This window comes from Pithys albifrons, chromosome 2 (assembly GCF_047495875.1).
Source record: "Pithys albifrons albifrons isolate INPA30051 chromosome 2, PitAlb_v1, whole genome shotgun sequence".
Classification (NCBI taxonomy): domain Eukaryota; kingdom Metazoa; phylum Chordata; class Aves; order Passeriformes; family Thamnophilidae; genus Pithys; species Pithys albifrons.
Genome location: NC_092459.1, coordinates 75,992,804 through 76,064,892, shown reverse-complemented (window position 1 = coordinate 76,064,892; position 72,089 = coordinate 75,992,804). Strand labels below are relative to the sequence as shown.

The 72,089-nt window shown below is 40.3% G+C and overlaps 1 protein-coding gene across 1 annotated transcript; it reads right to left on the bottom strand.

Annotated features, from left to right (window-relative positions):
- Window positions 1-27,320: 27,320 nt before the first annotated feature.
- Window positions 27,321-63,306, bottom strand: KCNK1 (potassium two pore domain channel subfamily K member 1). The gene is made up of 3 exons (XM_071549561.1): window positions 62,759-63,306; window positions 34,700-35,095; window positions 27,321-31,518 (listed from the first exon to the last, which is right to left on the bottom strand). The coding sequence occupies exons 1-3, from the start codon at window positions 63,111-63,113 to the stop codon at window positions 31,259-31,261; spliced, it is 1,011 nt and encodes a 336-aa protein (XP_071405662.1). The 5' UTR covers window positions 63,114-63,306; the 3' UTR covers window positions 27,321-31,258.
- Window positions 63,307-72,089: the final 8,783 nt, after the last annotated feature.

Here is a 72,089-nt window from a genome sequence, read left to right as displayed (position 1 = left end):
TTTGGAAGGGTATCTCAGCTGCTCTCTGATTAGTGAACACCCCAGCCCACTTTCTCCTGAGATCTGTTGGGATCGAGCTTTGAGTCTGGCTCTAAGTGAATACTCATCAGCCTTAGAGGGAGCAGTAAGCTAAGATATTCCATCTCTTTTAAGGTATTAGAAAGCAAAATGTTGGAATTTTTAAGCTGTGAAGAAAAGCAGTTTGAAGTACATGACCAGCTCAAGGGTTTCAAACTGCCAACATCACATGCAAAATAAAGGACTATGTTGCCTTTCTGCTAATGGTGTCATTTTAATATAACTCTTCCTTGTCACAAGATTTTTCATGAAAACAGCTTTTTATTCAAATAGCATTATCTGAGGGAGGATGAAGTTAAAGAGCTGTGACAGGGTGAAGTAAAAAAAAAATTAAAGACTTACATTATCAAAAGGAGTCTTGTGTGACTCCTTCAGTTATTTTGTGCCTGTTTAAGCCCATACTTCTACCATATTTTCATTGATTTTCATCATATAAAATAATGCTTAATTTTGAGTGCAATGTGTTCTGTAAAAAGACAGAAAGATATTTTAAAGTATAATGGTAATCATCGGCCTGTAGCACAGCATATTATACCTGAATGCATTTTACTGCCTTTCTTCCTGATACTCTCTGAAGCAGCAGCAGAAATTTGGAGACACAGTAACCATCCAAGCAAGCAATAGAACAGATGAAGCACTTGACTGGCATACCTTGGACAGTGAGGTTGGGGATTTTTTTGATTAAGCACAATTTAATTAATTTTTGAACTACTTGTGTGGCAGTGACTGTTCAGTATGGTGAAAGTAGATGTTGCACTTAAAACTATTACATGCCACAGAGTAGAATAGGGGATTGGAAAGTGAAGTGTTTGGAAATCAAGAAGTGATAGAGTTACTATTGCCCTTGCAGCTTTACCAGAGTGTGCTTATATACACACTTTGTTGTGGGCAGTGGAATGTGTACATAGGCAGTGCTCCACACAGAACCTTCCTCCTGTTCATGGGATGAAGCTGCTTGCAGAGTGAATCAAGGCTGTGCAAGAAAAAGGGCTAATATCAATTCCTGTGCCCACTGTAGGAACTGGAAAGTACTCAGCAGATGAGTCAGAGAGGATGAGCTCATGGCTAAGGCAGATTAATTCTGCCTAGGATACAGTTTTCCTGTCACTGCCTCAGTCACAGACGACTCCATTAAGTGCCAGAAGTCACCCACCATAACTCTTTGCATTTACTAATGAGCTGCATTTGATAGGATTCAGGGCTGGATTTGTCCCAGAGCTGAGTTACAAAAGGTGTTAGCACCCATGACAACAGCTGCTCTCAAAACCCCAGGCTGGTTGTACTGACCTAGGTGCTCCTTCAAACTGGAAAAACCCATGCATGCAGAGGTCCCTCTGTATTCAGGATTGCTCTTCCACATGTTTCATCAGTCTAATATTATAACATGAAAAACACAGCTTATGGAGCTCTCTAGTGCCACAAATATATGAATTTCCACTTTGAAGGCACTGATGTGTGTGATGTGGATGAGCTGCTATAGTTGCTTTGCCCAAACAACACTCTGACCTAGCCTGGGACCTGCAGCACAATGAAAACCATCCTTAAGGTAGACCAAAGTTCATCTTCTTCAGCTATTTTCCAGCATCAGTAGCCTCTGTGCTGCTAGAAAATGCCTTCAGATAGTATTACTCTTGCAAACCCAACACCAACATATAGGAAGCCTTGGCATTGTGAAAGACCATGAAATTGCAATACTGTTGAGTTGCCTATGGATGCCTTAATTTAGACATCATTTAAATGATACTTTGGATAGAAATATGGGGACTGTAAAACAAGAATTTGCACCCAGATTTCCAGGCTACAAGATCTATAATGCTCACCTGGCAAACTCATGTCAGATACTGTTTTTTCTTCCATGATTCACTGATGCATACAAAGCTCTGCACAATCTCCACCATCTTCAGTGGCTAAGGCAGGTTTACATAAACTGTGAGTCAAACTGGCATTTGAAGCTTTTTGGTCAGCCTTAACCTGAATCAGAAAGAAAGGTTATGCCTTCATAGGTAGGTTTTCTAGTACTACTCTCTCATTAGTCTTTTTGAGACTACACCTTCTCCGGCTATCCTGAATTCAACCCTTCACATTTACAAGACCACCAAGTCTTTTAAGACAATGGAAGGTAATGATCTTATTTTAAGGACAAGCAAACAGAGGAAGATACGAAAGCTGTCTAAAAATTTGGTTAAACCGATGAAGTTCACTGTTCCTTACTTATTTCTTTAGACCAAAGCACCTAATATGAACATTGTAATTTTTGCTTTAATTCAGAAAACACTAAATACAAGCAACAAAAACATTGAGTCCAAGATAACAATACTGACATTCTTTTTTGTAATAATCACAATATATTTATAAAATGAAGTATTTTTGTTGTAGCAGAACAGTCCTCTGTTTCAAATCACTAAACAGTTATAGGCAAGACTAGCTTTACTAGTTTACTATGTTGAAACAAAGTTAATTGTCCAAAGAATGCAGTAACCAAGAGACAGAGCTTTAAAACCCACATACATTGCAGCCTACCACTTGTGGAAGATGTATCAGTAATATTCATTCATGCTAAGAGAAGAAATCTGAGCTACATCATTGGTTTCACTTCAGTATGTTCACAAAAGCTAGAAAATCTTTTATGGTTTTAAAGTTATTTTCAAATGCAAACACTTTCATTTGATAAACATTTCAAAAAATATTTTAAAAATATTATCTTTCCTATAGCTACATTCTTGCAGAACATTGTATGTATAATATTAATAGAAATCTTTACATTTGGCTAACTTTAAATATCCCTTATTTTGGAAGGTGCAGATTCACCAGGCAATCAGGTTCTTGTGTTACAAACAATTAATGCTCCTAGTAATTAATGAATATTATATAAGTTGTTCTTTTCTTCAAGTTCATGCAGTACCTTGGTTGTCCATTCAGTGTATATTTCATAAACTTAACAGAAAAGATGAGCAGTATAACCAAAGTTCTCACTGCAGCAGTAATTTTGCTTCTCTAAATGTCCAGGTTTTACTGGCCTGCCTGGACCACTCCACATTTCTATAGGGTGACCTCCCATGTTACCTGCACTGCAGGAAAGGAGGTACCTGTTGTCATATGTTCCCATCAATATAATGTTTGGACCCTGTGCAGCAAATTTATGCACAAGACTGAACAGTGCAACTGTAATTATGAATAAAGGGCACAGATTTTTCCAGATACACCCATCCCATTACAAGCACAACTAGGACTTTGTTGTACCAAACACAAAATGCCCATGTCTATTTTCTTGCTATCTGACCAAGACTGGCAAGCAAAGGATCGTAGTCGCTGCAAAGAGAGCATGTATGCTATGCCATGGCAAGCTCTGAAGGGACAATGAGAAAAGCTATTTTTACCTTTGTGAAGGTGCTATCAAAAAACAAAAAAACACCACCACCACCACCAAAAAACCACTATCCCAGAAGACATACAACAAGCAAAAAGACAGCAACCAGCATAACACTGCACATTTGCACTCTGTATCAAAGTATCAAGGCAACTCACTGGAATAGAATTACCTTAACTGTAGCAGAACAGCACTCGCTGTATTTTCAGCTCAGGCAACAACTGCAGCATAACATTTACCAGAGATACAATAAGCCTGAAGTGAAGCTAAAGCAAGGATATCACTCTGTGATGCATTGATGGAGGGAAAACACAGCAAAACTTGGCTTGCCAGGAGGTTTTGACCAAGTATCAGTGGCTGTGCTGCATAAGAGTCTAGTAGCTAGGTTTTTAATTGCTCCCCTGCCCCCAGTTTGGGGTCCTGAAGTGTAAGATGCAACATGATGAGAAGACTTCACAGGGCTTCCTGGCAGGCAGATTTCATCCAGCTGATAAGCTTTTCCTATAAGACATCACAGAGCTACGTTGAATTAGTTTGTATATGACCTGAACTCTTCTGCAAAAGTCTTCAAGACTGATGTATCCAGGTGGGCTTAGATGAATACATTTTACTTTCTCACAGCTGCAAATAGCTGCTGAAGCTGGTGGCAACAATAGGACAATGGAGGCTGAAGATCTGAAATAAGGCAGGCAATGACTGCCTCTGGTGGGGATTAGAGCCAATTTGTACAGAAACACTCTATGTGAACAGTATTTGTGCACTGTGGGTGTTAGTAAAACTCAGAGCCACCCTCACAAGCTGCATGAAATTCTTCACACACAGGTACTCTTAGAAAGCTTCTTACTCTCTTAAAGCAACTCCCATTAGTTTCTGTAGGAGATCCAAAGTGATATCATGGGAAGTCACAGACCCTTTAAAATTTGCAAATGAAAACCATAGCTTCCCATTAATGAAATGCTTCTACAAAGATGCCCAGAAAATTGAGACAAAGTTCAGTGTATTCAAGCCTGCTCAGAGACCATAGAAAGTGAGAATAGTCACCACTTTTAAATCAATTGTAGCTTTCATAAGCTAAGTGTAATTTGCAGAGCGATCATGTCAATTCTGCAGAAAATCTGTGTGCAAGATAAGAATATAAATTGTATGGTATCAAAAGAGAGAGAAAGCCAATTCCTTTTGAGTTCACATGATTGCAAGCACAAGACAGCAAGAAACATCAGGGAGTCCCTTTTAACAGAAACACATCGCAGGTGTTTAATTAGACCCAGATCATATGTATCTGACTGAAAATGTGTAATGGATAGGTAGCACTTTCACATAAGACAAGGCTGATATTGTGCTCTGCTCTTTCAGTAAACATTTATGTTTGTAGAGAAATGGTCCTGGCCACAAATAATCACACACTGGTTGCTGCAGACCTGCCTAAAGGCTAACTTTCAGCCTAAAATATCTTAAAATGTACATTCAATGAGGCTGTAGTTTGCCTATGACAGAAAAAACCTTTCTGCCAGACCTAGCCACATCAGAGACATGCAATTTATATTTCATGAAAACAACTTACAGTAATCTTTCGAATTACTTGGATTTATTTCCTTCCATTTGACTGAGAAAAAGATCATGTCAAGTTCAGGATCTATACTCGTACATTGTGTAGACAATTTTGTAGAGCTGTATTACCTGCTATAGGTTTTAAAGTTACTTGACTTTTAGTGCCAAAATTACAGAAAAGAGGGTTGGTGGGTTGAACACAGGAAAGCTGTTGGTGCCAGTGAGAGTTAAGTGTATATAACTAATCCCATTTCCAGAAAACGAGACACCAGTTAGGGAACACACTTGCATTGCTTCTTCATCCAGTTTTTACAGAAACTACTATCAGGTCTCTGGGGATTTCTCATCAGCCTCCAGCCTTCAGGAGAATAAAAAAAATCCAGATTTTCATCTGAATGTTGTTCATTTACCTATACAACTTCAAAAGAGACTATAAACAAGAGCTCCTTATGACCCAAAGAGGTTTCTGAAAATGCTACTTCCTCATGGAGCTTACAAATTTACTTGCACATTTTCTACACCAACATTTCCCTCTGCATAGGATATTTCTCATAAATCCCTGAAATCGAGCTTTCGAAGGTGTAGGGAAACGCTTCAGCCAGAAGGATGACAGCTTAGCTTTGTCCAGAAATGAACCTGATTTATGATGTTTGAACAAGACCAAGAATTAAACTATGGTCTTTGGAGAATCTTTAAACTTCAAACTGGAGAGATAAATGATTTTTATACTTGGAAGTTTCTGTTTACCTTATTCATGATGTCTTTAGTTTAATAGCTTAATATTTCTTTGAACAATCATGAGATAAGAAGAGGATTTCAGAATTACTTCACAGCTGTATTGGTAGATTACAGGCTAAGTTGAAGACGTTCTCTGAACTCAGACTGATCAGGGAATACAGAGCTGTGATAGTTTATCTCTAAAGCACTGAAGATTTCTTTTTTTTGAGTGAGCTTTTCATCCTAAATATTCAAATCCCTTTCTCATTCACATACATGTGGATCATGATCAAGTCACCTCTTAACCTTCAACTGCAGTAAGCAAAGAGATTAAATTTTATATCCTTTTCCTCCCATTTAAAAATCTTTCTTGAACCCTTTTGCACAAAACATAATACAAAAGAATATTAGCTCTAGGCCAGATTGTTTTATTCCTGCAGTGGTGGTACTGTTAACTTGTACAGAAAAAGCATATTCTTTCTGCTTATGTGATATTCCCCTGCTTATATGTCTTTTGGCACAGTGCCAGGTAGATTCCTTATTGTCACAAATAGGTATTTGAATAGTGCTACAAAGCACATCAGAGCAATTTACAATGTGATTCTTTTTCTCTTAGGAGGCAAAATACAAATCCATAAATTAATCAGATTTCAGTCTATCTTTTTGTCTTTAATAATGATTGATCATAGACTGTTGTTGGGTTTTAAAAACTAAATACTGTTTACAGAATATGAAAGAGGTCCATACCTGTACCTTTCAGTTTAGTATCTTAACTAAATACTCTGTTCATGTTTCCATTACATGTCTTCAAAATGGAAGTAAAAAATAATAGTGACATATATATTTATATATATGCAAAATATGTAAATTAATAGGTATGTCAATAGATGTTAAATAAGTACTTGTAGGCATAACCATTATGAAAAAATTACAATTTTTAAATATAAAAAAGTAATCAGAAATCTCTATCAACATAGATTTTTTTTATGACATAATCCTTCCCCACTCAGTTTTCCTGAATCACGTTTGCATTTTGAGTGTTACCCCTGAGGTTTTCTTGTTTTTCCAGAACCATATTATTTTCCATGAAGCTGTACTGTGATCATGGCTTGCTCATAGGTAGCTGTAGGAATTAATTTTTAAACTAGAAACACTTCTTTAGGGATAATTCTGTCTAGCAGACACAGAATAATCCTGAGCCAGTGGCAATATCTTCTTTGGAAAAGTAATATTTTGAGACTTGACAGGTGTTTTGCCACTGGCAGGGGAAGCCCTGTGGTATGTGACTTGAAATTCTCGATGATAATGCAGATGCCTTCTGCATACAAAGGAGTGGCTTATCTGGGTCCTTCCCTTGCTTTGGGCATGGCTGCACACTCCCCAGCAGGAAGTCCCATCACCGAACCAGGGTTACTCCATGCTTCCCCTTTCTATTTGTCAATAATTACAACAGATATCATCATACCTGTGCAAAATGCCAGTACCTTTGGCTTTTCACAAGCTGGTGGTTCACTGCAGGCCCATATTTTTCCTTTTAACTTGGAGAGCGTATATTAAAAAAAAAGAAAGAAGGAAAAAAAAGAAATCCCAACACATTAATAGATCCAGATTTCTGCCAAATTGAAGGTAGTGTCCCAGCATGTTATGACTTTACAGAAACTGCATGCAATGTTTGCTGGATTTCTTTTTTAATAGCAGTGGAAGAGAGACTTATTAAAGAGTTTCCACATTTGATACAGAGAAAATTGTTTATTGGAGTTCGTTATTCCAAATCTTCATTAGACACTCAATAGATAATTTAGACTCTGAAAACCACAAGTGGTCTGCAGCTTTTGAACCTCAGGCTGCTTTCTCACTTGAGGCATTTGAAAACAGTTTTTTGTGAGATATATAATGAAATTTGCAAGGGAAACTGCAATCCCAGAAGATCTTCCTTTCAAGAGCTAATGGGATTTATAAATCCTATTTTCACATGCCACTTTTATACACATGAGTACGATTTCTTGCTATTTATTTTCAGCCTTTTACGTCAGCTGTATGTTTTTGTCTCCTTTTTTTCCCCAGTAGAACTTCTTTGTGCTTATTAAGTAGATGCACCTTATCTATGAGTATAAAGTAAGACAGAAAGCAAGTAGATATAGTATATAACTTCCACTGGTGTGCTGGTTTAAAGGCGAACCAGCAGGGGAAATGAACTCACCACAAGAGAGATTATAAGTCAGAGCTAAAATTTAATAACAATATTACAATAACAACACTGACACACAAGGGAAATTGCTTTCAACTCACAAAATCCCAGCAGTATAACCCAGTGTCCTGGGGCACAAACCCAAGGGGGTTTGTTTGCCCTTGTGCTGAGACCCCTGTGGTTCCCCCAGTCCAGAGCAAAAGGAAATGAAAAACCTGTTGCTGCAGGCGAGGGCTGTGGTCTGGGCGAGAGCGGTGATCTCCTCCTGTCAAGGTCCTGCTGCTCCTCTGGATCCGACAAGAAGTTCCCGAGGTCTTCTTACCCACCCCTTATGTACCCTCAGAGAGCACCCAGTCCCTCCCCCTGGGCGGGGACTCACTCAATGGGTGATTAACTCTGGGAGCCATGGGGTATTGAACTGTTGATGGCCCATTAGCAGCTCCGCCCCCCCTCAGGCTGGGTGGGAAGGTGATAATGGTTCCCTGGGCAGCTGCTGCTAATGGTCCATTGTCCTTGGGGAATGAATAGAGGGGGTAGAATACACAGCTTTGATCACCCACACACAGGGTTAGCTGGTCCCTCCTGCTGAACTAGGACAACTGGTCTCCATATTCCTTCCATATTCCATAGACTTTGAGCCATATTCTTCTAGAAAAAGAAAATTAAGGTGGCTGCTCAGCCTACAGATGGGGGAGGGTGGGGCTCATGTGTGAACCTGAGGAGAAGAGTCTTTAAGCTACAATAAAGGATGGAAATACCCGGTAGCAGCTCAAACTAGAATGCAAAATCCTGTTAAAACTGAAAAGGAGCATCAAGATACACAATCCAAGCAGCAGAAAGACAGGGGGCCTGTGATGGGGAAACCAAGAGACTGCTGGCCTGGGAATGTGATTTTTTGGACAATCAGTGAGCAGCCATTCATCATTTTGGCAAGAATGATCTTCTCTAAGTTTAAACTAAAAGGGAAAATATGGGAGCAGTGAAGACCAATAGGATAAGAGCCGCTGAAAACTTCAGCCTATTGGTTACTTGAAGATAGAAACACATTTATATAAGACAATGTGTACAAACTTGGGCTAAGTGAAGGTGTACACAAATCTTCCCTCCAAAGTGATAAGAACAGCTTAGCTATTTTTTCATAAATAAATAAAACTGTCTGCCTGGTAAGGAAGTTGTGGAATCATGTATGCTGAAATAATTGAGGGAAGTCATGGATCTGGTCCCAGAGTAGTACTGAGGACCTGATAGAGAATTAAAGCACTCAGGTAAGATGCAGAACCAAGCCTCTACCCTCTGAATGTGTCACCTTTTGAGGCAGGGAACAGCAAAGTGTTGGAAGTGATCAGGTGAGACTTGCTAACATTGTTGCAGGCTGGAAGAGTGTGGCCATATGCTTCCTTGCTCCTGTTGCAAAGCTGGGAAAAAGCCTTACCTGTATCCAGGGAAAAGGTGCACATACTTGTTTTTTGAGTCAGATGGATCAATACCATAGCAATGGAGGTGGCAACTGCTATTTGATACCTCCCAGTGTTCAGAACACCTCAGGAGAACTTCATCAATGAGTTTTGGTCCAATTCAGTGGCCAGTTTAGAACACACTGAAAAAAGTGGGATTAAAAGCAGAATTTTCTTTTGAGATATGGTTTCTTTGAAAAGTATATTTTTAAAACCCCTTCAATCAAATTTATAACTGTACTAATCTCTGCTAACAGGATAAAGAAAAGGGTGATGAAGACCTCCCCCTGGCAATAATTTCACTTTTCATAACAAACAGTCTTATCAAGAACCCACAAACCTGAACTTTTCCTTTCAGATTAAAGTACTCCTTTCTTTTCCTTTTCTTCTTGGTCATCATACCAAGAGGAGGAAGCCCAATGCATGAGCAATCTCGTCCAGATAGTAGGCAGCAGAGAATAACCCACTGTGCGAGAGACTACTTTGTGTGATACTGACTGTACTGAGGAGGCAAGTGATGAATAGACAAACCAAACCTACATACAACTCTTCCTTATCTCTTCCTTAGCCCTCCTGTTGATCCAGTCCTGTCACTCAAATCATACGATTTCTCACACTGAAAGGAGTTTCCAAAATGCTGTTTACCTGTTGCTTCAGCTGCTTAATTTTTTATTTATATTCTTTCTTTTAACCATCATGCCAAATACATAGCATACTGAATGGCACTGGCGGGGCAGACACTATTTGTGCTCTAGGGTCAGTGTTATAAATTTAAGACAGACCATCTCCTGACATACCAGCCATTCACCTTTGGAGAGAATTTCTACTGAACATGTCTGTGACAAATCTCCTTTCTCCTTTCCTTTTCTCGGATTATGAGTAAAATAAAACACAGCCTATGACATTAATGGTCTTGTAATATTGGTTGAACTATTTGGATGCTAGGAGACATGGCAACTGAGGTCATTTGTTCAAACAATGTATTGGATTAGAGGTTTCTTTTTGCTTTTTGTTTTGCTTTTCCCTGTGGGACCCATTTGTATATTGAACAAAGTAGGAGCTTGCTTAATACAGCTATTCAGTGTTTTATCTCCCTTTCACTGTCTTGTCAAACCATACAGTACTTCTGATTCTTTTTGTGACAGGAAAACCATTGCTTCTCCTGCACTTTCGTGTGCACTCACGCTGTAATGTCTGAATACATAATAGATAGGTGTACATTTACTACCACGGCAACCTGGCATGGTCAGCTTCAGGTGACATCTCTCCTTTTAGAGCACTTACATTATACAAACTTGTAACACATTATAATTATACAGTTCTGTAACAGGTGTGCTGGGGACATGGTTAAGAGACTGAAATGGTTTATGGCTTGTCTGTATGGCCAGACTTTGCGAACGAATATTTGGGCAGGGCTCTCCCCACGTGGGTGTGCCCTTCCAGCCTGCGCAGTGGATTTTTCAGGTGAGGCACAGCGTGCACAGAACTGGCCCCACCGTTTAAGTCCTGAGGTCCATCTGCCATGGCCGAGCGAGCTTGGACAGTGACAGTGAAGTCCTCGGGACTGTCACAGCACCCGGCACTAACCGGGGCTGACCCTGCTGAGCATCTGAGATCTGATAGGATGGGATGGCAGGGAGGCATTGAACTGCCAGGGGACAGTCCCCACTGAGACTTGAACTCATGACCTTGGGATTCAGAGTCCAGAGTGCTCTGTTAAGATCGCCAAAGCGCACTCCCCGACTGAATATGCCTCTGGATTTCAAGGAATTTTAATGTGAGTTAAGCCTCCTGACAGGAACTTGAGATAAGATAAAGGTGATACTATTGTATAATCATCTCAGATGATTTAAGGATCTCAGATGGTTTAAGGAGATGCAAATAAGGCTGGCAGAAGGCCACAGCCAACAGGCTGCTTCCCATATCCTCTCCATGGTGTGAGAGATGGGCTGTTAATGCTAATGGTTCAAGCAATCACCAGAGTCCTTTGCTAACAATGTGCAGAGTGGCTGCCCAGGTGCTGAGGGTGTGCATACCCAACACCTCAGTCTACAATGTGGGTGTCACACAAACGAGGCAAATCCTTGGGGGTGGGAGGTGGGGTAGTGTTTCTTTTTTCTTACAGAAATGGCTCAGCAGTGATAACTCCCCTTCTAGGAAGCACCAAGGTTCATGTGGGCCTGGAGGTGTTCATGTCTCCTATGGGCCATAATGGACTCACCTGCACTGACATAATAGGCAGCTCTAATGTCTTAGAAGGTGTTAAAGGTTCATGACATGTCCTGTCTTCCATCATTGATTGTAAAACTCCCTATCCCAGAGGAGGTACTAGAACTCTGAGCATATATAACTCATGAAATCTTTGAGTTTTGTGGACTCCCTCCACCCTGAAGGATCAAGACCATCACTTCAAGCAACAACTCCCAAGTCTTGTTATTGGATCCAACAGTGGTAACTGTATAGCTTTCTACTTTTATCCTTTGTTTCTCTTTCTTATACATTTTCTTAAGTTTTATTTTTATGCTTTTATATTGCTATATTACTATAGATAATAACAACAAAAACTACTGAATACCTGTTTTCTTCTGCAACCAAAGTTGTTCTAAAACAAGCTGTATATATACACATTTAGAAACACCAATCATTCAGTGTTGTTTCACTCTAGTCTGCCCCAAGGGATCTGTTCACAAGAGCCTGGGTGCCCTCACCTTCTGGGGAGGGTCGTAACACATGGTGACACTTGAAGTACTTCAGATATTCTAGTAGTGCAGTGAGAGCCATGAGGATTGCAGTCACTGCATTGTGCAAGTGAGCAGCATCCCTTTCACAGCCCAGTGCCACATCATCTAGGCATGATCTCTAGCTTTGAAGCCCAGTTCCTAGCAATTTGAAAGTGGTGTGTTGGAGTGTTTATGTCTTACATCAGAAAACAGGGGGAATAAATTACCGGACTTGTCTGCACAGCCGAGTGAGGTGTGTTGGCTTCTGCACAAACAAGTTAATACAGCTCATGCCATGGGTGAAGACTCAAGCAGGCCTTGCAATATGTCACCCAGGAAAGAATCCAGCTGATGGTGGATGTTCACTAGTTATAGTGCCACACACGCTGGAAGAATTTTTTATTTGTGGTTCTCATTGTGGCTTGCAGAAGTAGATACACCACACTGACTAAGTGATTATACATGGTAATTCTAAAATGAGGCCACTCATTCTCTGTTCCCAAGAGCCATCACAATCTCAAAGCAGTGATTCATGGGGGAGCTCAGTGCATGGACACAGCCTGCTTGCCTGATGCCAGCACCTCATTGCCAGACACCTCCCTCTCATAGAGGCTTAGAACACGGAGTTTGTGAAGTTGGACCCTCAAAACTGCATCCTCCCATGAAGAAAAGCAGCATGATTCATGCACTTCTCTTCCAGAAGCTGTCACTAGCAACAGTAAATTGTAGAGAACTAGTCTCTCTCATTGTGACTTTTCTCTATGTGTTCTTTGCCCCTTTTGGCATGTTCCCTGTCTTTAGTCTTCCTTCCCTTGGTTCCCCCTTCTCCATGCCTTTACTTCTCCTCTCCTGCCTCCCTCAGCTTGCAAATTTGGCTTTTGAAGGTTCCTCCTCCATCATCTGCTCCAACAGGACTTCACTTGCCTTTGCCAACCCCTCGTGCAACACTTGTGCCCGAACACATTAGAAAGTAAATCAAAATTCCAGGTTGCCACAGACTTAGGCAGAAAGTGCAGACAGTGGTTTCTCTTTTGCTGTGTTCAAGATCAAAAATCCAAACAATTTATTCTCCTGTGAAGAGTGCCCAAATACAGGGCACAGAAAGCAAGTGAGGCCATACAGGGCACAAAAAGCAAATAACCCAGTCACTGAGGTGATGCAAGCTTAGAGCTGATAGTGTCTGAAAAGGCCTTATTTCTTCCAATGAACATCAGATATTGTGAAGTCTGATCTGGATTTGAAGGCAGTATTTTTTAGCCAAAAAAATTACAGATATTTGAAACCTTGAAGATGGATGTACTGTTCATGCCAGCTGAACAGCTTGGGAGAGACTGTGAAATTCAGGGGATTCAGTATTTCCTTGTCTTTTTGCCTTGCACTCAGCCTTATTTTAGGTAGAACAGAGAATTGAAAGCACCATTGTTTGAAAGCAACAAACCTGAATATAGCCATAAAGGGTTTATAGTCTACAGTTTTTATAAGAAAATATCAGCTGTTAAGGTCTGTGTACAGGTGACCAGCCCTAAGGCTGAACTAACAGGAAAACAGGGTGGAAAAAGAGCCAAACACTGCACAGGATGGAAGAGAGAAAGCAGCTGGAGAGGCACACCTGAGACTGCACTAATCCAACAGGAACTGGAAAAAACTACTAGGCATTTCAGAGGGTGAAATAGGAGCATTTCCCTTTAGGTTAAACCCCAAGAGATAGGGAGATGCTGATTTATTATCTGTCACTGAGGTCAAATCAACAAAGCTGGGGCCTGTGGGTGAAAATTTAAATAGAGGCAGGTCAGTTCTTTGGGAAAGAAAAGGTGTTAAAAAGGATTGCCAGGTGAAACAACTTGTGATTTGAGCTCTGTGGGTTACTCATCAAACATCCATGCAGCTGATCAATACAGACTAGAGCAAGAGAATAAACCGGTTGTAACCATGCTGTGTGTGCATCTTACTTCCTTCCCTTGTCAGAGTGGTCAAGAGGGTGTCCTTGAATGTCAGGCTGGATGGGGCTGGAGGATGGACTGAATACCATTGTAACATCAGTGTTCCTAAGCAATCTTCCTAATATGCACCCAAATTTCCTTATTTATTTTTGTTTTAATGAAGATTTAGCACAAGAAAAAGTGTTCAGAAGTAGTTTTTGCAGAATACTGGTCTAAGCCTGTTGGCATTCTGCTGCCACATTGTCCTTTGCAGCAGCCCTCAGCTGAGCATAGCCATGACAATGATGTCTGTGCTCCAGCTGTGCCTTGGTGTTCTGCCTGTACCCTGTCCCACTTGTTTTCCTTCATTAATACACTGCTCTGGGAAGGTAGGGGGACTTGCCAAAATGGGGCACTTTCTGGATTTTTTTCCCTCAGTAAGATAGTACACAGGATCTTGTGTCAGTCTGTCTTGTGTCTGTGCCCTTGTCCTGTTTCCACTTTCTTTCCTTCAGCAATACAGAGAACTCCTGAGGGCGCAGTCTCTATTTGAACCAGTGGATCACTTTGTTGATTCCACCTAAAGAAAGTTTGGGAGCAAAAAAATCTATTGCGGGGGGGGGGGGGGGGGGGGGTGGGTGGAAGGGCAGAAAGGGATAAAAAAATGATGTGTTTGTAACTGACAGCCAGCTAAGGATAAACTCAGAAGCAAGAGCTCTGGCAGGATGCACTTATGCAGCGGGATCTTTTCCCAATCCAGTCATGTAAAGGGTACTTTGACAAACCAAACACACAAAAGCTGCAATTCTGCATGTCTCGGGCAATTCCATCAGTGAAGTTTGATGCAATTAAAAAAAACCAACAACAAAATGAAACTAAACCCCTCGATCCTCTGCCATGCGTACTTGGTGCAAGGTGCAACCCAAGACATCCTGGCCCTGTGGGCAGAGAGAAGAGCTCTGCCAGCATCACAACTTCCTGCAAACCATAGCTGCCCTCAGCTGGGTCCACGTGAGATGTAGGCAGAGCATGAGCCTCACTTAAGGAAAATATACCAAAGAGAGGGGCCACAAGCAGGTGTAGGCTTATAATTGCAACTACAGGTGCCCGAACCCTACTTCCTCACAGGGCCCCTGCAAAGAGGCTCAAACCCCTATTCCATGTGGATGTTTTCATTGAGCCCTCAGGAACAGCACCAATGCCCAGGCTTGCTGCTTTGCCTTGAAAGGACACCCTCAGCCAGAATGTTGTGACAGACAAAGCACCTTGGACCAAGAGATATACAATTTCTCCAGGAAAGAAGAGAAGGGTCCTGTCTGCAGCTTATGCCTGTCTGGGGTGCTCAGGTTCTGTGCCTACCTCCACAGCCATAGTTCCTGCTTCCTGCCTGGCTGTGGGCTCAAGCAGAACCTCAGCATGTGTCCATATGCTCCAGAAGTCACTCTCTGGGTGAGGTTTACATATCAGCTCAGGCTCAACCTGGCTTGGTTTTCTGTTTCTTTGTACACTCCTATCCATCAGCCCTAGACAATCTTTTCTCAAGCTCTGCACGAGTATCATGATTTCTCATGTCCTACTTTTACAGGTTACCAGCAAGAAGGAAATGCATTTGAATTCCAGTGCACAGCAAAGATATTTGCTATTTGAAATTTCAGCAGTCAGCTGTTTGCCATTCACTTGCCATCACAATTGGGTGTTTTCTTCTCCTGAGAAATATCTGAAGCAGTTGAGTTCGTAAAAGTGCCAGAGACTAACCATGAAGGCACTGTTGCATGTCAATGGGTTTTAAAGCAGTCATTCAGTTGGTGCACCTGGCAGGGACAGAGGAAAGAAGTGCCCAAGGGTCCCCAGAAGGGGACAGTTCAGCAGGAGGTGGTCAGAGAAGGGAGGCAGGGGTGAAGGAAACACTGTGACAAGAAAGAAGTGGGCAGTCAAGGGGAAAGTATGGAGGACTTAAGGCAGTTATGGATTTTTGACAGCTGGGATTTTCTGGAGCCTTTCCAAGAATGACATGCTTTTTAGGTATTTTGAGTCTTTTTCATTGCTGTATGATAAGGGAAATGCAGCTGCAAGATGGCATATGGCTCAGATAAGAGGAGGCTAATAAACATATGGATGAGGTTTAAACCCAGCTAGATCAAAGGAATATATTTGGCTATTCTCATAGTAAGGGCTTTATCCTTACCTTGCTATTTCCCCTCAGACAGGAAGAAAATTCATCCTTTAGTCCCAGTGCAGTCACCCCCGCAAGCAGCAGTTACAGGCTCTCACCAGTCCCCACACACCCACTCTGGCCCTGAGCTGGGGAAAGGTGCAGTGGACAGGAGACACATGCTTCATCTTACCTTTTTCCAGAAGCAAGGCCAGATCTGTTGCACATACATGGATGCACTGACCCAGATAAACTGCCTGCAAGGTTACTCACACCTGCTGCACCTGCCAGCACTGATAAGAGCCACCATTACTCTCTGCTGCAAGTCCTCACTCCATAGCTAAAGCTGCTAGGGCTTCTTTTACCAGATGTTTTCACTCAGCATGTTGCTTAGATTTTTATGATACTCCTTTCTATCTAGTCTTAGTCTGACCTCTGAAGAGGAGAAACTCCTGCCCTTCAAACCACAGACCTCTCCCTACTGTCACTGATTGCCATCACCTACCCCAGCTGCCTGGCATCAGTTAAAGGAGTTGTCTGAACCTCAGAGGAAACAGTTTCTTCTTTAAGGAGCTCTGCAGATCACTGTGGCTGTTCACTCATATTCATCCAATAAAGGTAGCAGACATGTTTAGCTAAAAGACAATGACAACATCTTAAATATAGCATTGAGTGTGATTTGGGGATAGGATTTGGTTTACTGAGGAATATTAACTCCCCCTTTAAGATACTATCTACTTTATCTGTTGCAAAAATATACAGCTTTGTTTACTCTCTACTGGTATTTGCTCAACAGACAATATTGTCTAGTTTTGAAAACACATCAGGCCACACAAAAGAGCTGCCAGACTCTTATTGAGCTGATGATTCCTTTTGATTCCGTCGTTTTCCTTATCTTGGGATCCAGTCTGTCATCTTTAATTATTTTAAAATGAATTGCTGCATCTTATCTTTATTAGAATATTTTATCCTCTGTTCAGTCTTGTATTTCTTCTTTATTCACAACATTAAAAGTAAAGAATTGTGATCCTTCTTATTTGATTATTGGTGTTTTACCTTATTTCCTCTTAAATTGGGGAAACATTTTAAATAAGAATTTATATCCTGCTTCCCTTTGTATTCCAGTTCTCTGGTGTGAGTGTTCTCCCTGGCTGCTCAGGTCTTTCCAGCAGACCTTTCTAATATGCTGGGTGATGAAATGCCATGTCCTCCACTTTGCCTGGAACATATCAGCTATGTGATGGTGGAGAAGAAAGACTCTTAAGACCTTAGAATAGTTGATACATGAACCCATCTGTCCTGTCTGCATTACTCCATTTCTCCTGCTTCACTAACCAGAAGTCTAATGTCCTGACCCCTATGCCTCTCCCCACCAGCCCAAATACCATGGTCCTTTCCTGTGTATACCAGCTTTCCTTTAAGTTTATTTTACTTTTGGCCTGTTATTCACAAAAATCAAGATCTGATCTACACAATCTAGTCTCACCATAGCATGGACAACATGTAGATAAATACCTAGGTAGCTACATTTCTATTGGTTCAGCACAACACATGCACCCAGTGATCAATGAAATACAAATTTGAAAAGGGTGAGGATTGAATGAAATAGGTTTTTAGCATTTTCATTATCACAGGAAGAATGTAATGAAGCAGCTCTATACCATAACATTCACACAGTCATTTTATAATCTGTAACTATGCCTCTCAGGAGCAATTTATTTAATATTTTATCATATTAGGCTTTAAATTAAGAAATACTATGTACAGAATTGCAATCTCATGAATCTGTGAATACAATAGGACAGGACATACACATAGAGAGAAGTGGACCAAGTATATGGACTGGTAAGAAGTAAGGATGTGACAATGGGCACCAAGCTTCACTGATATGGACATGGACATAATTAGAAGAGGCCCAAAGAGTGGTGTACAGCACCCCACAGAGCAATCAGAGCTCCACACCAGAGAGCAGAACAGTAACTGGCATCAGAGCAGAAGCTGAAATGAAAGCTGACAGTGGAACAAATGTTGGTCGGTAAAACACAGGCTGATTATATACCAGTTAGCATTGATTTGGATGCCAAGAATAACAGCAGGCACTGGAACAGAGTGGGGGAGTGTGAGGCACTGAGAGAGAGCTCAGCACAACAGAGCAGGAGATGATTAAACAAACAAACAAACAAACTCTCACCCCAAGGAGGAAATGATTAAAGCAGCATGAACACAGAGCTATAGCCACCTTCTATGGGAAGCAAATTCTGCAGCAAGCCAGCAGACTGAGAAAGCCAGCAAATGACAACTTCCCATTATTGGAGAAAACGAATTGGACTGAGCTGTTAAGCCAGCGTATGTTTGACCTTTCTGAGAAAACTAGCATAAGCACTTTTATTAATGACCATGGCAGGAAGATGAGTCAGCATAGAAGGAGGTTTGATTTCCAAACTCTGCAATTCTGCATGCCATACAATGTGAAGGCACACAACCACCAGCCAACACTGGCCCTGCCCAGCATTCCTTCTCACAGGCAAGAGAAGGTGAGACATGGTCATCCACACTACTTTTATGCAGGGAGTCTCATTTAACTCTTGAGCACTTGGGGACCTGTTGGAAGTTGTTTTGCAAACTTTTTTTTGCAACTTTTCTCCTGAGCAGCAGCATGTTCAGGCTCTCTGTGGCCACTTCTTACTGGGAGAAAGGGGATGACCAAGAAGAAACACCCAACAGATTGAACCATGTTAGGTCTTGTATTTCATGATAAGTAAAGCCAGTGTTTCAAGTACACACAGCAAGTATTTTTTATGTCCTTTGTTACATTTTATTAATGATCACAGGTAAAGTTAAAGACTTACAAAACGTGATCATAGAAATAGCTGGTTAGAATGTACAACGCATACAGATGGGCAGTGCTGACAAAAATGTTATTCCAGTCAATAGCGCAGATTGGTTGGACTCATCTCTAGAGAAGAATTTAAAGGCTCACAAGAATTTTTTTGTAAAGTTGGAATACTGCAAGAATTACAAACAGCATATGGACTTAAGCAAAGAGGAGATTATAAAAAGATTAATCGGTAGGGGTGTTACAACACAGAGATATTTCAAATCACAAATTAGCCCATTTCCCTTCTTGCCTATGGTGCAAGATAAGGCCTGTGTTTATAATGGCTGACTGGATTATGTTGTAGGAAGAATTAGGTAATCCTGGTGCTAGTAAAACCACAAAGTGCGATGGGAAAAAAGTGTGGCATAATTCATGCAGGATCAAAGAAGAAGGTCTGTTGCCTCGTGCTGAGATGTTATTAAGGGATGCTGGGGAGAAGGATGATCTGGTTGCACTGCAAAACCATATGCTGCTGTTTAGCCTCCTGCATGCAACAGCTGGGAAAGACTTGACAGTGGATCCAGGAAGTATCAGGTTAGAAACTTTCCACAGTGGCAGGGAAGGCTCTGCCACTGGATAGGCACTGCAACAGCCTCACTGAGCTGTTAATGTGCACTTTTCACTGGCTGCCTTACAAAAAGACGATTTTAAACAGACAAATGGGAAAAGGCCTACTCAGAAACAAGAGATGAGTCTCTGTTTCTTCAAAAAGCCTGTCTTGTGTAGCTCTGGTAACAGAAGACTGAGAGAGAGCTGGATTACATTTGAGCAATAAATACAGGAAGAGAGAGGAATTATTTTCATTCAGATAAAAGCTGCTATAAGATTAAGCAAGAATACACTGACCCTGAAAGAGATTGGCTTGGAAAGAGGAAGATACTTAATGTTCAGAAATAAAGTGCCAGAGCCACCTTTGAACAGGGATGCTGGGAGAAGGTATTTGACTGTTACAAGATAAGGTCGGATTACATTACAGAAGAGATTGTGTGAACACATGGACGGTTCTTGGGTTTGGAAAGATGGTGTAAGATACAGGGTTTCAATTCCTTTAGTATTATTCAGAGTTCCAGTTGAAGAGAGACCTAGTCACATGTGTTTGTGGCACTAGATTTAGCTGTTCAGTCTCATGCTAGACCAGTTTTCTTGTTATCTCTTGGCTCCAGGACAGATTTTCTCTTTCTTACTTGTTGCCATTCATTTTGATTTTGATTTTTGCTCTTCCTTAGAGCACTACAGCTTTTGCAGGCAGCAGCAAGGTGTTGGTCCAGGTACTTGGATGACTCAGTGGCAGCCCACCAGTTTTTGTTCCCTTCTGACCTCAGAGTAGTTCAGGTCACCTGAGACAAATTTTCTTGCTCTTTTCCATGAAATTTTATGTGGCATTAGACACAATGTTTTGCAGCTGACAGAGCATGAAACTGCAAGAAAGGATATGATGAAGAAAGGTATTACCATACTATCTGCAATTAAGAAGTCCTTGCAAGGGATGGGCTTTTTTCTCTGACTTGAACTGAGTCCAGTCCTGCAAACATTTCCACACATCAGTAGACCAGTGTTGAGAGAGACCCTCTCATTTTGGGGAAAATTTACATACGGAAACCATAACTATTTGTAAAGGAGGGCTTTCAGTCCATATTCTTCCCAAGCTGAACACTCATCCAGGTTTTCTTGTTTTATTAGAACAGGAGAATTAAATTCTATTAAGTGACAACAAATAGAAAACATTACATAAAATACTCCAAAAGGTACAACCCATTTAAATATAACCAAAGGAGCTGTTATTTAAAGTGCATATTTTTTACCCATGAATATTTCCCAGCTGTTCATCTGTAACACGTATGAGCATATTTTCCTGAGCAGGAGCACTGCTTACCCAGAACCTCCTTCAGAACCAGTCTTAGCAGTCATTAAACACACTGGATGTGCTTAGACTAAACCATTTGGCAGCAGCATCTCTCAGCAGACTGATAACTGAGTAAGATTTAAGCCAGTTAAAAACAAATACTGTTTTGCCTTGGGTTTAATACATACCTAGAGCTAATATGAAGTCCAAGTCTCTTGTTTCAAGTTTGTACCTCTAGATGATATTTAGTCTGTACCTCCAAGCCTGTCAGAAATAACTACCTTGAGGTTAAACAGTATCATATAGAAGAATAGCTGTAATGCCATGGTTTGTACGCAACATTGAAGTTTGGATGCAAAATAGGCCAAAATTACATTAAAACGGCTAAACTCCCGTGGGAATGTGCACTGTAGCTGCTGCATGAGGGTGAGAATATGAATAGAATCTAAGCAGGAGAGAACAAAAATTCACATCCCATCTCAATGCCTGCTCTTGCTTCCTTGTAGTCCTTCAGAGACCAGCTTGTCATTATAGACATGAATTCGAGCTCTTGGAATTGAGGTAGAAAGCCCAGGTCTCATACATGATTCTGATTTTGGATAAACTCTATGTCTTAATGCTTTCATCTATGGTAAAATAGTACCACAAATATGAAGGGGGCAGAACCTTGTTGCTTTTTTAGAGTGTGATAGAGCTATGATCTACCAAGCAGAAGGGTTTATAAAATCAATAAACAAGATAAACTGGGTTCCTTTAGAGAGAAGTGCAAAAATATAGATTGAAATTGGAGTGCTAATTCCTTGTAATACTCAATACACGGGTTTTCTACTAATTTTATATCTCACACCTAACAAGATGTGAGGTTAAATAACGAGATGTGATTAAAATGCCAGATTGACCACATGACCTCAGGGAATGCCTCACAGAGCTGCCAACATGATAGTATTAGGACACCATCATATTGCTGATGCAACATCTCTAAAAAAGATGTAAAAATAAGCTTGTATTGCATTCAAGAAGTGTGGTACCTCCTGGGTTAGAGGATGACTGCAAACTGTGATAGTGATAAAAAGGTTAAAAAATAGCAGAAGTAAATGGTTCTGTTATCTATCCTTCTCAGTCAGTTTGGTGCATACACATCCCCATGTTTCTTGAAATGCAGCAAAATTACCTCCTGGGGTCTTGCTGAACTGGAGTTGATACTTTTCATTTTTTTTCCTGCTTCTCTGCTCTGGCTACTATCTCTGGGAGTTTCACCCAGGCTTACATTTTGCAGCTGGGAAGGAAAGTCCTTGGTAAGCATTTGCCCAGGGGTTTTATTTTTGTGCAAGCATTCAGTGTCAGTCCTGTCCTTGTACAGATCAATACATTACTCTGTTTATTCACCCAAACTCACATCTAAGGGCATTCAGGACTAAAACATTTAAAAAAACCCTACTGTCATGTTGAGATTAGTTTATGTTTCCATGCACAACATGCAAAGAAAAATCTACAACCCTTATGGGCCTCCTTTGTGAGAAGATTGAGGTAGCAATATACTTGCACCATCAAGATTATCAGTAGCTTGGGAGATACAGGGGTTTGTGTTGTTTAGAGGTGGGGCCTCGGTGCCTTACTCACCTTGGTACCTCAGGACTTAAACGGTGGGGCCAGTTCTGCGCATGCTGTGCCTCACCTAAAAAATCCACTGTGCAGGCTGGAAGGGCACACCCACGTGGGGAGAGCCCTGCCCAAATCTGCGTTCGCGAAATCGAGCCACACACACACACACACACGTTGGAGTTAGGTCTCTTGCCTCACCTCTAGTAGGAAATTGCAGCCTCAGTTGTATTTTAATCACAACCAGACCTCACTAAGGGAGTCACAACACAGATGTCCCCAACGTACACTGCAGGGCCACTGGCTATCACAGGGGAGTGCTACAGCCCTAGAGCAGGTCTGGTAAATTTAAGATCATTTTGGAACTGTATTATGAAGTTAATAAAAGTACACCTTCCCTCTCAGTGCAGAGGCAAGGTGCTTCACTCCTGACCAAGGGTGCATTTATACATTCAGATGTGTGCTCACCCTAACCCTAACCCTCAGGTGCTGTCAGGAGGGAAGATTGATGAGAAAACCTTATTGCTTAAAATTAGTGTTCTGAGATTGTCTGAAGTAAATATGCAATTGACACTTCAGGTAGGTCTGCCCATGTTTGTCTGAGCTCTGACAACCTGTCACATCCTGAGGGTCCACCACAAGAGGCAAACTGCTTTGGCCCAGGAAGTTGGGCAGATGGGCTAGGAGGGGTTTACAAAGCTCCTGGCTGATGTAGGGTGCAGCAGATGATGTTAAAAAATCAATGTCTCTGTTTCAGACACCTAGGACCATGTAGGGCTGAGAGGACTAGGTGCTGTCACAGCCTCCCCTGTCCCCATGCATCTTCCCCAGGTTAGCAGGGCTAGGGACAAGTACCATACAGCTGTGCCCTACAGGGGCTGGGTGAGGAGAGGAATTAATGGAAATCTGGGATTCCCCAAAAAGATGGAAACCATGGTCATGGAGCAGTGGTGGCTAATGTCATCTTCCCTTTTTACTCCCTGGCCATAGCCCAAGCCTTCTGCAGTTACTACTCTGAGTACGGGCAGTAATATGGCCCCCTGGTTTCAGTGCTGCACTGAAAAATGCACGTTGAAAAACTGAACCAAGAATGAGCTGAGCTTTTGTCAAGAGGTCCATGTTCAGAAATGCTCAGCCTGTTTTACCCACTAGAGGATATAGAGGAATGCTCATCTACTCAGGGCAAGCTGGTAGCTAACATAATGTGGTCTGTCACCTAGCAGACAAAAACATTATATCCTATAGAAATGCTGCTTTTGAAACAATTATTAGAAATTGTGCAGCTAGCCAAATGTAGTTTGGGATTATTATGTAAATTCTCTCCCCTACCACTAACTGCCCATGTCAGCAGTTAACAAAAGAAGAAGTTAACTGCTGATCACTTGGATGGGGGCAGGTTTGCCTCTTTTGTTTTTGGGGACATCTTTCCTTTCTTAGCTCGGCGGAATGTGGGAGCGGTGGCTGCAGTGGAGGGAAGCTGCTGCTGCCTGGCCCGGACTGTTTTTGTTTTCGGCCGCTCGCTGCCACTGCCTGCCCCAGGACTGCTTTTGGCCGCTCGTGTTTTTTCCGCTTCTTGGACAAGGAACACAGGAGGAAGAGACAGAGTCCATCTGAAAGCTCACCACTCATCTGTCTCGCTGGAGAGGGACTAGAAACTCACTCTGCAGCCAGCCGGGCTGTGACATTGACACTAAGTATAACTTTCCTCCCGGAGGAAAACCTGCTGGTTTTTGGTTTTTTGTTTGTTTTTTTTTTTTTTTGTTGTTGTTGTTGTTGTTGTTGTTTTCCTTTCTCTTGTGGTGTTGGGGAAGCGGTTTGCACTAGCCTGTTTATATATATATACATACATATATATATATATGTATATGTGCATATATATATATATATGTATATATATGTATATATATGTGTATATATATATATATATATATATATATATATATATATATAATCAGTTAAGAACAGTTATCCTTCTTGTATTAAAATTCGTTTTCTTAAATCTGATAAAGAGTGGCGTGATTATTGTGGAGGAGGCCCCCTCCCCCGCTTGTGGGTAAACATTTTGGTTTTTCCCCTCAAACCAAGACACTAAAGGAAACAGGAAATTTTTAACAGGGAAGGTAATTAGCATCACTGACAGAGGATCAAAGCTGGGACAGTGTTTCTGTCAGACCTGGAAATCTGATCTGTTCTAATACAGCTGCTGCAAATATGTCTTGGTTTCTCTAAGATATCAGGGAAGAGCATCACAAGGGTCATTTCCGCGTTTAAAATGCAGAAATGCACCTTTTGCCTCCATACTTCCTGGCTGTAAAAGACTGACTAGTTTGTACTTCTCTGTGTCTCTTTGCAATGCACTTCAAAGCCTCCCATAGGTCAGTGTGGAAAATTAAAAATAACTTCAAAAAAGCAACACCTTCTCTTTGATAATCCTTCTATCAAATTACTTTACGCCTCTCTCCACACCTCATTGGGTACACGCCCTTCCCCAGGGACTGGAGCAGGCTGATTTGCCTTTGAGCCCCTCAAGTACTCCCCAAGCATCCCCTTCACTGGCCATCTTTGCTGTTTATCTTTGGCCTCAGAGCAGCAGTGGTTTATCCTCTTTTGACCCAGGAAAGCTGCTCTCCCCTCGTCACTCCATCTTCTCAAGGCTGGGGAGGTTGCTTGCAAGCCTTCCTGGGGCAAAGACTGCCTGCCTCTGTGCTCCAGGTGGGTCAGGAAAACAAAGGGGTATTCACAGCTCTCAGCATGGGTCAGGGAAGGAGGGGTATGATCAATCAATCTTTCATATTGATTTTTCTCTTTGCTGAATGTTCAGTAGGAATTTGAGTTAAATAAAGTGTGGATTTTAATTTTTGCATACCACATTTCAAGCAAAGCCTTATTGCACCATGCAAATAGCATTAATCTGCAAAAGTAGCCTATTAAACATTTGAGGGATTTTGTCCCAAAGGTGAGGATGTACTTTGTTACTGGGCATCAATATTTTTTGCATCTCTTTTCAGAAAGAATTCCTCAAATTGCAGCTGGCAACCACTACACAAATTTAGCAGATCTTTGCCCATAATCAGGAAACCAGCCCAGGAATGCAGAATTAGGATTTGCTAATTCCTATCTAAACTGAAACTACAGTTTGCCATCTTCTGTTTATGCAAGCATGCCAATTAATTTTTGCCCATGAGTGGCTTTACAGTTTAGGATAAAATGGCATTGCAGGTCAGAATATAATCAGTCTAATGTTTATAAGCACAGCAGCAATGCACTTAAAAAGCAAAATAAAACCATTTAATTCTTCCAGATGAGCTATTAGGTTTTATAGTCATTACATTACCAGCAGCATGAACCTTGGCTGACATACAGAGTACAGACGAGAATCATACAGTCCTAATATGCCAGACATTGGAACTGGTTTTAGAAATAAAGTGGTATTCTTAGTGGTGGCTGCAGCTAAAGTGAATGGGTAGGGATGGGGCTTTCCCAGGGACTGCCTGTCCCCTCACCTAGTCCCATTACCACTCCTTCTTAGGACAGATGGTAAAGTCCTTTCAGCTCTTTTAATCTCACTTTGCTGCCTAATGAAATGGCCCAGCTAGATATGAGTGAATGCTTAAGGGCTGTCAGAGAATATTGTCAGCCACATTCTTAAATGGGGCAGATAAACTCAGAAGGTTGAAAGCGTCAAACAGTCTCAAAAAATTAGTCATAGAGAAAAGAAGTCACAGCTTTATATGCTACTCTAGATACCTGTACATATGTACTATATACACAAGACTGCAAAACCTCTGGGATTAGCACCAAATCAATTCAGGGAGCTTTGAGCCTCACAGAAGAGTGTGTTTCTCACTTTTTAAGGTAGAGAGTTCAATCTTCTCCTTCCATTCAGCCTGGACACTAAAAAGAAAGGGAGACACAGGGCCAGGGTCTTGAGCCACATTTACCCCTGTGCCACTGACCTACACTCTTGCTCATGGGTCTGAAAACTCAGTAAACTTAATACCAGAAAAGAAGCATAACTTGCTTCAGGAAGCTCAGGGAAGCTGAGGAAAATGCCAGATCATTTTCCTGATTCCTCGGACATATGGTGCAACTGTAGTAACAGAGAGCTGCCGACTACAAATGATGAAAAAGCTAGTTCCATTAAACTCCATTTCAGATGACTTTTGGCAATTCCTTGCTCTTCCTTCCTCTAACTCCTAGTGACAGGCAGTGAAGCCTGGTGAAAACTGTGTGGTCACTTAGCAGTTTGCCAGGATGATTTTTTCCTGACATTGGCTGTCAGTCTGTGCACCTGCTCCCAGCCACACTGTCCTTCCTCATTATCTAAATCTGTCATTTGGCCCCAAATGACACATGTGAGGTCCTCTCCTTATCAGGTAAGGCCATTGCTCCGACAAACCTTCATCAAAACCAGCAAAATAAATGCATCACAGCTCTCTTAATCAGTGGCAACATGATCTTTGAATATAATTGTGATAAGAAATCTGTGATAAAATGCATGTAGAATGGTAACTTAGGAAGGGATGAGACTAACACCACCGGTGTTAAAAATGACACACATTAAGTACTTAATATGCATTAAGCAAGCATGCAACTTTGCAGAGCTAGTCCCCAAGACTTCAAAAATTATTGTGGCTGTTTGAAACAAGCAACATGAAGATACATACTCTACATACTTTTTTTTTTTTTTGCTATCTATGAGCTTTTAGATACCTGCTAAAATAATGACAGTTACTAGTACAGAGAAGAGAAATCCCATTCTTTTGTACTGGTGCATATCTTGAATAACACTGCTTCTTTTTATAGTAACTTTATTTTGCTTCAGCACAAGGCAGAATCTAGAAGAATGAATAATAATGGAACAATTACAGCAGTGGTATTTTTAGCAGCTTATGGTTCATCTCAGTACATTTCTGATTACTATTTACAAATCCAATTACAACGTGAAGATGCAGGATTTGGCAATAGCAAACAGGTTCCATGCTAGTTTCCATCTACCTGGAGGACATCACTGTCCAAATAACAGTGCATAAAAAGCCTTCCACTGCTTTTCTTCCCTTTTTCAGGTGCTCATCCCATGTAGACACCTGCTTGCTACAAAACTTAATTTGAAACTGCTTTGAGGGAAGTAACAGGTAATCTTCATTTGATTCTGTGCAGGACAGTCTGTTACTGACCAAAGCAGAGAGTACGCACATCAGTGTAGCACATTTTCCACACCTCATACCTACATTGACTGTGCGTGCCTCCTGGATACTGTCACAGATCCAGAGCTGCACATTACAGGGAGTTAGGATAATATTCTGGGGAACTATTGCTACATGCCTGTCCTATCCTCAGTCAAGTTCAGACGTCAGCTCCTGTCTATTGCCAGAGACAAAATACTGTGCTAGACAAATATTCAATGTAATCTGGAATTGCAGGTCTTATGAAATTACTCTGACATAAGCACCCAACTAGGTAACTTCTGTAGTGCTGTCATTAAAGCTGCAAACTACTCTAGTCTCTGAAGTTACCTACTTGGAAAGTAACTCATTTCAATCTCTGTCAAATCTTCAGCATCCACACGGGGTGCTGTTGGTGAACCTTGGAAGAAACTCTTAGGGAAGAGGATGTGTTCTAAAAGGGACAACAGCTGTCACTCAGCTCCAAAATCAAAATTCAAGTGGGTTTTTCCATTTCCTTTCCTCCAACCCAATCAATGGCTTGTCAGATCTTTCCCTTGGAAGAACAATACAACATGTTTATATTTAACGACTGAAAGACAAAGAGAAGAGGGAAAATGTCAGGAATTAAGCTATTTATGAGATACATGCTTGGATCAATTGAAGAGAGGAGAGTGAGGATAGGACCCAGGAAATTCTTTTATGTGTACGAGTAATTTGCTTGCATTTCTAACTCTCTCTTGCAACTTTCATTTCAGCACCATTGCTTTATGACCCGTGCTCTCTGTTTGGGTTTACATGCACCCACTTCACAGTTTGCCTCAAGTAAAGAGGTATATTTTATACTAGATTATCTTGCATGATAATCTTTCTCCTTCTGATCTGGATTCCAGTTTTAGCACTTCTGCTTTTATGTGTTGGCTTCACCTGAAGATGTAAAAGCTGTAGAAAATGAAGGTCATTATTTTCATCAGCAGTACTGATAACCTGCAATGACAGTTTTTCAGATTTCCTCAAATATTGGAGCAGTTAGGTCATAAGGACTTGATAAGCACTATGTAACTACTTTTTATTTACTATAATCAGTCAGCATCTGAAACAAAACCAAACACACTTTGTATTGTTTTTTTTTTATACTACAAACCAGCACAATACTAAGCCACAATTAATATCAAGGTTATGTAACACACTGTGGAATGAATATTCCCTTCTTGAGCTGATGAAGGCTAACTAAAGGATGCACAAATGCAGACAGGATTTTTGTAATGTATGTGCACACACACACTCACACACACTACTAAGGAAAATACTCCCATTTCATTGTGCAGGCAGGCAAAAGCCAGACTTTTTATTTAAAATAACAAATACTCACCTACATCACAGTATACTGCTTAGTTTATCACTTCCACTTTGAATTTTGTGCTTTCTTTTCACGTGTCTACATTTTGCAATTGTGTACACGCTGCAAAATTAACTTTGTGTATCATTTAACATCTGTGTATATCCTTTAGAACTTAACATTACATGGAAATGAAAAGAACTCTTGAATTTTAAGGTAGAGAAAACAATAAAATTCCACTGAAAAAAACAGTATAAATGTTTCTTGTAGTACAGTACTCTTTTTATGTGTCATTTTAATGCCATAACTTTCAAATATTGACTGTATAAAGAGAAGACTAGGGAAAAAATATGCCATTTCTAAGTGTCTTAAACTCTGGTGATTTAGGATATATGTACAGTATATAAATATATTTATGTATATATGTACATATATGTTGTTTAATATTCATTATAAATAGAACTGAGTTAACTTAAGCAGTATAAAAATAGCCACTTTCCTGGGAACATGCAAACACAGTATGCTCTCACCTAATCTATAAAACTCAAAACAACCAAAACCTTTAGCTCTGATTTTCTATAAATATAAATTTTAATTGAAGACTTTCAGCTGATTAAACCTTAAAGTAAGTTTTTCCAGTAAAGATATAAAAATTTGTTTGATGCTAGCTATAATTAAGCTCAAACACAGTATATTTTGGGTTATTTCAAGTATTTTTTCCCACGTGCGCTAAATCTAGACACACTGCATTTTTTTCTTTTACAGTAAAATATTATTCAGCTCTAAACACTAAAAGTCAAATTACAGGCAATCTGGCATGCTTGCACTGAAGGAAAAAGGCTCTCCTCTACACTATTCCTATGTGGGAGACTGTCCTAATATGGCTATTTGTCCTCCAAATCTTTTGTTCACTGCAAAGCATTATCAAGATTCCCATACCATAAGATTCTTAAGGCCAGAAGAGAAAGTTCTATAACCCATTAAGTCTCATCTCATGCTCACTGAAATTCATTCTGAGGTCTCTGCATTCAGCACAGTGACTGGTAGCTGGACTAAAACACCTCTCCTGTTACAGCCAAAGAGGTTCCAGCTTCAGAACTTGAGCGAGATCTTGACTTTTTAGTGACTTTTCCCAAGGGGAAAAAATTTCGGTTCCATCCGAACCAAATGTGACATTTTTCCTTTTTTCTTGCCATACGAGAAACTGAAAAATTGTTTTGCCCTGAAACATTCACTTCTCCTCCAAAGTGCTCTGAATACTAGCTGGAAAAGCAAAAGAAGAAATAGGAGCTACATTCAAAGGTGATCCTATTTCTGTTCCTCCATGTAACTACCAACTCAGCAGAGAGCACACACTGGGTTGGACGGTGGAAGAAACAGCACCGAGTCCTTCTGCTCAACAGATTTCAACTATCTATTAAGAGAATGCCAAAAGCACATAACTATGCCAGCCATGGCATATCCTGACTCTTTTCCATTCCATTCCATGTAGCTAAAAACCCATTCCTGCCCATTTCAGAGGACTGAACTGCAGCTGCCTCCCTTTCCTACAAACCCATCTCGTCCAGAACTTTGAAAAGCTAGCTCTCAGAAAAGTATATCATACAGAAAACAAATAGCATGGAAGACTCAAGGCACACTCTTTTCAGGACAACATTTTTCTGATGGTTAGAGGACATTCTAAGGAAGTAGGAAATTTAAATGTAAATGGCATGGGCAAAGGAAGGGCCACAGTCTTGTTTTTTCATTCCTAGAATTATTATTTGCACCTGCAAGTTACTGGGTAATATAAGGACAATCTAGATATTCCCACCTTTAGCAGATCCATTGCTCTGAAAATATTTTCCAGATTAAGATGCTAGCTATTGGATTAAATCTGTGACTATACTTCTGACAATCAAAAGTGCACATCTCAAAATGTCTGTCACGCAGCTGCAAGATGAGGCTTGCAACTCAGTGAGTTGGATGTCAGTGAAGGCCTACTCTACTAAAGATATTCAGCTTGTGCAAGCCTTTCCCTCTGGCATCTCTGCAAGTGGTACAACTAATTCCTTATTTCTCTAGCAAAATAGCCTTATGTTCCCAGGCACATCCTACATTTTTTCCTTTTTCCCAGGGTGGCTCCCACATTTTTCCCCAAAAGTCTTTTCTAGTCAGAAGTGATGAATCCTTGTTACAGTAGCACAGTCTTCCAGCTTTTATATTTTGAGACAAAAAAAAAATGAGGCTTTCTATTTCTTATGGTAAGTAGCATAAATGCACCAAAACAATGGTATGGATATACCCCTGTATTAATTGTTTAGAGAGCTGTCATTGGAAGTTGGGGACTGGGAATTCACAAAAGGCTCATTTGCCTTCTGATCGTCCTTCATGGAGGCTGCTTGGTCTGAGATGGAAGAGAAGGAGAGCTGGTCATGTTCCATTATATGCACTTGGTCCTCTTCCTTGTCCTTCTTCACATAAAACAACTTTCTAAACTTTTTGAGCTCATGGAGTTCACAGAAAGTCTCAAGAACCACCAACATTGCGATAAGGCCCATCAACAGATAACCTGGGTACAAAAAAAGAAAAGTGGTTTAATTATTAGCAAACTAAGTTGGGGCTGGCACAGTTTTAAACTGTAACTTTTCTCAATCCTGTCATCTCTGACTAATATGTTAATTTTCCTTATGACACAGTTTCAGAGCTTTGGACTGTGGCATCCTTTTTTTCTTTCCTATTCCACAGTCAACAGGACTCCACATAATCAGAAAAAAAACAATGCTAGTGGCTTCAAGTCTGTTACAACTGTACCAGAGAGAAACGTGTAAAATTATTAAATGAAACAGAATATGAAAATTTACAACATGCATACTCCCCCAATTTATGACCTCCATGATTATGTGTCCTTCAAAAGATTTTGATCAAAAGACGAAAAAGAAATTTTTCTCTCAATATTTCTACATGTTACAAATAGAAGTAAAAATGCGGCAGCTAATTATAGCAATTTGTTGTTCATAGCTGTTTAGCAGGACAAATCACTTTGATTTCATGTAAACTTTTGAATTATTTTCCTTTAAAATTTTAAGTATCCTGGAAATGACTAGAAAACCCAAGTAACTAGAAATGTGTTTATTGCCAATAAAATCAAAATGAGAAATTACTGTAAAACTACTCCTGGAATTTTAAAAACCTGACAAAGTTGCTTAATTTGATGACATCTTGGAGATTATTTGAATATTTTTCTAACATATATAAACAACACAAAACTTGGAAGTGTTACTTAATTTATATTACCAATGATTTTAACTATGTACTGACTGACTCTGATTTATAAAGTTATAGTCAGCTTTGATAACAGAGACTTTTGGAAGTGGATTTTCTATGATCAGCAGCACACTGTGCTCTATTTTTTTTTCCTATTCAAAAGTATGCATCTAAAAATTCAAGGAAGGTGTTAAAATGAGCATTTATTAATCTCAGTGTTTCATTAGATTTCTGCTATTAATCATTACAATTTAATGAGGAGCATGACTAGTTGATTATTTTATCATTTCAATGAAGTAAATCAAGCAGAAGCTAAGTGTATAACTATTCATGTAACATTCATTCAAAGGCTGAACATTAAGGGTGCTGAAAGATCAACATAGATTAATGATTATAATCTACATATGGTCACTGTTCTGTAAATATTTCTCCTGTAGTTACAGACCATTCACTTGCAATAACACTCTCCTTTTCCTTCCAGGAGTACTATTAAATCAATATTGCAATACCAGATACTGATCTAGATCAGCACTACAGCTAAAATTTATGAATTGTTTTTAAGATTTATATCATATATCGAATGTGAACTACCCATGAACACAAGGAAGAAGTGACAAAGCTATGCCAATTAAAAGGCATCTATAAGTCTACACTGAGAATTTGTAATTATCTCTGAAACTCAGTCCAGTTGATCACCAGTTGATTTAGAAAGGACTTGTGTTCTCTTAAAAATTCTGGAAAAGCCTGGAGTACTCAGTAAGAATTTTTTGATGCAGAACTCCAAAACTCTGAGTCGTAAGATTTTCTTTTGACTTTGAATTTCCAGAACAGCCAGGACTGTAACAAGGCCTTTGCTTTGTGTGACTCTCCATTCACTTCATCATTCAGCACCCCCAAATCAACCCTGCAGACCAGCAGGTTAATAATTAAAAGCTACTGCTCATAAGATGAATATGATGGGTAGAGGAAGAAATCTCCTGCAATGGCAATAGGCCTGGACGGAGAATAAAATAAAATGTTCTCTTGGCAAGTTCAAGGCCCTGCTTCAAGGAATGAAAATTCAAGGCCCGACATTTCTTCAGGTAAAACACAAAAACAAGTTACCATTGCTGGATTGTGCACAGAAGCACAGTCAAATGCACACTGGCCTAAGAAATGGACCTGACAGAAAAGATTTCTATTGGCTGTTCAGATCTTTTAACTGGTGCATCTGATGATCCAAGGATTGCTCAGATTGAAGCTGTATCCAAAACCGGAATGCTTCAAAACCCTCACTGGAAAATACCGCCCTCAGCATATGTTTACTCAGAATACCAACATAAAGATAATTTTCTTAGCTTCACTCTTAGAATCCTGATCACTGTGATCTCTTCTGAGTCAAACATTACAAAACAATTTGAAGTTAACGTTCATGGCCTCACTTTGCTACCATATTGGTCTTTTGGTCCGTCTTTGACAGCTGGCCAGCTTCAGCTACCTTCTGTTACAGTCAGAAACTTTGCTATTCTGCCTCACTGGTCACTGTTCCTTGATTCACCTCTGTCCACCTGTCATGTCACCTTATGAGATAACCTTAAGTTACACGGATCATCTTGGCTCTGTGAAGCACTGAAATCTTAACCCAAGATGTTCTTAACCATTTACGCAACTGTAATGGGAGCTTTTCTCCCCTACTACTACTAAGAAAGTAAGGAGTTATGGTCAGAATAATGGGATTCTACTTTTAACCTTTCTTTTTAACTAATAAAACTAACCTTACTGAAAAGATTCCTCTTTACAGAGCTACCTAAAATAATGCTAGTTTGCTAACTGACAACTTACAGAACAATCACTACCCACAAAATGGAGAAGGAAAGTCTTGTAGCTGTATAGAACTGTGCAACTTAGACTACATAGCTTATGAGTGTAGCTTAAGCTATGTAAAGGTCAGGAGTTTCTCAAAAGGCAGAGGGTGTCTTTATTCTGTAAAGCAGAACTGATAAAAGGAACATAAGGCTAACAAACTAGTCAAAATTGTCCTTATGGTTGGCCACTGTTCAAAGGGCAGGGACACTGTTCTAAAGTGCATGATGATGTGCCAAAAGCAAGAGTTCAAGAAAAGGACAGCATGAGGAAGACTACAGAACAACCACCAGAGGGTCGTGAATGACCACTCTAAAGAACCACTTAATCAAAACGAGAGGTGTGTCAAGGGGAGGGACAGTTTTGGGAAATGGGAAGGACAGATCTGGTGAAGGCATGAATTATTCATTAGATACATAAATAAAGGCATGAAGATTTTGTAACTTGGCATGCATGATTTTTTGAAGATCCCATCCCTTTGTACATCTGACATCATAAATAAAAGAATGCTGCTCCCTAATACTTACAAAGAGTCTTAGAGAGTGTCTTTATACCCAGTTTGTGAACAATAGTCTGATTGTTGTTTTATGATTTTTTTTTAATATATAAAATGTGTTTACTTAGCTGGTTAGTTTGACACTTACATGTAATTCCGACTTTATACAGCTCTCGGAATTTTTGATTGTAGCCTTCTCCTGGCACATAGTCACCAAGGCCAATGGTGCTCAAGGAAATGAAACAGAAATAAAAAGATTCCAAAAAATTCCAGTCGTCTTCCAGGACTGAAAATATTGCTGCTGGGATTAAGAAGAAGAAGGAGACAGTGATGAAGCCAAGGACCATAGCATGGATGATTGCAACAACCTGCTTGGAGAAGCCCCAGCGAATGTGGAAATACAGTACAGGCCGCCTGGTGACATACACAATGATGCGCTGTACCACTGCCGTCAGGAACAGCAGCGTAAATGGGATCCCGATGACTGAGTAGATGATGCAGAAGGCCTTTCCTCCATCAGACAAAGGCACTGTGTGTCCATAACCTGAAACAAAGCAGAGGAGGCATAGGTTGAGTTAAATCTAGGGGCTCATGTACCAATTTGATATTGGCTATACTGAGTGAGAAAAATGAGCTGCACTGCACTATTGCTAATTTTGAATTCTGCTATTCATGACAAATGCTGTTTAAAGGTCTCTTTTAAGCATGCTAACAAAGCCTCAGTACTAGCCATAAGCAAGTAAACCCAAATATTTTTGTATTTCAAAGTTGTGAACATCATTGTATAAATGTTTATTTTGGAGAAGAAAGAAATGCCTAGTCAGGAGTGGGAGCTTATGACAGACAATTTCTCTTTCATTCTGGGTTTTCCTGCTGACCTTTTTATTTAGTTTTACAAAGTGATGTAACTTATACCCACCTTGTCAAATGAAATACTACATACTTCAGAAAAAGTTCCTACATCTACTTTGTAGTAACACACTCTAACACTTTTTGTGAAAATCAATTAAATTACATAGAAGTACTATAATTGACATTCCATGCTATCTATTTCCATGCTTCCACAGATTATAATCCATCAAAGATATCTAAAAGCAGAACACTTTCACAGCAAAACTCCTAGGATCTAACCACTGTGGCTGCATTTTTGCCCTGCCATTTACACACCAGAAGTATCAACAGTGATGTGTTCAGAGTATAGGAATGTATCCACTGGTGCACAGGCTGATCATGGCCAGCAACCTCAATGCCGCAAAATGTGCCATTCTGCTTGAGCCCAGTGCAAGCAGGTATGCTGCCAAAGCACACGCTGACAGATAGCCTGGTTCTAAATGTAAACCATAGGAACAGAAAAGAACAGTAAATCTACCATAAACAAGGAATGTTTTTTTTCTGCTTCCAACCAAAAAAAAATTAGTATTTTGTTTTCATTGCAGCAAGGAAGAGGAAATCTCTTGAATAGTGTGAGCAGCCTTTACACGGATATCAAACTAAGCAAGTCCAGAAAAGCCACAGCAATTCTGCAGCCCCAAATCAGTCAGCTCATTTGTGTTATATTAGTGCTGTGCAAGGCATTTTCCAGAGCTAATGCAACTTGCAACTGGCTATCCTGAGCAGTCCAGGCATGCAGGGTTATGCTTCTTCTAATTTCTGACTGCACTTCCCCAGTCTGCCCACTGCAGCACTAGACTGGGCAGACATTCCATGAAGGCTCCTGGGAACCCTCTCTCTGCCTGCTCTCCTGTGAAAATAGCTGCTCTGCAAATCCCTTCTAGTTTTACGAGAACATGAGATTATTTCTTCTCTACATTAATGAATTTAATAATAGAATCATTGCTTTCTAAGTTTTCCAGAGGAGTAAAAAAAAGGAAATTTTTTTTATTTAAGATGCAGAGACACTTCCAGACAATGAGAGGCAGGAAAAGCATCTTATCATTACAATGTGCAATGTCTTTCAGGAGAAACATATGAGGTGTAATTTCTCCACGTTAGCTAATCCAACAGGAAACTTCAGTTGTATTTGAATTTTAATGACATTATGAATAATTTACCCAAGGTGTCTCTTGAACCCTGGAAAATCATATTAATTAATGGCTTTCTTTCTTGCTCACCTTCTGTTTGCTTTCTCCGCTTTGAGATAAGAGAACTGGAACTGCATAAAGCAGTTCAATCAGATTTAGGAGGTTACAGAGAAGCATTCTACTCTGATCCTAATTATTCTGGAGATTTGACTGGCATTTCCAACTACCACCAAGCTGACACTTTCTTGGCCCTGTCTATCAGAATCCTTGGATCATGCATCCACCAGAGCAGATTCCATCACTTCATATATGAAACTATAACTGGTTCTGCTCTGAGCATGACTTAACATTTCATCCTCACTTTCAAGTGCCACTTTATTGCCCAGCCACCCTGTAGCTCTTCCATTATCCTTATTACCTTAATTCATTTTGTGTCTTTAGTAAACCTAGTTGCTTCCCTCTTTCAGGCTTTAGGAATACATTGAAGAGCACAAGCCCAACACAGGTCTGCAAGGAACAATTCTTGTGACATTCCCTAAGGGAATGAACTAACCATTCCTTCAAGAGCTAACTGTTTCTTCTACTCTGTTTGCCATCTTTCCATATCTCATATCCATACAAGGACCAGTCCCAGTTGCTTAATTCTCCAGAAAAAACTCCAAGTTTGGCAGAGGAGTGTTTTGAGTCTATCATTGGGTAACTAAAACTGGGCCATCTGATACAAACACAAACAAGGCAACTCCAATGCTCCATCACATCAAGGTGTCTTCAGTAAAGCAGAACTATGGATATGCTGTTTGAGTAAGATACAGGTCAGATCTCATTTGGAATAATCTGCCTCACTCTGTATATCCATTCTTAAAGAATAAATGCACATTGGAAAAAGAGCAGAGAAAGGTTACTGAAACCATCAAGGGAATAGAGACTATTTTATGAGAGGAAGATAAAAGTAGTTGACTTTCTAGGCACAATTGAATGGAGGACAAAAAGTGATACAGTATCTTCCTGTTGATGCATCAGAATACAAGCACTACTGAAGGAAAATAAATGCTTTAGACGAAGAAGAATAATAGTGTAACACAAATAGCTTTGATGTAACATGAATAAATTTTGTCTAGAAATTAGAAAAAGGTTTTTAAGCTTCAGAGTTTTGAAGCAGCCATCGACTTCCAGTACTGGGAGGAAAAAAAACCAGCTGTGTTAAAACAGCCTGACAAAGCTTGGTAACTTCACGGATGGCGCAATATCACAGACCCATACATGACAAGCAGAAAGTGAGCTTGCAGACCTAGAAAGGCCCTTGCAAGCTTCAGGTTCCTAAACTTAACACTGAAACATCTACAGCATGCATACAAACAACAATCTCTGACACATTTGTTGGATCATTACACACAGTGCAGGCTGATGCTGATTTAATTCCAGCCTCTGTGCTGACCCAGGCAGCAATAAGCTCATTTCTTGGTGAGGAGGGATTCTGTTACTTCTCCAGTCCTTCTCTTCTTTCTTCCTTCTGAAGGTCAGATATTACTGCTACACAGTATGCACCTAAACTCAGAAGAACTGAGTCAGAAGGAACACTCTGTTTCTCAGCTGCTAACAATTACAGGAACCATAATAATAAAGAGTATTGACAGTTTCAGACTGAGGAGAGAATTTATGCTCCACGCAGCCAGCAGCAGTAAGATGATGTTTTTCTAAAGCAATGGATGGGTGACCAGTGTTTGCCTGCTACTCGGGAAACAAAGTCACTGCTTGAAAACGATTACATGGAAAACTTGAGCTAAAATAGTCACAATTTATGAGGCTATAGAAAGTGGGGAAGAAAAGGACTCTTATTTTTTTCCAATATGCAATTGCTTTTATGTGACTTTTCCTAACAATGTCTATTATCTTAGTTATCACTGTCCAAAAGTCATTACAAAGAAAAAAAACCAACAAAGCAACACAACCATAATTTAAATGAGAGGAAATTATGGATCTGAGGCAGGAGATATACCATGTCTGCTTTCAGACACTTGTGCTCTATTGCCTCCTATCTCTGCTCCTGGACCTGTTGGCAGCTTCTCTATACTGCACCCTCTTCAAGAAGGTGTGTATGCCCATTTATCGCTTTCAGGAGAAACCATCATGATCAGAAGCACTGTAATTGCAGTTGTAAGGTATTATTTTTCTATGAGAAAAGAATGCTCACCAAGAGGGGGCTACTCATGAAGATATTTTTTGATTCAATCAAGGATGCTTACTATGGGTGTAGTATGGGTGTACTGTATTACTGACTATGAAGACAGACAAGATTTATTGAATACTCTATTTTCGTATTGTATAATGCAAATACGAACTAACAATCACCCATTTAAAAGCACTGGCCTTTGAAAAACCACACCCTCAGACAACCTGTCCAAGCATTGTTACTCACAGTGACAGCAGCAATAGAAGGATATCACTCATAAATAAGCTGTTCTATTGTCTATTCATAGCTCTGAGGTACCATTCCTTAAAAGAAAAGGAATCAGAGACAAGAACGCATTCAAGACCAGCAGAATTTGCACAAATGAAATAAGATCAATGATTCATCTAGCTCAGTGTCTAGAGACAGACAATATTTGACTGATTATAAAAAGAGCAAAACCCCACAAGATGTTGACAGTTGGGTTTCATTTCTGTTCACCAGTGGGGATTTTTTCTTTAAAGTCACTTATTCCCTTATGACTTGGAGGATTTCTACTATTATACACTTACACAAGTATACAAAAATGTCTTTATCTATTCTGATGTAATTCTAAATGCTGTTATAGACTACTGAAGTGTTTATTTTAGAAATAATTTAAAATACTCAAATCTTTTTACATTTATCTTGGTGCTGAGTTATCCAAGTTAATTATGTGTTAAATAAAAAAAATCCATTTGCTGCCCTTCAGCTTAGTCTTTTACTCTTACATCTTTCTAAAAAGGCTCAGTCATGACTTTTCTATACTTTTCAGTGGGCTGTATCTCTCCCGTGCAAGTTCCTCTTCTAGTTATTTTCTCTTCTGTCTTACCTGAGTCTAGTATTTCATATTAGATCACTTTGTAGATGAATGCACAGAATTGATCATTGTATTCCAGGTAAGATATATTCTCTCCCTACATTTTTATATAGCTTCACACTTTGTTTTCCAGAGTCTCTACATAGCTTACAACAATGTCCAACTCGTAACACCCTGTGACAAAGCCAGCATTGCCTATGAGCATCTCACACCATTCTTCCATTCTGCTTTAGCTTGCCCTTGTTGACACTTGGTGTTTTCTCCTTTCATCCTTTTCAGATACTACTTGGACGAACCTAAGCGGTTGTGTATCATCACTGCTTTGTCTCTTCATAGTTCTGTCCCTCTTGCAGCTCATTAATGGGTCCTTCTCTCTTCTAAGAGGCAGTGGTTGCCTTATAGGTCTTTCAGGACCGTGAACTGAGCATTTAATGCCAGAGTGCAGAGGGGCCACAATTCTGTGTTGTAATAACCCGGCCTAGACTTCCACATGAAGTCCCCAGAGGCTGCCCCGAGGAGGGGACGTTTGAATGTTGGAGTCAGATCTGACACCAGGTGAGGCAAGTACCAGGCAAACAGAGGGGCTTGGAAAGCTTCCCCAACCCAGCCTCTCCCAAGTTATGGGGATGAATCCTGGCAGATGTGCATGCAGGCTGCAGCACTGCACCTCTCGCCCGTCCCTCTGTTACTCTCCCAGGGCATCAGCTGTCCATGTCTGCTCTCATGGGCTGGTACCATGAATGGGGACCACTGGCCACAGCATCAAAGCTTGCTCCTTTCCCTTCATGACTTAAACCATCAATGGTTTTTTGTTGTTTTGTTTTCTTCTGTCAGGTGCTCTTCTTTCTCCCTTTTGCTACAGGTTTTGTCAAACCACTGCTCCCTGTGGCCCCAGGCAACCTGTTGCAACACCACCATGCCCTACATAGCACCACTGGGATTGTCAGAGTGTGGAGAGAGTTATCTTCAGGACAGCCAGTGCCCTCAACACACTCATTCAGATGGCAGAATCATAGCACGCAAACTCATTGTGGTGGCATAACTTGACAAGTGTGCTCATCCCTTTGCTGGTCTGAGTCAGTGTCCTTGAAGAGAAGTCAGCCCTTTGAGTTGGCTCATAATCTCAAAATGCCCCAATAAATTAAGTGAATCATGTGCTATGTATTTTGAGCTACACAGAAATCTTTCATTCATCCCAAGCATAACATGACTCACCGGAATATGATGAAGAAGATGGTCAATGATAATATTTACATAATTTATAGACTTTTATTTTTATAAATCTTTCACATTTTCCATTATGTTTAACATCCTTTTTCCTAACTGGTCTATTACCTTCTAAGATAAAAAGGAATTATCAGATGACAGTAGGTCCATGTGGCAAAAGAATTTGGTTGCTGCTATGCTCTCCCTTGCAAAAGAAAAAGTACTTAGGACTTAGTTTTATGAAGAAGGATAGATTTCAAAGTTAAACACAGTGGAAAAGTTCATCAATACAGTTTTGCCAAACAAATATGAGATTTTCAGCCATACTGGGATATGCTACCCTACATGGCAGAAAGAAGGAGGAAAATTTCCACTCTGACAGGCATTTTTAAGCAGATGAAATCCATTTGGATGCTACATTTTGCTACCTCCTCAACTGAGTTAATGGAATGAATTTTATTTGCATTAGAGGAAGGAGAAGGATGAAGTGCTGTAAACTAAATCGATGAAATTTTCTGCATTCAAAAGAAAAAAAGAAAATAAAAAAGAGGGAAAGTGAGGAGGAAGAGATTTGTTTGAAACTGAGTTCATTTTACTAATAAAAGCTTACAATACAGCCATGAAAGACTTGCACCAGCATAGTTAGGAAGCTGACAAAGGGTGTGGCAGAAACCTCTTAAACCAGTTCTGACACTAAAGAAAACATTCATTACGTTCATTCTCACCCAGTACCAGTAAGGGTAATTTAGACTTCCAGCTGAGGTCATTCAGTATGGTGCTGGACCAGTTCCCTTCAATAATATTATACCCCTCAAACCTCACTAGAATAAAAGTAATAAAACCATATTTAAATATTTAACCATGAGTATTAAATCTTCTTTGTAAAAATTTCTTGCTTAATCACTTCTCAGAATACAATTGTTTTGGTTTGCCAATTTTTATAATCAAAGGACTTCTTCCAAAAATACTAAACAAACCCTAAAGAGATGCCAATACAGTGTCTTACATGTACCTACTAATGGTACATGGTTTTGACTCCTGAGATTGTTCTTTGCTGCCATTAGTTATCAAAGCCAAAGACTGCTGATTCCTCAGAATCAATGTGCTGCTAGCTAGGTTTGGAGTTGCCCTGGAAAAGACCAGCATATTTCATATATGATTCATATAATCAGCTCACAAATGTCACCTGCTGCACCAAGAAAGTCTGAAGTGGCTTTTAACACAGTCAGTTTAGTAATAAGGTTGTATGAGTAATTTGGGTGACTGTCAGCAATATCTAAATCAAAGAAACAAGGCATGGATATATTGGCTTCTATGCTCAAAACCAGTTTCAAAATCAATTTCCCCCAGAGCAGCCGTACATCAGAACATTTATATCTTGCAAAGCATGTTAAGTCTGGCACATCTGTTTCTGCACAGGAAGCAATATTTCACCTGCCCAAAGAAACCAAGCTGGAAACTGCACGCACAGATGTCGGGAAAAGGGGATGCTAATGAATCAAAGTGGGGAAAATGTTTGTATGAGGACAATGGATACTTCCACACTTTATTCATACTTGTGTGAATAAACTGAGAAAGCCAGCTTACTCTATGGTCTTATATTTGGTATTGTTTAAACTGCCCAAGGATTTGTACCAGTGCTGGCAAAACACTGATGTTCAGTTCCTGGTTTTACACATTCTGGGACAGCTTAAACAGCCGGTGTAAAGGGGAGTATAGCTATGTATGGACATGCAGCACATCCACATTCAAAAAACATGGCAACCAGTAACAAGAAAAAGATAAACCCAACACATACTGGGAAGAGAAGTATTAATGCTTCCAACTTCCTACTGAGTGTGTTCTTAGTCCTCTCAAAAGTCATCCCCTTTCCAGCAATAATCCCATCCCAACTCTACGCATTCTCTGGAAGTCCCACATGAAGAGAAAGTGAAAGGTCTTACTGGCTGGGACCTTTGCACAGAGTGGCATATTTGGTGGAAAATCCACTTCTACAGAAGTAGAATAAATAATTATACACAAAAAATACATTAAAAATTAGTATTTAAAAATATTTTTATGTAATATTATTTTTAAATAATTGTAATAAGCATTTAGAACTTCATACATAAATATTTAAAACTAAGCTAAAAGTAACATGGAAGTATTTTATATATCTCACAATAATTATCACTACTCTTTATATTCTTTTCACTTATTTTATACTTACTATGCTACCAAGGCAGAATAAAAATATTTCCTTTCCCTAAAAATGTCCAACTTCAGTAAAAAATTCAGTAAAAATTTCAGCCAGTGAACATGAACAGAAAGGTGGAAAAGGATGACATGACACTGGGCAGTGTGCAGCACAAGAGCACCCACCACGCCACCTGCAACATCCTTACTTAACCCACCCTTTCAGGTATTCACATACAGTGATGAGCTCCCCCTGAGCCCTCTTCTCCGAGCTCAGCAGACATAGTCTTTCTCACACATCAGAGGAGAGATGCTCCAGTTCCTTCATCATCTTAGTAACCCTTTGATGGTCTCTATCCAATAGCTCCCTATTATCTTTTCTTTTTTTTTAAATTTTGCACTGGGGAGCACAGAACTGGATTCAGCACTCCAGGTGTAGCCTCATCAGTGCTGGGTAGAGGGGAAGGATCATCTCTCTCTACCTGTTGGCAACAGTCCTAGTGGAGCCCAGGTCACCACTAGCCCTCTTTGCTGCCTCTCCGTGTTCTCCTTCAGCCATTAGTTATGGAAGGAAAACTGGAAGTGCATTAAGTCTCTTAAAATGAGTTAAACAAGTGGGATCAGAATAAAACTGTACACTATGTATCTATTAATTTTCTTAACTAGAAAAAATCACAGTACCATTTTCTTACAACAAGAACTCCTGTATCTTTTTTTTTAATATTTGAAGTCCATTTACATTTTTCTAGAGTGATACATGCTGTTCCCTTCTGCAGGTTATCAGTCATGGGAACTCCCAAGTTCCAAAAAACATTTCATAGTTCCAAAATTATGTCACAGAAATCCTTACATTATTCATGTTTACCAGCAACCCATTTTCAAGATGTCCAAGGAATATTTTCTTTTCAGCTAAGAAATGAGTTAAGAGGGTTGTTGCCTTTGTTCCAGCCTAGCTGCTGGTGAATTATCTGTTCAGGGAGAAATTTCTGTACCCTGTACTATAATAAGGTTGCTGTGCACCGCTGTATATAAACAGGAGGTATAGGAGGTGGGAATACTGATGCTGTAGCCTGGCTATGTCTTTCCAATTCCACTTTTTTTCTGTACCAATTATGCAGCAGAAATTGTTATCACCTTAAATATTTAGGATAAATGACAATAAAGCACAAATAACCTTTTATTTCTTTCTACAAATTCTGACATACTTTAATATGAATTTTTATACTTTTCTCTCACGTAGAAATTAAAATATAAACACGACATTGAAAGTGGAATGAAACCACTTCTTGAAGACTGATGAAAAATAGCTTTGCTTTGCTCCACCTCTGTTAGCTGCTCTCATAATCCATAAAAACTAATATAAAAATGCATGTTAAAAACATTTTTACAATGAAATTCAAGTGAGAAAACATAAAGTACAAGTACCTCATTGTCATTTCAGTCAACAAGAGAAAGGCTGCAGTCAGTGCAGGGGGACCCCTGAAAATTACATATTTATGGATGGTGATTTTCTATTCAAAACATGATCATTTTTGATACTCTTCATGTACCAGAGAGACAGTAGGAGAAATTACAAGATGTCATGATGAAGAGCATGTTTTTGTCTTGGGCTTGTCAGCAAAACTAGTCCTTTAAAATATGAAAATAGTTTGGCTGCCACAGGAGCCGAGATCTTACTCTGAAAATCTTAACTGAATGTAATGAAAAAAAGCAATGTTTGATCATATTACTTAAAATATCCAAGTATCTACCAATTCCTGCCCATAATAAATTATTTTGACCATTGGAATGCAATATATAGCCACATTGAAAAAATGGAATAAAAAGAATTGCATGGTCATCTTGTTTACATTAATATTACAGCACAATGAATGTTGATCCACAGAGTGGAATACTTGCTGGTATGGACCTAAATTCATTATTATATTTATGGAAGCTAGGGTTTGCTTCAGATTTGCTCTATTCTGCTTGCAAAGACTGGATGCCCAGTAGCATCTGAGGTACCCTTCACTGCTCTCCAGGAGTGCCTGCTTCAGGTTGTTGAATTGAAAAGAAGTCCAGTCTGCATGCTCCAAAACTGCTCCGCAAGTGTGAGCCAAAGTGGGAAGCGGGAATGATGTGTAGTGCACTCTTGATCTGAACCAGAACACTAGTACAGTGCCAAGAAATCTGGCAGACTTCAGCTGCCTTCAGAGTTTGAAGTTAGCAGAGCTTCTGCATCAGCTCCTCTGCTTGCAGAGCTAAGCCAGAGTGGGTCAACAGCTCAGCTCCCTATGCTACTCTACACTTCCTCTCACCAGAAAGATCACCAATGTCCTAATCACACCACTGGGCAAGGGAAGGCACAGCAGAGGCAGAGGCTACAGTCTGATGGGCATACTGAATGGCAGCAAGCATCAACATTTTGCCTATGTATAGTGACTGCTGTTTTAGACAGTACTTACCCACAGTAACTATTTAATGAAGTGAAAAACATTGCAACCCTACAGCAGTGATGCTAATGATAAAGTCATTCCCATATCAGCAGTTAAGATCTGAGGAGGGTTGTGGGGGATGTGTATGAGGAAGTACTCAGTACTTGAAAAGCAAAACAGTAGATGGAATCCACTGCACAGGAACCAAATGCAGTCAAAAGATTAAGCACAAAAATCAACATGTCCTTCCCACATCTGAGATGATTGCTAGTCAGTGTTTGGTCCAGTATTATATCTTCTCTACAGAAGTACTGGAGAGAAATACAGCTCAAAATACAGTAACTTTAACTGCAAAAAGATAACAGTCTCATGCCACCGCCTGACACCAGATCGTGCTAATCCTGCCTGGATACATTATGCATGAGTAAAACGGGTATTATCAACCCAAGGGTACTGTTAGAGCCTTTCAGCACAGTCTACATGAAAACACACATTCCTGCTTTTTGAAATGACATGTCGTTAAAGATTTCCTGTCCTCTGTGTGCTCTGGGAGTGACTTCAGCAGACAGAGGTCTGCTAAACTTGTGGCAAAGCATTCAGGCTGTATTTCTATAACAGATGATAGTGAAGAGATATGCATTAATTTCTGGGGTTGCCGTTTGGGTTTATTGTTTTTTAAAAGCTAACAGCACTTTTTTGGTTTTGGGGGTTTGTTTTGGTTTGTTGTTTTTTTTTTTGTTTGGGTTTTTGTTTTGTTTTGTTTTTTTTTAAATCCGAAGAAACTGGTTCCTCTTACTGTCATCCTGGATTTAAGATTCTATAACGGTTAAACTGCAATCAAATCAGGATCCATCTGGTGTTGGGCTATTTCTTCCCCCACAGACCTCTCAATAACAGCACATTTCCAAAAATACCTATCCAAAACATAAACATCACATCTTTAGATCTGCCTCTAGCAAAGATTTAGCATAAACAAAGAAATTGTTATGTTGTTTCTACAGTTATTTTCTGCTATCTCAGACTCATTCTGAAATGGAGAGAAAAAAGTAAAAATTACAAAAATCTGTTGAACAAAACCCAACCAATGGGTCAAAAGCAAGGTGAGACTTCCTGAGGGCTCTTCTGAGAATTCAGCCAGGAAAATTCCAATTATTCTTTTATTGGTTTACTTGCCCGCTAGGCAACAGATGGTCAAAAAATCTGTATCCAAGTAGGAGCTCCACCAACAGACTATTTTATTATGAATGTTTCCCAATAGAACAAACTATGTAAGTCTCAGAAACTTAAATTTAATAAAAGAGAAATGTGAATGAGTTTTATTAGGAAAGTTTTACTTCCAGTTCTCTGAAACATTAGAAAACAAGATAAGGTTTAGGTTTTGTGCTGGTCTTTTGCTAAGGGTTTTTGCACTGGTATGTTCAGCAACATGTGGGCAACAATATTCCCATTTTTAAAGCCACTAATCACAAAGATTAACAAGCAATCAAAGAAGCAGGTTCTTTAAAAACCTTACTAAGAACTTCAACACCAACTTCAAGTTATTGAAACAGGTTGTCATGCTTTAACCCCAGATGCCAACTAAGTACCATGAAGCTCTTTTCTCCCTCCTCCCTCTTGATAGGGAGGAGAATTAGGAACAAAAAGTAAAACTTACAGGTTGAGATAAGAAGAAATTGTAATAATAACAGCAACAATAATAATAACGAAGAGGAGAGAGAAAAGAATAAAACCCAAGACTGGTAAGTGATGCACAGAACAGTTGCTCACCACCTTCAGACTGATGCCCCTCCCATAGCTGAGCAGCAATGGACTCCTCCCAGCCAACTCCCCTCAGTTTATATACTGGGCATGATGTTCTACAGTATGGAAAATCCCTTTGGCCAGTTTGATCAGCTGTCCTGGCCTCCCTCACAGCTTTTGTGCAACTGCTCACTTAGCAGAGCATGGGAAACTGGGAAGTCCTTGATTTAGAGTAAGCACTACTAACTAACAACTAAATCATCAGCGTGTTATCAGCATTATTCTCATCCTCAATCCAGAACACAGCACTGTACCAGCTACTAAAAAGAAAAGGAACACTATCCCAGCTGAAACCAGGGCAGGGCACAAGCCTTTCTGCAGTTTGTCCTGAGATTCACATCCTGAAATTCCAAAGTAAGAAAAAAAAACTTAACATGAACAATGTTTTGACAGAGAGGATATGTCATTATTGACTAGATTTAGCCAGTAGCATGTACACAATACTGATCTTCTCAGTTCTCATACTGACTTGGTAAAGCACACGATGAGACTTCCACTTTGAGTGCAGCATAAAGATGGTACATGTTACACAACATATTTCACATGTCCAGATCTTGTCTTCACTTACAGCAGTCTGCACCTATGGAAAAGCTCCTTCTAGCAGCTAAGACACATTTAGCATCTAACTGGCAGCAAAGCTCAGAGGACATACACTTTCTGAAGAGACTGGTAGAAGATGGAGCTTTTTCTTTTCAGAAAAGGTCTAGAACCATGGATTCATTTCATGCTGCACCTTTGTACTTCCACAACCCTTCCAATTTTTGTGTAACAGGTTTTAAAGTTCTGTCAATTACTTCACCCTTCCACAACTTGAAAGACCTTGTGTATGCATGGTGTACTACACGGATGAGCCAGCTGCCACTGCTGAACCCAGCACCTGTGCACTATGGTGCTCTGCTTGAAGCCTGGTACAGTTCAATGGAAAGAGGTTTCTAAAAATTTATAATTCACACCTGTTACCATCCCAAATGTACCCTGGGATGTGTCAAAAGCTTTGCAGTGGCACTTACTGCAGTGTTTTAATCACATATCCAATTAGTGAAGAATACCTATGTAGTCCTGCTAAGTTATCATTTCTTGCACTGAAATGAGCCACAGTTTTTCTTCCTTCCTTCTGGAAATAAGAAACTACCAGCTGCAAATTAGTAGGCTTCCCACCTCCACTTTGAAACAAAAATTGCTTTATTGCACCATCAGAAAGAACAGGTCATGAAAACAGCAAATGAAGTTTGTATTGTGGGCAGCAAGGAATTATCACACAACATTGAAAAATTAGACCATTTCATGCTGTGGAGTTAAAATCAAATCTGTAAGGAGCATCTTTGCATTAAAATGCAACCTCATGTAGAAGAAAGTGTTATCTACTAGATGCAGCAGGGGAAGAGGAATATTTACTTCTAATCTTGTTATCAATTTGACATGTGGAACTCAGGGAAATTACTAGCATCAGCTGCCTTGTTTGGCAGAGGAAAACACATAGTCCTTACCTATCATTGTGAGGTATATTTCAATATTTCATACGTAAATCAATCAGACATAATGCATTTGCACAAGAACAAATCCTATTATTGTCTTCTGTTTTAACACCTATTTCTCAGAAACATGAAGAATTCAACAGCACATAAAGCAAAACAGAAGCAAACCAACGTAACATAAATAGGAAAAAATCACTAAAACAACTAAAAAAATGCACAGAACTGAAGTGCAACACAGTTCACTTTCCCACTCAGCATATTCCATCTGGAATACTAATTTCTAACTTAAATAATAGTTAAGATAGATTAGGAGACAATATTTACATAAGGGCCAAAGTGAGATAGTTTTACAGATGAGATGGCTCTAAATCACAGTGTTAAATACGATGCTTGATGATACTCTACCATCTGAATACAGCCTACCTGAATACACAGCATTTCAAGCTCAAAATAGAACATTAATTTGCAAAACTCAATGGAGAAATACTTCAACAGTTGTGAGAACTAGGTTACGGAACCATAAACAAATTTTATAGATACATAGTTACGTATCCAATCATTCATATGTTTAGGGCATCCTACACAGCAAACACTAATTGTGGGAAACATAAATTTGAATTGTGACACTGGAATCAGGATACCCAGGATAATCACAACTGTGAGTCCTACCAGTAAATAAAGGGAAAAGAACAGCACTGTAGTTGCCCATACTCTTTATGTTCACAAGCAAATGAAATGTAGAGGATTTTGCTTCTCTAGAAGTTATTTAGAAATAAATAGGGATGTAACATTTACAAAGGTAAGCTACATATGCAATACATTTAGCCAGCAATGTAAAGACACAGACAGAGCAACTTAAATACTGTGTGGTTTTCAAACACTATATTATCTGTTTAGTTTAATGGCAATTTGTTTTAAAACAATGAATCTCTCTTCAGTCTGTTAAAAAAATGTTTCTTGGTTGACGATTCCAGAAATTCTTACAACTATAGGATGATTTTCCCAGTGAAAATACATAATTCTAACCTCTCAGGGACAGAATAAGATAGCCCTGCATAAAATGAAAGCAGACAATATTAAATCAGTATGACAATTCATCAAAAAATACTCCAGCTCTGCAGTCACAATTCTGGACCCACCGTATCAGTCAAACACCGTCAACACTGATCAAAAATTTTGAGTTCCATTTCCTTAAATCCCTTTCCAGTAAGCTAGCACACATATCAGAAATTCCTGACTGAATCACATTAAGGTTTCATGTTCAGCACCCTCCTGCTTGGATTGGCAAACCATGACCAACATGAAACAGGCTGGATTGATATGACCTGATATGGATTGATATAAGCAGGATCCTGTATGTGGTGTCTCTCAGACCTCAATATAAAGGGAAGGGGAATATAAAATTGTTGGTAATTCCAAAATAAAGGCCTAGCATTAAAGAGCCTGAGCAGACATGTGCAAATTGATAGTTAACATATCTCTCCAAGAGAGAGATTTCTTTGTAAGTGTCTGGTCCAGTTTCTTGGCATCACTAATGATCAGAATGTGTAAACTAGATACAATAGTAGGACTATGTTACTTCCTTACTAACTTCAAAGATGATGCAATTTATTACATAACTCTAGTTACCCAGCAGGAAACAATAAGGTTCCCCTTGAGAGGTGTGTCCCTACGATACATGGGAAAGAAATATTTTAGTGGTGCCATCTGCACTAAGAGGAGTCCTGTTCAGTTCTTTCAGCTTTGCTAGCTAACATTGTAATCCTTCATGAAATAATGCTCCTTTACAAGGGACAGCCAGCAATTGTCAGATACATTAGCATTCCAAGAAACACGTTCTTAGGCTACCAGCTCCTATCTGTTGTTAATTTGTCTGTGCATTTTTGACTCTCTGCTTTTCCAAGTTGTTAAATGAAACACCTAACCTAAACCCAGAGTTACTGCTAGGAAAAAAAACTCCTATGTGGATCTACTCTCTTCTGCATTGGTTGTACTTTACCCAAATGAGGAACTGAGAGCACACATCCACCAGGAAGTATGTTTCTTCGAGTTTGGTAAACTGACTTGGCTTACTGTTGTGGTTCAGCTGGCAACAAACCCACCACAGGCTTGGACCACAGAGCGAGAACCAGGAACCCAACACATCTTCTTACCACTGGCAAGGCAGTTAGGTAGGCTCAGCCCACTTTGTTTTACAACACCCTGAGAAAACATTTACTAGGTAAAGAAAGGCATCCAGCATGCTAAAGCTGAAAAGGCTACTCATCCATTTGGTTGGTTATGTGGGCTGTGTTAACTGGTGTGTAGCTTGTTTTCTACACAGGGTACACAACTGAACAATTCCCTAGAATGGAGAGGCAGTATTTCTGGAGTCTCCACTGAAGGGAAGATATAGAAAAGTGCATTGCACACTGATATGGCTTCTCTAAGTCCTTACTCAAGTAGTTGCAATTTCCTCTAATACTGCTGAGCAGAAAAACTACTACCAAAGGAAAAGAAAAAATCAGTGCAAGAAAATAAAAGCATGCTGAAGTGCATCCACAGGATGGGAAATCAGCTCACTGTATGGGAACACAGCTAGCAGCAGAAATGGAGAACTGCAAGACAAAATGCACAGGCTCCTATTCTCAACCACACTAATACATAGCCTTTCACAACTGTTTGTCCTAGGGTCATCCTTTTGCAAAATACATACAGAAATGCCACTATAATCTCACAAGATGCAGAACGTAACAGAAATGCACTAACCAGTAAAGCAGTTTCCAGTATGCACATGCTTCAAGATCTACTGATAAAAAGTGGTTCAGAAATGTGAAAGATTATCACCACCTCCTTTGTGACAGATATCTAAGGATATGGCACAGTGCAAGGCTAAAACCTGGAGCTGAAACTTTTGTTTGAGGTATTGAGAGAGCTTCTATCTTTTGCTTTGGCTGAGATCCATGACTAATCATAAGAACTACTGTAAGTGACATTTCCCTTGAAACAGCATATAAAATCCTTTCAGGTGGCTGTTAGCCCCAGAAAACCTGACCTGAACATTCAGTTGGCGTCACTTAGTACACATAGGTGCACTAAAAGATATGACTGAACGATGAAGATTTATCTTTGCACTATACGTAGGCAGAGTGTAAATGCATAACTTAATAATAAACTAAGGCCTAAATCTAAGGACTGAAATTGCCCCTCGATTTACTCTTTTCTTATCAAAATGGATTTTTGATTCACACCATATGACATCATGTAGCGTTGACCTTTTTTTGGTTGTCCAACCAGAGTTGCAGCAGTGGACCACAAGCCAGGCTGGGGTTCTAGATTTTTTTCTGCAGATGTGCAAATACACACAGGTAATTTAATCACTTATCCTCACATAGTGGGTCAGTCCTGTGGTGTAAAGGAGAGCACTCTGGACTCTGAATCCCAAGGACCCGAGTTTGAGTCTCCGTGGGGACCGTCCCCTGGCAGGTCAATGCCTCCCTGCCATCCCATCCCGTCACACCTCAGATGCTCAGCAGGGTCAGCCCCGGTTAGTACCGGGTGCTGTGACAGTCCCGAGGACTTTACTGTCACTGTCCAAGCTCGCTCGGCCGTGGCAGATGGACCTCAGGACTGAAACGGTGGGGCCAGTTCTGTGCACGCTGTGCCTCACCTAAAAAATCCACTGTGCAGGCTGGAAGGGCACACCCACGTGGGGAGAGCCCTGCCCAAAACTTTATTTGAGAAGTCTGGCCATACATACATATCCTCACATAAGAGGAGTTTCATTGCTAATTTCATTACCAACTACTAATCACTCAAATTATTCACAGCATTTAATGTTAATTTCTGTACACTACTTACAGTTTACAGTACCTAAAACTTTCAAATAGTAACATGAGTATAAATCTTTGAGCCTTACCAATTTTTACTATAGTGCTGAGCCAACATTCCAACACTATGCAAAAATATAGCCATGAATCATAAAAACACAGAATTTTTAAGGTTGGAAAAACCTAAGATTATGAAATTCAACCATCAATCTATCTAATACATATAGATAAGTAACAAGACATGCTGTGAAGTGTTTAAATTTAATTGCTCATTAGTAAATTCTACAGTCTAGAGCTTCCAAAACTCTAGAAGAGATGGAAGTTCTTTAGAGTTTTCTCATTTCTTTTAGGCTGTAAGCTACAAAGGGAAAGGTCTATTCCATTCTTGAACAGCACACAGTTGCGGAAATAATAATATACAGAGCAGAGATTCCAAGGCCTTCTCAAATTAATCTTAAATACAACAAACAATTCTTAGAGCTTTTTCCCCCTTTTCTGAAGGGGGATATATAGGCTTCTATAATGAAGTCCTCAAGAGCTAGACATCCAAGCTATTTAATTTTTTAGCATATCCCTGGACATGTTGCTACTTCCTGAACACAAGGGGTTTATTTTCACTTCAGCTTTCTTTAAAGCCACATAGAGTACAACCTCAGCCTATCAGGGAGGAAGTGAAACAGATCTTTACCTTTTGTTTGCATTTGGTGACTCTAAAGTAATATTCTCCTTTTCAAACTATATTGTAAACAAAGGAGGATACCTACTCTAGCTTGCCTCTGGACCTTGGAACTAGTACTGCATGTTGCAATGTCTAAGACTGCCCATCACAGTTTAGAAGCTTGACTGAGCAAAATACATGTTCACACTATGCCATGCAGTTTTAAAATAATATAGAAAGTAAAAGTGTCACATGAGAGTACAGACTTTAAAATAAAATCATACATAAGTCCCATTCTAGTGAGTGCTGCATCATTTGAGGTCTTCTAGAAGATCACTTTTGCCTTTTAATGCTGAGAAAACTTCTCACACTTGGAAATACTTTTAGTTTTAGTATTTATTTCATAGACTCATACAATGGTATGGGTCAGAAGGGACCTCAAAGATTATTTTGTCCAACTCACCTTGCCATGCAACGGACACCTTCCACAAAATCAGGCTGTTTAAAGCCCCATCCAGCTTGGCCTTGAAGACTTCCAGGGATGGGGTATCCACAGCTTCTCTGGGCAAACTGTACTGGTGTCTCACCACTCTCACAGTAAAGAATCTCTTCCTAACATCAAACCTAAATTTTTCACTTTAAAGCCATTCCCCCACCTTGTCCTATCACTCCGTACCTTTATAAGGCCCTCTCCAACTTTCTTATGAGTTCACTACAGGTACTGGAAGGCTTCTGATCATTTCAGAAGCTTCATTTCTCCAGGCTGAGCAATCCCAATACTCACAGGCAAAGTGCTCCTAAAAACATTTTCAGTAAAGCTGAGCAAAGGATTCCTTTTACAGTCATTTCAACATATTACAACTGGAAAAATCATACAGCCAGTACAACACAGAAAATAAGTCACAAAATCCAAATACTACCTGAAATGTATTTCCTTTTCCAAAAGCCACAGTTCTGAAGTTAGATTCATCTCTCATTAGAATCAAGCTTCTGCTTATTGAATAAAAATGCAAATGATGGTGTGTCTTAACTTTATCATTTCAATATCTAATTCTGGTTGGTCCCTCTCTCCCCTCAAACCACCTTATACATCTGCTCCTAGAAATCTTTTGTGAATCAGCTACTGTTAAAGAATTTAAGGTTATTTAGCTGAGTCAATTTAAACAGTCTTTAAATAATTCAAAGACATCAAAGTCGATACTCATACTAGAAGCAGGATGAAATTCAGAGGTACATTTTAACCTTTTCATTTTAGCTTCTGGAGTTATTTTTAACAAATTCAGAAAAAACATTCAGTGTTTGGGACATGAAATGCACAGCAAAAAGAGCAAAATATATGACAAACCCCCATTCTTATAGTTACCAGCGCTCTAAAAAGCTGCATTTGCAATGGTATTAAATTATGTTTGAAAACATTCTATACAGAGGTTCTGGCCAGTCCAGAAGTTTTCACTTTGTAGCAGAAGACAGTGAAAATATGCAAAAGGCCTCTATTCTCTGTTAGCATAACAACAGTCTGGACTCACAATTTTCAGGAGAAAGATGAAACACTGCTGTTAAAGTTTTTAAAAGCAAATAGTACGAAACTTTGCCAGAGGGCCTAGCCTCACTTTCTCACACACAAAAAGAGCAGTACCCAAAAGACTACTGGGTTGGCTTGTTCCACTGGTAAAACCTGTTTCCCAGCCCAACCTCCTTTTTCAGCTGCTGCCAGGGAACAGTGCCTAAGCAATCTCCCTGCTTTCCCATCGGCATTTCCCCAGTTCCTCAAAGATGATGTGATAACATCCAAAGCTGCTTAAGCGACTGGCATAGAATCAGTCTGGAGTACAGACTATGGTAATACTTGGGGAGCACCAGTTAGCAAACATTTGGAGTCTGGTGACAGCTGGTGTTCCACTTCAATTTATATGCTCTTTTCCTACAAGGAAGTTTGCATATTCTGTTTTCAGAGATGAATGTGTATCTTTTTCATTCCAAAGGAAAAAAAAATCCGTATGTTCTTCCAAGAAGCACTCTGATACTTTCCTGAAGCACAGCCACTTGAAATGCTTTGCTCCATTCATTTCTTTCAGTTCTGCTCTTAACCAGGACCACAGTGCTGTTTTGTCCTCATAAGAAACACAGTATGTTTAAGATTTCAGCTAAGTTCTTCAGTGAAAAAGTAAACTGAGACATTTCTCCTAGGTCTTCTGGGTGACCATCAATAACTACACTAGGTCTTCAGCTGAATTTTGTACAAATATAACTCTAAAGCAGCTGAGGTCAGACCTAGAGAGACAGTAGGGATTTAGGTAGCTAATTCCCGAGAAACTTTTTACTGCTATTTATTAACCCTAAAGGCATCCAAACATCATAGGAATCCTAATTTTTCTCAAATTGCTAAAATTCCACTTCTGCACATGCCAAGAAATATTTTAGTCTCCATATGGTTTCAAAGCAGCTTGTAGCCTACTCTATAATTAACCTGGAGCAGCAGCTTAAGTAGACACTTTTCTGTAGATTGTGATGTTCCTCTATCCAAAAAAACCCCACAGACTATTAAAATGAAACAAAGAAAGAATAAAACTAGCCAACAAATAAATGAAACCAGGAGAAACTACAGATTTAAAATAAGACTTATTTTAAATTACTTTGAGATAAAAGTGGAAATCCTACTAAACAATGGCCAGGAATTGATTGTTAAGTTTTAGAAGTCCTGCTCTGAGAGTGTGTGTGACTTTTAGCTAGGGATTTGCTTTTTAGATGTCAGTAGAATAGTAATAAAAATTCCAGCACTACAAAAGGTTTAAAAATAGAAAATAATTAATCGAAGTCAATTTAGGGGGAGATTACTCTCTCTCTTTCAATAAAGATGTAAATATTATAGAATAAAATAAAGTCAGATAAATGATTAGAAATAATAACAAAGCAACAGGAGACTACGTAATTCATTTATGACAAACAGCAAGTAATTGTAACACAACTGAATCAGGAAAACCCAAAGAAACAGCAAAGGTAACATTTACCAAAAAAACCCCAGTTAATTTGCCCAAAGCAAACCACCACAAACTCAGTCCTGACCCCAGTTAAACTCTGTGTATCATGCTAAGTTCAATGGACTTGTTTTGTGATTACGTTTTATTTATTTTGGAGGGAGGGATAGGGGGTGTTTGTGTTTCAGCACAGGAAGAATATGCCTAACACTGAAGAATTACAGAGGCAGCAGCTGCAGTCCTTCACCTGTTGAGAGCTGCTGGGCTGGCTCCTCATCACTGGGTAATTTTAGCAAGGCAAATGGAACTGTGGGACACAGCAGTGGGGACAGATTTTGTAAGAAAGATTCCATCCATGAACAGCCAGCGCTGCTCCAAACAATAATATAGTCCTCCTACTCTCTGGCATCTCCAGTTTCTGCCAGAAGATGGTTTTCACTATTCATTACCTGTAAACCACAAATATTGGAGTGGAGCGACTCTTGACACCCTTTGTTTCTGCAAGAGGGATTTTGGCACAGCTGATTGCTGTAGTCCCATGAGAAACAGGGAAATACTACCCTGCCCGGAACACAAGATAGGACAAACCCAGATTTCCTCTTTGCTATTGCTTGCTTTAATAGAGATAACAAGACCTTTGCCCTGGGCACAGAAGAGATGAAGTGACCAATCTGCTGGCTGTAACTGTCATCTCTGGCAACTGAGTGGCATGTGTCCTGAAGCACAGAGCCTAATATCCTTCCCAAAAAGCTTATATCATTGCCTTTGTTAAATATAGGTTTTTTAGAAATATTCATATACAACACATTTTTAGTTTGTGTTTTTTGGTGGGTTTGCTGGGTTTTGGTTTGTGTTTTGGGGGGATTTGTTGTTTGGTTGGAGTTCTTTTAACTTGTTAAGTCCCTTCTTTTCTGGTTTTAATTTTTTTTGTTGTTGTTTTTTAATACTTCACTGAAGAGTCCCATGATTTTGTGCTGAAAGACAGAGACACCAGAAGCTTCTGATCTACTTTCTCAGTATTAGTGCATACATACTCAACTTCTTTTACAGCTTCCCTAGATGTAGAAGTCTTTTTGTCTCCTCTTCCTAAAAACAGCTAGAAAACCCTGGTTCAAATCCTTGCCCTGAAAATAACACTAAGCTAAACTCAATTGAAACCTTCCACATCCCAGAAGGCAGCATCTTGACCCTGGGGCCAGACTAGAATATGACAGCAGCAAGTCTGGAGCTGCTTCACAGAGTATAAAATAAAGGAATTTACCCTGGGAAGAAAGCAGACACACAGGCAGACAGAAATGACTCTTTGACTTCGTGTTTATACTACTTAATACAAGAGATAGGACACCTGGTTCCAGGACAGTCTACTGATCTACCTGGAGGCTGACAGCCTTGGGGACAGTAGCCGTGACTCCCTGTCCCAGAACAGGCTGTCGCCTTCAACCACTTGGCTTCAGATCCAAACAGTTGGCTTATTCAATGTAATCCTTGTCCTCTGGCATCTTTCTCAACCTACCCTGTCATTACTTCCTTTGATTTTCCTCGAAGTACTCCAGTTTTAAAAGCCACACTGTTGCAGAGTGGAGCACAACCTCTCTTTGCCTCTGAGATCAGCAAATTACCTTTTCCTGTAAACGTTGTTTCCACGTAACAACTCTTAAAAGAGAAACAAAGTTCCCAAAGTTAGGCATCCTTGCCCTGGTGAGTAGCTGCAATTCATGACACCAATTTAAATAAACTATGAGTGCTACAGTCAGAGCAACAGTACAGTGAAGCTTCAGTTTTCTGCTGGAGTCAGGGTGACTACTAGCAAAATCAGTCTGAGTTTAATTAATCACAAAGTTTGTATATTTTCATATAAGAGGCAACGGAGAATCTTATGACTGGTCTCTAGACATACATTTGATATGAATTATGAAACGTATTTATTTGTTGTGTATTAATAAGATACTACAGGCATCGCCAGGGACACAGCCCACATATTCTGACTGCAGCAACATAAAATATGCATTTTACACTGAAAGAACAGAACAAAAAAAAATCTGCTTCCCCTAAAGCCTCTGTGAACTATCCTCTTTCTATTTAAGTTAAATTCACATTTTTCCATAAGGTATGAAATACCCAGGTAGTCTTGTCCACCTGAGGGCTCTACTGTAAACGACTACAAATCTTACCATGTCTTTGTAATCCTCCACTGTGATGCTTTCATGGTACTTTCTCATCTTCCATAGATTTGTTGAGATCTGCAATGAACTTTCTTTTGCAGTACGTTCACTGACTTCATCACAACCTCAAAGCCTGTGACTTTTAATAAATAAAGGCACAGTGTAGTTTCTCTGGCAAGTAATCAGCAACAATGCTGATGAGAGTCAGACCTAACAGAGTGCATCCTTACAAATCAAATGATACATGCATTAATATTAACTCCTCATACTTCTTGCCAGTAAGACTCTATAAGTTATTTAACATGAATGCAAAACTTTCCCTGAAAGCCACGTTGCTTCTTTAGTAGCCCTTCAACCAAGAACTTTCAATGTAACAGCCACTGTCAGAATTTATCTACAACTACTGCACAGATGTTCCTTACTCTCTTCAGAATACAGCAAGCAGAAACACAAATTCCATACATCATGGATCTTGGGTAACATTCCTACAATGCAGCACAATACAACCATCCTCAGTGTCAACAATGAAACTGGTACAGGCTAAATTCAGAAGATTCTGCTTTGCACAAACCACCTTGCAGACAATCACATTACAGGTTTTGGAAGTGGTTGAAAACTAACAGTCCTCTTTTCTCTTTTACTGTCTTGAATCCTGTTGCTCAGATGAAAGGCCACCTGATCTTAATCAAAAGATTTAAAACATGCATTGCCATCATAGAAGATGCAACTTCTTGTCATCCATCCTCTGCAAAACCCTAAATCATGAGAAGGCTATCTTAGCTTCCTTTTAATGGGTATCTTGCCAAACCTATCACAACAAAAAAGGATCCAGAGAAGCTCTTTTTTAGCATTCCTTCTGATATTCAAATGTTAAGTGAAATCTACAGTGATGTTTGTGTTTGTGAAGAAGGCAAAAATACTCAAAGCTGGACAGTGACAATAAGACTTACAGTCTGTTTGCATAGTGTCATGGGATATCCTTGCACTGAGAAGACTCTTTCCAAAAACAAACATAAAAATACAGGCACCAAGATCCTAATCGGCCAGCTCCTATCCTTCGCTATCTATTTTCCTTCAAGAGACAGAAGTCACTGTACTCTTCATATCTTGTAACACAACCAATATTGATTTCTTTAAGTCACTTCATTCTGCTTACAATTCATGTAGTATAGTATTCCTGTATTGGACTAATATGGGATAAGATCTTAGGAACTGACAGCATGCCAAGAGCAGTGAAAACACCACCCAGAAGAGCAAGTGCAAAAAAATTACTTCATTTTTATTGTTAGAAATAAAAGACATCAGTACCGATGGCCCCACAACAAAAGAAAGAACTGCTTCAGCATGACAATTCATGACATCTAGCACTGAGACAAGTGGTAACCATAGATGTGTATAAGGTCATAATTACAGAGTTTCCAAGACAGAAACTATTTAAATGCACCCAATTGTATATTCTTAGTGTTTATATTGTCAATTATTAATGACTGAATTGCTTCCTCTTATACACAGCTTGTATGGCATTCTGCATGACTGCCTAAGTTGCACAGGGAGGAATAGAGTTGTTAGAGAAGAAACCTGCTGCCTGTCACTTCTACAATCTGCTGAAGTCTCACCACCAGTCCATGTCACTGCCCTTTGTTTGCCCGTCCTTCAGGCAGCTTGTGACAGTCCTGTGACAGCCCATGTGTGCAGCAACATAAACTGCTTTCAAGTAACAATTTGCCTTCACTGTGTTTATTCTGCAAACTCTCTCCATTTGTGATTTTTTTTTCAAAATTCTTAACTGACTTTATCATTGTCTTCAAGGATTTTCTCTAGTGAGTAAGAAGCCAAAGAATGTAATAAGGACGAGAAGAAACAAGTGAATCCAGGGATACTATATTTAAACACTTTCCCTACATGCTTTATATAGAAACTAAAAGGCTATGAAAGAAGTCTTGTCCTCTGTGCAAGGGGTAGGCGTGCATTTATTTACATGATGAATGACAAATTCAGTCAGCTGAACATATGGAACATCCTGGTGCTCTCTGCAATTTCACTTATGCACAGAAGCAACCCTAAGTTGGTACCACCAGTACCAGGGTTTTCTTTCCTGCTTTTGTCCTTACTGTACTTGGCAAAGGAAGGGCATTTCAGGTGCACAGTTTCTAATAATACAGCATTTTTTTTAATGTACAAACACTTCTGAACAGTTGTTTGAAGTGACCAGGCAGGTTCTACTGCTTATCTTCCATTTCAATGGCCATTTCAAGAGTCTTAAAAGATTCCTCGTACAGATGCAGAGTTAATTGGGGGGTGGGGAGGAGGGGAATGCACCTCACCAAAAATCTGCATGCACTGGGGAGAATTTGAACAAATGTTGGTCATACTATATTTGTCTGGATTTATACTTATCTACTTGTACAAGTTATTTATATTAAATTGGATTCAAGTACAGCTAAAGAGTACTGCATAAAACAAGGGACAGACACATTTTGTTAAAGACAGCCCAATCCACAGGACTATCAGACACAGAAGTATCACCATTTGATGCCTGACCTATTGCATCAATGGTGACTAGACGAACTTCAGTTTGTAAAACTGACAGAAATAATGATAACTCATGCATTTCAGACCTCTGTCTTTTCTAAGGATATGTCATTTAAGTGGAGTTTTCTAAAAGGTTTTCCCTTTGGACAATCATATCTTGCATCTTCTTTCCTTGTAGGGCCTCTATGATCAAGTCAGCTGCACATGGTGGGCCCAGGTTTTCCCTTGCCCTTAAGCAGATGTGCAGTGGCAACGAGATGCTCCTGTTTGAACTGTTCTACTGAATTCAAACATGCAGCTGTGTATTACCAGGCAGTATTAAGGTGTTACCAATGGTACCATCTCAGTCCTGCCTCCACTGTCCTGATTGTGAAAATTTTTTGTTCAATCAATATTGCCAGATTTTAAAGCAATAAACAGCAGGGATTGTGGATTGGATTTGTCTGATTAAAAAAAAAAAGTTACAAAGTTACATGCACTGTATAAGAACAAACAGAAAAACAGGACCTTTTTCAATACCTTTTTCTTTATATGTATAATGTGGGTTATAATTTTATGGAAAAAATAATTTGAATACAAAAATAGCTATTTGACAAAATAATTTACATTTTATAGTACCAGACAGTGTAACTGTTTAGGAATGAAAACAAGCATTGTAAGGTCAATTGAGCACCTTAAGTTTAAAGTCCTTTACAGTTTTACTGAAAGGAAACTATCGAAATTCCACATTTTTCTCACCAATTGTATTACTATACATTGATTAATGTTTAGAAATTTATTCACTGAGAGCATTTAGGCTCACAAGCGTCACTTTCTCTCTTCTTACAAACTTTCACTAGTTATTAAGATGCAGAGGGGGAGGTGTTGCCTGGACTCCCATAACCCAGGTTTACTTTTCACAAACAGAACTTCCTTATAACAAGCAGACAACCTATTCTGTATACTGAATGACAGCTATTTACAGGACATGCATTGCCTATTTGAAATCAGTCAGGAGGCACCAAAATAAGATCAAGTAAGCAAATTATTAAAGGTCATTACTAGTATCAGTTGATTATATTTCCCATAATAGAAGGAGTGCTAAAGTGGGGGCAGGGAGGGGGAAAAAAAGAACAGTGCATCTTTTATAATAGTATCAATGTACTGCCAAGACTCAAAGCCCTCTGGCTAGACAAATTTTAGGGTGATTCTTTTAAAGCTTTTCTTATTCGACAAGCCTTTGTTTTTTATTTCAGTGAGCAGAATACAAATCACAAGAGCCCAGCTTCCGAGCACAAATGTCTGCACTCATCCTTTAGGAGAAGGCTGTCCAACATGATCTTATCTGAAACGGGACTGCTGTAAAAATAAGTGCTTGTAAAAACTATGGTCAGATGAATGCTTCCTCAAGCTTTTCAAAACTACTATTTAGAAGAAAATAATCATTATCTTTCAGTCTCTGAGATACAGACGTTAAATGGAAATTGACAGGAAAATATGAAACTGAAGTTTAACTTCATTTGTGCACTCATGTTTGCAGTTCCCCCTCCTCCCCCCTAAATCAGCCTGAAAGGCACAGGAGACACCCCTAAAAAGCATTTGAAAGTTCAAAGAAAGAGATGGGCACCACGCCGGATTTTCGAAACCACCAACGATTTCAAGGTGGGGGGACCTGGCAAACTGGCCAGGGCGGGTTTCAAATACGGGTGATGCGTCCTACATAACCCATGCCTCTCACACGGGAGAGTTTGAGAAGTAACCATTACCCCAGAACCCAAGCGCCGCCGCCCCCGCACGCCCCGGTCCGGCGGCCGCCCCGTCCCCGCGGCCCGGGATGTGCGGGGCCAGCGGAGTCTGGCCCCGCTCCCGCAGCCCCGGCTGCCCCCACACCGGCTCCTCCACCTCCGCAGCGGCCCTGGGGGAGTTCGGGCCTCCCCGAAGGCCTCTGGCGGCGGGTGAGCCGCCTTTCCCTTACCCGTGGTGGAGAGGACGGTGCTGGCGAAGAAGAGGGAGGAGGTGAAGTCCCAGTTCCAGTTTCCCGAGGCGTTGCTGAGCACCGAGACGCCGTAGTTGCTGGCCTCCAGCACCCGCATCAGGAACTGCTCCAGCTGCTCCTCCGAGAGGCAGGCATGGTCCTCCAGGAAGCGCTGCTTCAGCTTGGCCAGCTCCTGGCGCAGCAGGTCCTCGTAGGGCAGCTCCACCGAGGAGAAGACCACGGCGCCGAACACCAGGTAGAGCAGGTAGCCCAGCACCAGCAGGGCGAAGCACCAGGCGGAGCGGTGCTGCTCCACCAGCCGCACGCAGGAGCTGCCCGCCAGCGACTGCAGCATCTTCCCGAGCCGGGGCCGACTTGCGCCCCGGGCCAGGCAGGGATGCCGAGGGGGAGCGGGGGCTGAGGAAGAGAGGGAACGGAGGGGAAGGGAGGGGGAACGCGGCCGGCGCCTGCCCGCTCTGCGGCCGCTGGCTGCCTTTGGGGGCGCGGAGCGGCGCTGATGTGGCGCTCACGTGGCCGCGCGGCGCAGGTACCGCGGCAAAGGGAGGGAGAGAGGGAGGGGGGGAGGAAGGCAGGGCCTCCTGCTGCTGATGCTGCTCCCGCAGCCGCCGCCAGCCGCCCGGTCCCGCCGGAGTGCCCGCCCCACGCCTCCGCTGCCGGCTGCCAGAACGCCGGCGCTTTCACTCCTCTCTGTTCCTTGTCACCGAGAAACGCGTGGGGAGCGCGGGGGATCCCCCGCTGGCGCTCAGCGAAGCCGATGAAGGGCCGGCCGCCCCGTGCGGCGGAGGTTTACTCCCCTTTCCACCCAAAGTCTCTGGAGATTTCTTTGCCTCGCTGCTCCCCGCCTCCTACAGTGAGAAACCCCCAGAACAACAATACCTTCCATGACTGAGTTGTTCTATTATTTACTTATTTCTTCATTCACGTTGCAAGGCAGAATAAGGTGACGCAGTGTGAAGCAGGAGGCTGAATTTCATTCAGCTCAGGATGTGATGAGTTCAAGGAGAAACTCAGATGTCAGGCACTAATGTCCTCCCTTAGGTCTATAACTTCACAATTGGGCTTGTCTGGGGGTGTGGTTCGAACCAGCGGACCTCCAGCATCTCCCCATACAAGCTAAAGGAGTCTTTGCTCCTGTCCTGGGCTCCCGAAGACACTTAACTTTTTATGGTGTGAAGTCCCTAGCTAGTGTTCAGAGCGGCATCCACAATGAATGCAAAGGCTCCGTGCGACCCTCTGTGTGATCACAGGCAGTGATCTGTGCAAGTTTCTCTACGAATGCTTGTTTCTTCATCCATCTCAAACTGTGGCCTGCAACCTCACAGTTAACTTTTCAAATGAAACTCGCCACCAGATGAAAAGGATCAGTGAAAATTATAGCTTCCTAAACTATCCCTTAGGGTGAATAAAGACAGCTTCTGGTAAAGGAGAGAGAGGAGATTCCCAGGTCACATCCTGCAACGTTCTGCCAAATCCCTTTCACCTCTCAGCTGATGGCAATTTATACTACAGTCACAAAGTAGTAGCTTGTAAATGAGAAACTTACTAAAGCTGAGACAATGAGTTTGAACAGATTAAATCAAATCTAGCAACCTATCTTGAACTTTGAAGTACCCCTCTAAGCTGTAACGGCTACCATGGGGTAAGAAGAGAAAAATAAAAGGCACATAATAATTTTTCATGATAGAAACTTAAAACAATGTGTCAACATGTCCTTTTTTTACAACAGCTACATGAAACTAGGATTAATCTGACCTGGCAAAACAGCTCATGCAGGTACTGGTCCATTCCCCACTGTCAGCTATAGCTGAGCCCATTCCAGGGACTTGAACATGTCCCCCACTTCCACTCACCTTGTTTCATGATCAAAATGTAAATTTCTCCATACATGCAAAAAGCAGGTGACTGAACACTTGGTCAGAAGTGCACTTGGGGGATGTGGTAGACAGGCCACAAGCAGGCAGACTCTTGATGCTGTGCTGGGAGCATGCATGTGTTCTGGCCTACACATGTGTGTCTGTGCATGTGTGCCTACACATGCAATCATGTAGCCAGGGAGGGGGCACAATGGACACTAGGGTGTTTTAGCAGAAAGGTAAACTTTTCTGCTATGGCTGAACTCCTCGACTGTTGCAAGATAAAGGGTTCCAGACTGTTTATATGTATAAATTAGAGCACTCCGTAGCAGCACAATTAAATTAGGGCAGGGGCTTGAAATGAGTAGCTGAAGAAAATCTGTGCTGCTGTATACTCAGATGTTGATTGACCAAAGGACAGAGAGAGGCAGATGTCACATCCCTACACCACCACTTTAGCACCTCTTGTCAGCATCAGTGTATTTTTAGAATATTTTTGTTGTTATTGTACACCAGTGATGTAAAGGAAAAAGGCAATCTCAGTCAATAGCAATAACAATTGGATACCATCTGAGAGATTGTAATGCAGACAAGCTCTGGAAGGAAGTATTCCAAATAAATGTTTAATTACTTTGCACTAAGATAGCATGAATTTAAGCATTGTTACAGAAAAAGATTGAGGAACCTCACTGATTGATTTAGTAGGCTTGACTAACTCCATCCAGTTACTTAGTGACTTGTTGCCTCAAATTCCAAATGACTGAGTACCTCTAGCTCTAATAGAAAAGCCATTTAAAACTGTATGTGTGACATAGTGGGCTCCATTTTGATCAAATGTACTCTGTTTACCAGACACAGTAGGTTTCACAATAGGATCTAATTTATGACAACATCTGGTAGGTACAGTTGCATTCATGATAGGGATTGGTCCTGTCTTTGCTCTAAAACACTATTTTCCCAACCTTCAAGTCAAATATTTGTTTAAAGGTTAGAAAATGTTTGCCTAGGAACACGCCTTCCTTCAGTGTTGATAGGAAACTGTGGCTGGGTAGCTGAACAGTTTTATTTACCAGCCTCCTTCAGTTTTCCATTTTTATGAATCACTCGTTCTCCATTTTTAGAAGCCTCTCACACTTGGAGCCTTGCTGGGCTAGAGAGAAAGGGAGGACTCTCTGCTGAACAGAGCCTGAACTACTCTTATAACTTGATTGTTTTCCCCCTACAGTTTTTTGGCATGGGCTAAGGGGAACAACGGCAGAGCATCATAGCTGATTCATCAAAGCACTCGTGTTCTTGCTTCCAAAGCAAACATCTAAACAGTCTGAGTTTTAGCCATCATTATTAATGTTCATGTTGTAACTCAAAGCCCTTAACACACCTGATAATTTAATTACAGATTTCTTTGGGATAGATGTGCAGAAAAGTGTCTTAATATTCAGTTTTCTGGCTTCAAGTGATCATATTTACCATGATAACATCATATGTGAATGCAATTATGTCATTCCAGTTTCATTCCAGAGTATGCTATATTCATTTCCACATTGTTTTGCTGGTCAAGGATCAGGCTAATCAAGGGTTCAGTGTACCGAATTCAGTGTTATGTATTGTATAACAGAAAGTCACAACACGCTTCAGTGGGAAGTGACTGAAGTTCTAGAACAGGCTGTTACAGAACAGTCTTTTCCCAGCAGAAGTTTCATTCCACTGTGATCATGTCTCTTAATAAAACATGAATCTGGTTAATAAACTGTACCACATCATCACATCACTTGTCCACCAGCTAAGCTCAAGGACTGCTGGAGAAGTCCAGCTTCAAGCAGAATGAAAAAACCCACTTTTTGTAGATACTGGTTCTCTGTTGCAAAAAAACTCTCCTCTGAGCTACAGAAAATGCAAGCACGTGTTGCGTGTCTACAAAGGTAGTAAGGCAGACACTCTAATCCACCACTGAACTGAGACAGAAGTCACAGTTGTGCTCTGGGGTGCCAGAAAACCACAGACAAAGTTAGTCTCTCTAACCCTGCTGCCTGGGGAGGTAGGACAAGTCCCGTATCACATCCCTGTGTGAGCAGGTTCTGAGCATAGTCCAGAGGCTGAGAAAATCCTCTCTTATACATAAGAAGTGTACGGCCCTCTCAGAGCTGTGTGAATCATGGACATTTTCTGTTAGGAGAAGGGAAATTGAAGTAAAGAGATTTTGTGTTAATGGCAACTAGTCTTTCTCTGAGAGTTTTGGTTAACTAAAAAAATCTTTAATTATTGACACATTACCAATGAAAGTCTGAATTGCTCAAAACACTGGAAGACAAGGAGATGGTGGCTAGAGGAAGAGGACAGCCTGGTAGCAGACAGTGACCAGAGACAGTGACCAGTGACCAGTATACTGTAGTCTTTTATCCAGTGAATGAAAATAATGAAAATTAAAACAGATAAAAATAGTAGCTTCAGTGAAAAGCAAGAACAGCTCATAACAGTGCTTCAGTGCCCAGAGACTGGCCTATGCTGAGTGGCATATGCTGAAGAGGAGTTTTGACACTGCGGTTCAGCTGCTGTAATCAGTGAGTTCTAGCCTGTGAGTAGGAACGAGTCTGGGGAAAGGGAACATCCATGTTTGGCACTGTTACTAGTATCAAGACTGTAAAATATTTTTAGTGCCAAAACCCCCACCTGAATGTGACTCATACACAGGAAGTTTCAAGTTGACTGAAAGAATAATTTATTTTCATTTTCTTTTTTTTCCTACAAGGGTACCCTGATGGCCAAATCACAAACTTTTTACATCTGTCTTGGAAGAAAATGTCCTTCCTGGTATTATGTTGAAGAGCCATAATTCCCAAGGAGCTGTGTAAATAAAATCAGTTACTAGGCAATACTTGTCCTGGCAAACCTGTTCTGCCCTGGCATACCTACAGCATGAGCTCACAGTACAGAAAACAGAGGAGGTGGTGTTGAGGAACAGTGGGATGAACCAGGACAGAGTGGGAGCCAATGAACAGTTATGTGGGGAGAACATGAAACAGTATCAAAGCTATGTCACCCTGACAGCTGAATATTGAATCATGATAGGGAACTGATTGGTCCTTCTTCAAATTTGACGTGAGTATAAATTCAGTGGTTATAGCAAGTCTAAAGTCTGCTGATCAGTGCTAACTTATGTGTACATGAAGAAAGATAGCCATAAATGTAAGATTCTCTGAATTCACTTCCATTAACAATTCTGCCACATATAACTGTTCCATTGAATATTTTTTAAAGTGAGACTGGAGAGAAGTAGAATTCTTCAAGATTTGTTCTATTAAGTGAAGGTTGGATCATAATGCATTTCCTGTTCCAGAAGAAAATTTATCTGAACAATTGTTTCTGGACACTCAATTTGTGGGCTTTTGCAAAAGTTAATATAAAGTTGGCTAGTGGCTCTGATTGAATGTCATGGCCCTGTGGGCAGGCAGGATGTGAAGCTGTGAGAATCACATCCTCACAGGCACTGACACAAATGTAGTTGTTGAGAAGCAGTCAGATGGGTTGCCACATGTTCTGTTTCCAGTGGGTAACGTGTTCTATTTTGGCTAAATGGAATCATGTAGATTTGGGTCAATTAATATAAATCTTATAAAAGTTGAAACAACACAGCCTCAACTTATAGAAAAAAAAAAGTAATCTTCGAAGTGGGGATTCATTCCCATCTTTGTGTGGCAGGAGCAGAGTACAGATGTATTTAGGTCTTTAAAATTTACCACCAGGCAAACTAGTGACAGTGGTAATATTGCTGTGGAAGAAAAAGAGTCAGTGAAATCTGTCTCCATGTTCATGCCATTTCTAACATCCTTCCTGGCTGAATTGTACTTGAGAGAAAGAGGAGAAGGCTTGAGGTTTAGTGACTTCCTCAAAAAACCAATTTTATGCTGTTTACGTAATGGTACAATACTGTCCACAAAGGTTAAGACCAACGATCTGTGACAGCAAAGGAATGAATGTACCTGGCTTGGAGCTATATTTAGGGGAAGGTTTACATCATGAAGTAGTAATGTTTAGAATTAAGAAAGTTTGTATGCATCATCAGGCATGATTTCTTTCTTGAGTGAGTCATATTTGTTTGATGTAAATGTAGTTTTCCTTAGAGTTGCAACAGCTATTCATATTTAACCCATGGTCTTGGTGTCTAGGGAGAGTAACTGATAGACAACTGTTTTGTTAAGATAAGCATTTTAAGTCATGGAAAAAGTAATTTCATGTATACTTGCCATCAAGTTTACCCAATAACATTATCTAGAAAGGAACTTGGCTGCTCTAAGGTCCAGTGGGGATGAGGGCCACATATATTTACATAAATATGTCATCTATGTATATACATGCATGTTTTTATATAATTTTGTGTATAGCTTCCTTAAACTTCTCACTATTGTATTCTAGGTTGTGCCATATCTTTGTAGAAAGGTAATTATCTGTGATTTGTAAGATTGTGTTAACACTAAAGGAATGTAATTGCTTGGAGAGTTCAGGAAGTCAACATGACCTTACTAGAACATTATATTAAATAAAATTCATAGTTTTAAATAAAATGACCTTGCCTTCCTAAATCCTGTGACAGGCACCCAGCAGAACTGGCCTTTTTAACCTCTTGTTAAAGGTGCTGAAAAGAAGAAAAATATACTTAATATACTTTCTGGTAAAATAAGGCTTCACAAAACACTTTATATGTCTTCCATCTGCTCTGTAGAATTTTTCATACTTCTTCCTCATGCTTGACAGCTTGCTGTTAAAAATGACTATTGTGGGAAATCAAAGAAGGCAGTAGCTGAGGTGGGCTCAAACAGCTGTGGGTGTCCAAGTGTCCCTCCTGATCTTACCAGCTCTGGGACTGATCTTGGTTTTGTCTCCAACATGTTGTGCAAGTTCTTGGGCATCCTGGAAATGATGGTGTCATCAAAGCCTACCAGCTTTCTCTGGGTCACTTCCAAAACACACAGTCCCAGAAAGGGTTTCACACTAACTGGTCTCTCTGTAATTCCTCTTTTCAATAGTTAGGCTTTTTTTCTGTGGTTTCTGGTGTGGGTTAACTGAGGCCCAGTCCCAGTCTCTTAGTTTACTGGTCCCATTGGGAAGTACTGGTAGGTCCTTTAGCCAGTTGTAATTCAGTTTACATTGCTGTAGAACTTGTGTACTTGTATAACCAATTTTATGCTCAGGCTGAGTTGAACTTGTATTACAGTGGCAGACAAAAACTTGGACCCAGCAGTGGTGACATTCTCACTGACAGCTCACACACCCCTCTTCCCCTTTCACAAATGGTCACATTAACTTGTCAGCGTAGGTTTCAGCTTCAGCTCCATTTGTTCCTGGGCCCCAGCATGGGCACAGAGCACAGCACTGCTCTCCAAGGCCTCCCTGCCCTGGGCTGTGAGTTCAGATGGAGCCATGTGCACACTTAGACTGCATCCACAGGGTCAGTGTGCTGGAGCCTGGTCCAGACACTGCTCTTTGACTCTGCCTTGGCCAATTGGTTGCGGTGACTGGAGACGTTTTTGAAGTTGTCATTTTTAACAGTTAATGTCTGAATGCCTGGATTCTGGCCCGTTTGAGACCTTGTAGCAAGTAATTGTCTCTGGGCCAAGATACTTTGCTAAAGTAGAGAAGTCTGGTGCTAGATATGGATGCCTGCATGTGGATCATACAGGGCAAGTTCTTGGGATGACTATCAGATATTCCTAGATGCAACCCATGAGTAAGGGACCGTGGAAGAAGTAGGGTTGCAGCTCTGGAATAGAATCTCTCTTTCCTGGTGCAGCCATAGCTGATAGCTAGGATGTACAGCAACTTGACTTTTCAGGGCTCTAGACTCCTAGAGAATTTAAATTCTAATGAGAGATCCATCTTTGCAGTCTCTAATATGTAGAATACACTCTAACCCAGACACTCAACCATACCTGAAAACACCCTTTATGTCTGACCTTGGGTATTTCCTGTGCTGAGTGAATCCGACAGTTTGAAGGAGCTTAACGTTTAACTGTAGGGAGGCAAAAGCTCCATTACTTTCCTACAACTGTCCTAGCAGGATGGAGAACCAAGGGAACTCTCCTCCATGGGCGCAGACTACAGCCAGCACATGGTGAGGGTGATCATTGAAACAGGCACCTTTTCCTCACTGTTCCTGCAGATCAAATCCATCTCTTCTCATGGTCAGTCCTGATAATTCTGAGGCCTAACAGTTCTTCACTGCGAATGGAGCACAAACCAACATACTGAACCAGAAACCCTCAGCCATGGCATCCATTCCTCACAGCTGAAGGCCCACATTACCACAATGAAGTCAGCAGGAGTTACTATTCACCGATGAGGGAACACAGACAAAAACATCTAATTTGTGATACTCCCACCTGGCTATGCTATTTGTACAGGTTCATTTTCCAGGCAACCCTTCTGCCTCAGCAGTGTTAAATTTTAGTAAGTGCAATTCATCTCCTCATTGAACCAATGTCTGGAACAGCCCATGGGTACTATTGCCACATGCACCTGCTATAATGAATACCAAAGCCTATTTCAGTGTCCTGAATCCTTTGAAAATTTAGTCCTTTATTTTTACCCACTTAGAGGGAACACAAGCTGCAGTGTCCTACTTTTTCTCAATTGTGTCATATGACTCATCAATCAAAATTGAGTTTGAATCCTATTATCACCCACTGATTTTCAATCAACCCAACAAACCTATCAGAAGTACAAAAGAAAGATTTTTTTTCACTCAGCCGAAGATACCTTTGCAAATCCTGAGTTTTCAGATATTTTGAAGTTTAAGAAAAATACAATTTCAGCAAGGCCAAATTCTATACTTTCCCCTGAAAAGACACACTTATATAGAAAGAACATCACAGGAGAAGAGAAAAATTTCTGTGAAGTAAGCCAATTTTAATATGAGATTTTATACTATTGAGTTGATTAATTTTTAATATAATACAGTAGTGTTATTGTTTTATCCTACTTCTATCATAGTGTACTGTACACTCTTACAGCATTTGCCAGATGTAGAAATACAAAAGCTGTCTGGCCTACAGGCTGTGAAAGAAAAGGCTTAAAATGAAGGTCTAGCTGGAAGAACTTCTGTGAAAAACCTGACAGTTTTCCCCCCCTGTACTTTTAGAAATGCATGAAGCAATTTAAAAACAACACCACCGCACCACCATCCTCACCACCAGAATCTGTTTTTCCTGCTATGATGGCAAGACAAGTGTCAGTGACCTGATCCTATTCTGTCTGACTCATGAGATGTATATGGGAAAAAATTACAACATATGCCAGAAGATCATTCCTTCCTACCTCTTGAAATCTTGAATCCAGCCTGCTGTCCTTCAAACAAGTCTTCAACCTTGCCAGGAATAAAGAATAAAATACCTAAAAATGTAGCTTCCAGGGGAAAAAAACAACCAAAGATTTCTCACAGTGCCACCATTTCTCTACTGATCCCT

Excerpts from the sequence above, each read along its gene's own strand:
- KCNK1 (XM_071549561.1), bottom strand. The coding sequence starts at position 63,113 with ATGCTGCAGTCGCTGGCGGGCAGCTCCTGCGTGCGGCTGGTGGAGCAG. Across the intron at positions 35,096-62,758 it reads CACCGTCCTCTCCACCACGG|GTTATGGACACACAGTGCCT; the intron begins GTAAGGGAAAGG and ends GCTTTGTTTCAG. Across the intron at positions 31,519-34,699 it reads GTATAAAGTCGGAATTACAT|GTTATCTGTTGATGGGCCTT; the intron begins GTAAGTGTCAAA and ends TTTTGTACCCAG.